The 72089-nt window shown below is 37.7% G+C and overlaps 3 protein-coding genes and 2 long non-coding RNA genes across 5 annotated transcripts in view; all 5 read left to right on the forward strand.

The window, feature by feature from the left end:
• Positions 1-15435: 15435 nt before the first annotated feature.
• Positions 15436-26470, forward strand: LOC140169521 (transient receptor potential cation channel subfamily M member 2-like). Its single transcript, XM_072192781.1, has 7 exons — positions 15436-15573; positions 17194-17430; positions 17962-18112; positions 21038-21182; positions 23109-23200; positions 25509-25655; positions 26259-26470. Exons 1-7 carry the CDS (start codon positions 15436-15438, stop codon positions 26468-26470), a joined length of 1122 nt encoding a protein of 373 aa, XP_072048882.1.
• Positions 26471-32853: 6383 nt separating this feature from the next.
• LOC140169522 (transient receptor potential cation channel trpm-like) lies at positions 32854-45550 on the forward strand. The gene is made up of 5 exons (XM_072192783.1): positions 32854-32994; positions 35244-35441; positions 38470-38644; positions 38817-38885; positions 45366-45550. Exons 1-5 carry the CDS (start codon positions 32941-32943, stop codon positions 45548-45550), a joined length of 681 nt encoding a protein of 226 aa, XP_072048884.1. The 5' UTR covers positions 32854-32940.
• Positions 45551-46976: 1426 nt separating this feature from the next.
• On the forward strand, positions 46977-48990 carry LOC140169090 (uncharacterized). Its single transcript, XR_011861350.1, has 3 exons — positions 46977-47091; positions 48542-48614; positions 48882-48990. It is a non-coding gene; the product is annotated as an uncharacterized lncRNA (long non-coding RNA).
• Positions 48991-49101: 111 nt separating this feature from the next.
• On the forward strand, positions 49102-52607 carry LOC140169091 (uncharacterized). The gene is made up of 3 exons (XR_011861351.1): positions 49102-49266; positions 51877-51924; positions 52526-52607. It is a non-coding gene; the product is annotated as an uncharacterized lncRNA (long non-coding RNA).
• Positions 52608-53528: 921 nt separating this feature from the next.
• The window catches only part of LOC140169093 (transient receptor potential cation channel subfamily M member 1-like), a 21117-nt gene continuing 2556 nt past the window's right edge, over positions 53529-72089 (forward strand). Inside the window, exons 1-9 of the mRNA XM_072192364.1 lie at positions 53529-53624; positions 59200-59337; positions 59984-60125; positions 62561-62806; positions 63993-64118; positions 67193-67468; positions 69542-69719; positions 70450-70573; positions 71814-71998. Of these exons, the coding sequence (XP_072048465.1) occupies positions 60102-60125; positions 62561-62806; positions 63993-64118; positions 67193-67468; positions 69542-69719; positions 70450-70573; positions 71814-71998 (1159 nt within the window). The 5' untranslated portion in view covers positions 53529-53624; positions 59200-59337; positions 59984-60101. The remainder of the gene's footprint in view (positions 53625-59199; positions 59338-59983; positions 60126-62560; positions 62807-63992; positions 64119-67192; positions 67469-69541; positions 69720-70449; positions 70574-71813; positions 71999-72089) is intronic.

Genomic DNA, 72089 nt, shown 5'->3' on the forward strand with positions numbered 1-72089 from the left:
GAACATTGGGATCCACGACCCAATGCAACAAAACAAGTGGGAGCCCTACCCAATGACGCTAAACAAGAGATTCAACAATGTCATGAGACTGAACATGGGGATCAACTACCACCCAGTGACACAGAACATCGGGAGCATCGACCTGGTTTAGTAATTTCTGTAATAGGAGGTGGTCAAGATTTCAAGATGACCAGTAACCAGAAAACCTACTTTCGAAGAGCAATCAAGGAGGTAAGTACTCCAACATTCTCTCAGCTATCATTTTAAAGGCCCATTCAGTGATTTGATTTGCTCATTCGGACGATCGTATCGAAAATCAACAAAATTCAGATTTTGGTACCTTTGTCAACATAGCCTGTTAGTGGTTCAGCGGAAAGCCGTGTATTTAAGACAAGTAAGGCACTTTACACGAATATGTAATTTATATACTGACAGTATATACATTAGCTACATGTATTTGAATGGGGCTTCAACTTTGTCAATACTGCTGTTTTCTTTGTTTTTTGCCAAAATTTTCATTTAAAAAATACCAAAGGACATTTTGAATGACGTATCCTTTACTGTTAAGCAATTTATAAACAATTTTAATTTTTTTACACTTTCGCTGGTATCACTGAATGGGTCTTTAACGGGCATATATATTGCTCGGACAACATCATATCATTGGCAAGCTAATATTATGAGGACAATGAAAATGACTCCTTTCTTGAGAAAAATAAGTCGTTTAAAATTGATATTCCGCAAAACCCAACTGTAAGCGGTGAGTTCCTTCGAACGACACAGATTTGACCTAGCAAAAACGGTGATGTCATGAAATGAAATGTGCCAGCTTTGAGAGAATGGACTGTCAATATACTCTCAATGCACAGAACGTATACAGTTTTTGTTATCAGTAAAAAAACTCTGAATCAAGTATTACAAATTTAATGGTTTTTACACATATGGATAAAATCAGGCCGCTTCTTTATTATATATTAGTAAATTGTTAAGAAATATTTGGACTAAAAAAATATTTTAGATCAATATGTTACCGTAAGAGCTTAAAATTTGAGCGTGATCAATATAATTGTATTTATTATGCAAATAAACAATTTCAATGGGCCGGGACCTAATTCCCAATTAATCGTAATGAAGGTCGCGCATTTATACATGAACGAACATGAAAAGAGCTCTAGGGCTCATGTGTTATGTACTACTCGTGCACATAGGGGAACGCCGGGTAGTCCCGAACGCGGGGTAATCCCGAACGGTACTGTTGTAGCTAACCTGAGAAAGGTGACGCTATCACACTACTCTGCAGCAAAAGCTACTTCAACGATACATTCACAGAATGCACATTTGGGTCAAGAGGTTGGGGTTCTTCTCACAAAATATTAAAAACGAAATTAGACACTTTTACTTTTGATCATCGATTATCGGATGCGTAGGAAATATTGTAGTAATTAAGAGGGATGGATTGTACAATTAATAAGACATCAGGACGATTGCTTAAAGATATGACGTGACCATATCGTGTTGATATAAATAGCTTATAAGTACAAGTAAGAAAAAGTAATACATGAGTGGTGGGGTAATCCCGAACGGCTATAGAAAACAGTAATGATACCGGGTAATCACGAACGGCCGTCATGAGTGTGATGTGTTTTATCTGCATTGATCTACAGAGCTATATGTATCATGAGCTGGATATGAACAATTCTTTCACCGAGGTTCTAGAAATAAATTAAAAGTTGTAATCAAAAATTCAATTCTTTTTAACACTCCAAATTGATTCTTCAATGAGCTTTCCAGTACCAAGATCGCGGGGTAATCCCGAACGACGCCATTTTCTTTGTTTCATCATAATCTTCTAACTAATTAAAGTTTAGTTAATGAGAACGTGCTTATAATTAAAGTATTACCCACTCTTGATATTAGTATGGTTTATTCTATCTTACGTTGTTTTAATGTGTAAGAAAAAGGCTTAAATGAAAAGATGTTCGGGATTACCCCACTCTTCATTTACTTACGTCATCAGCCCGCTGCCTTGAAAATTAATTTCGCCTTGAACGCGGGGAGGACCCCGCACGAGCCCGCATTTTACCAACACAATTTCTCTTTTTTCAGGAGAAATACGAATAAAAAAATTGCAACGAGTGTTAACTTGTAATGTAATAATTATTCTCTTCGAATGGAGTTAAACTTGTTTTGCAAGAAGTTAAATCATCAGGGACACCAAAAGCAGGGTACTAAAGCGCAGGGATAGATCACGTATATAGGGTCCACAACTTATAAGTTCCCCCTAAATACATTATAAAATAAATCGAAAAGTATTTGACGAAATGCAAACGTGTAAAAAGGTGTGGATAGCCTTATTTAGTTTACACACATGGACCAACTTATAGCGTCACACATGATTGCGTTCAGTCACAATGGGTTATTATGTAAAAAAAGATACCGTTTTTAACAGTGTTAAAAGTTGCATCTGAGTCCATACAGTCTCTACGCAGGACAACCAATTCTTTTGGTATGCAAGGCTCACTCAGTCATTTAATGAGGCAATACAAACGATCGAATTTGGTGTTGAAATGAGCAAAATTTTGAGTTACACCTTTTCAATGTAAAATTAATTTTCTCGGCCAAATGAAAAGCAATAATTTTCATTTTTTCAGTAAATGTCAGGAAACACTGTCATGCTTGATACTGTATTTTTTTTTCAAATCCTAGTGTTAAACTTAGGCGTGAAATGCAGTCATTTAGTGTAAGATTTTCGATTTTGATAGGCTTCAACTCTGCCCGCGAGCCTTTTTTTGGATCAACCTTTTAGCTTTTCAAAGTAATATAGTTCGCTAAAGAAGGATTTTTCCCAACTTTCTAACGCACATCACCGTGAGCGATATATCATAGTTTTGTCAGAATTTCCGTTTGATTCCACCATCTTTTACTGTCGGCTGAAAATTTTTCAAAATCCACGCGTGAAATCTTAGGCTAATACTAGCATTGTGGATCGATATCTCTGGGTGCCCGGCCTGGCTACAGTGTTGCCAGAACTTCAATATAGCAAAGCATATTGCCAAGCGCTCCTATGAAACTGATCATGTTATAAGCACGATGATGAGCTTTCATCACGTGAGTGATTAATTATTTGATTTCATCATCACCGTGATCATCGGACCAATGTGTTGAAATTTGCTTCTCCTCAAAACAACTTTGCCCAACATTTGTTAAAAAAAATCAACAATCTTACATGCAATTGGGCAATATTTTAAACAAAACTTTCATTTACAAAACATAAATATTCCGCTGTATGTTTTATCAAGCAAACTGTTTCGAACACACTTCCAAATAACCTTCGTAACATCTCCAGACTTTCGTTATTTAAACGCCAGCTTAAAACCAATCTTTGTAAATTGATTGTTTTTATGTTTGTTTGTCAATTTCGTGCTTTACGCGCTTTGAGTTCCTCATCGGAAGAGATTGTGCCTTATATAAATAAAGAATCATTCATTATTATTGTTAATTTAAACAGGTTTTTGTTTTTAAACAAAAACCTGTTCAAGCAATTAATTAAAAATTGCTTGCCTAAAAACAGAATAACTTGGATGTTAATACTTGACCTAGTGTTTCAATTGTCATGAAGGTGACTGGGTATAGTGCCTTTTATTTGTGTTTGTTTGAAATTGCTTTTGGAAACCCACCGAAAGTCATAATGAAGCAGCCAAAACAATACAAGGTTAAACATGGAAGTTTATAACAACCTATTAAGGGGGTACTGCACCCCTGGCCAATTTTGTGCCCTATTTTAGCATTTTTCTCAATAATTATAGCACATTGGTGACAAGTAAGCTGTGCATATTATAGGGGCAAGGACTACAAATACTGTACTAAAAATTAAAAACAAACCCGAACACAAGTCTGAAGGGTGTAATGAAAATGCCAACCCGCGATGGGGGGGGGGGGTCATTCAAAATTCACCTGGAGATAGGAGGGACAGGAAATTAAAATCCCCTATAATAACACGCAAATTTTTCTAGGTTTGGACAGTGGATTTTCCCATGGACTCATCCTAGGTAAATAAACAAACAAACAAACAAACAAACAAACAAACAAACAGACAAAATGGTTTTCATAATCATGGAATCCATAGCCCCTATAAATTGAAATTGCAGGCTATCACGGGAGCAAATTTCCAAAATTCACCTCATTTACCAGAAAACCAAATTGGGGATTTGGGCTACCAAATCGCTGGTCAGGCAATCCTTGCTTTCAATGGAAAAAGGGACCTGGTTGACAACAATAGAAATATCGATTATTTCTGCTGGTTGCGCTGGAGATAAAGTACTGAGTTTGACATTTTCGGAGCATGAAGGGAAAAAGGGTAAAATAAAAACGGAAATTCTGACAAAACTATAATATATAGACCCAGACGATGTGCCTTACAGAGGTGGGAAATATCTTTCTTCAGCAAACTATATTAGTTTGAGACGCTAAAAAATGCCGTAAAAAGCTCGCGGGCGAACTAAAGGCATATAAAAATCAAAAATATCACACTAAAAGACAAAATTTGATGCTTAATTTTAACACCAGGATTTTAAAAAAAATGTATATCCAAGCAGTATGTTTTTAACTGACATTACTGAAGAAAAAAAAAAGATATTGCTTTATATTTGACCGAGAAAATAAATTTCATAGCAAAAAGGTGTATCTCTGAATTGTGCTGATTTTAACATGTATCGATCGACTTTTAGCGCGACTATGCATTTCTAAAGAATCGGTTGTCCAGAGTTCTAACTGCATAGGAGTCAAATCTCAAACAATACAGTAGGTCAGGAATATTCATGTGTTTGTTAAATTAAACTTAATCTTTGGTATTCTTCATTTTCAAAATCAAAGCAGGTGTTTTTAATCTTTTCTTTTTTTTTAATGATAATTGGCTGAATTGGGCGGGATATGTACTGCAGTGAGAATAGACCATACATCTTCAGTAGTTCATCACATGTGAAAAGTCACATTTTAATAATGCCGCGTTTGCTTCGCGGTCGAGCAATAGGTTTGCTGGATAAAAATGTACCAGTGAAAGAAATTGCTTGTCGTATGGGAGTTGCGCCTAATGCGATTCGAAAATTCAAAACAAAATTTCAGGTGACAGGAGAAATGAAAAATCAGGCGAGAGCACCTCGTCGACGTGTCACGTCTGTTTGTCAGCAGATGTCAATAATAAATCTGGCTGAAACCAGCAACGGATCCGGACTTTCATAAACATCAAGCGCCGACTTTGTAATGCACTTGTTAACACTGTAGGAGGACACATTCACAACTGAACATCTTAGACGTTAAGTTTTATTTCCATTACAAACACATAAACAGGCCTGACATACTGTATTGTTTGAAATTTGACTCCTACGGGCTCAGGTGCAACTTTTAAAACTGCCTGTTTTTTTACATAATGAACCATTGTGACCTAACGCAATAATGTGTGACACTACAAATTGGTCCAGATTTGTAAAACAAATAAAGTTACTCATAGCATTTTACAATTTTACATTTTACTTTTCAATTTCTTTCAAAAAGCATAAGAAGGAACTTATAAGTTGTGTACCCTATATTATAAGTTAATTCATGTTATTATTTGTATTGTAGCGGAACCGGCCTTCGGTATATATGGTAGCGAAGTAAGGCCTATGATGTAGTAGGTGTACGAAACATATCGTACCTGACACTGGCAAAGGAAACACTCTCACACTCACAGATATGAGATCAATTGGCTCAACACCTTTATTGGGCTTCGGGCTGATCCAAGATCGGAGTGGATTCAGGAGCGAGAGCGGCGACTTGGATGCTTAGAAGAGAGGGAGAGCTAATTGACCAGTCACCGACCAACCACACTCACGGCTACAGACAGACTGGCCCAGAGTGCTATTGCACCCCGCTTATATAGCCAATGAAACCACGTGACTGAAGGAGGCCCTCTCTCGGCGACATCCATTTCCGCCACACACTCCCCTCCCCAAACCGATACGTCCCGGATCGTACATAGTCGGGCCAGGGCGGAAAATGGGCGGTGATTGTATTTCAGAGCTGATCAACTGAATCATTCCGACTCAGGAAGGATCGATCACTTACGCCTACTCGGAGCGGGGATCACCAAAAGAGCCAGACAACGACATGCAAGAGCATGCGGGAGGATACGAACATGGAACGAGTTCAGCCATGATCATGCATTACCCTCACCGGTGCTCATACACACTGCTCTCAGATTCAATCGGTGCTCCGCCGGGTCCAAATCCGGAGTAAATGATGTTTCCTTAAAACTATCATCTCTATATTAAAATATACTCTTCAATACTTTATAACATATAAAAAATGTGGGAGATTTAACTGAATTTCCCAAAATATATCCAGCAAGTAATTTGGCATATCCAAAACATATTATCATCAACTTTAAAATTACTCGTTGTCATGCTTTGTGATATTGAATTGTTAAACAAAGCAGTTCTACATAACTTCACAGCATGTATTATTATATGCTGGTAACCTTTATGACATTACAGTTACAAATCCGGAGTCGCCTTAAAAGAACTGTATCATTGCTCCGGTACAAAGCATTATCACTGGTTATTAATACCAATGATCATAAAACTTGTTTTACTGCCACGATTACCTGTGTATTTAGTTTACAGCAAATAACAGGAGCAACCATTTACTCTTTCACGGAGCCATCACATCAGAGAAAGAGCCGGCCAGTGATGAGCAAGAACACAGGAGGAGCCATCATAGATCGAACATCTATGACAGGCTAACGATCCTCGCTAGTGCACATACCACTCACCGACGGACTCCCTCTCCGATCCGACGAATCCCCATCCGGAGCAAACAATATATCCTATTACCATTTAAAACAATCATATCATACAAAATCAACCTGATTAAAATGCATGGCCATGCTCTTGTAAGTACCTTCCAAAATAGTACAACAACATGAAACACTGTACATCTGTACATTGTAACTTCTATACAATCATGATAAGTCATGCAGTAATATGTTATCATAACATATGCTATATACATTGTACATCTTTGCCCTGTTTTAAACATGCTAAAAAATATTTTTGGTACGCATATAGGCTACACATTATCATCGCGCTATGTAACTGACTCCGAAATTCCGGAATTGTTTTTGTACCAATTATTTCAATGATCAAGTGTTATTAGAACATTGTAAAATTACACAATGTTATGGATTAGAAAGGTGTAGATGGGGATGAAAAATGTATGTAGTGATATGTGGACGGATGATAAATGAGAGATGATGGAATGGACAAAATGGAAATGAACAATTTAAATATATCAGCGGTACTCAATTATGACATGAATTACTGTAATACATAATTTTTGGAGCTCTATATGCATGGTTTCAGTTCACAGTTTCACTCAAAAGTATACTCTTTGGTGGTGGTCTCCGTGATTCGCACCAGTTTTCCACTGCGTCCTCCAATATCTGCAAGATGACTCATTGGGAGTAGTCCTGAGGCTCCGGGGGCTCCCGGTACCTCCCTTGGCTGCTCGCAATATTTTTTTCCGTAGTTAACATTTGAATAGGAGAAACTTATAATGCATAATGTATAGTGTTACATGTATTATAGGCTTGGCTCCACCACACTCTGCCATTAATTTCTTCTTACTTAACAAAAAGAAATTAAATACATTAGATTTAAAATTCTACCAAAGGATTCACCGGGGTTCGAACCAACAACCTATGTATCCATAGTCAGACGCTTTACCACTGTGCTACAAGTCGCTCTGCAAGAAATGCGTCTGTTTAACATACTTATTGATTACGGAATAAAGCGCAAACACACGATATACTATTACTAGTGAATACGGTATAATCTCCGATCAATAATGAACCCTAACCCTAACCCTAACCCTAACCCTAACCCTAAACCTAACCCTAACCCTAAACCTAAACCTAACCCTGACCCTAACACTAACGTATATAATTGCCTAAACAGGCTCCCTATTCAAATGTGAACTACGGTAAAATAATCCGCTGGCTGCTCCGTAGTAGTAGTAGCTGTAGTACTAGTAGTAGTACAGGATGCCGGAGTCTTGGACTTACGCGCTCTCTTCTTTGGTGACATCTCCAGCATATCTCGGAGCCACTGAGTTATGCGCCGGATTTCCGGAGCATAAAATAATTTGAGCGCCGGAGCATATGAGTCATTAATATCTTGGAGTAACTGTGCGCTGGATTTCCGGAGCTGAATATAGCTGAGCGCCGGAGCCTGAAATTCACATTTTGGTTTAATTTTTCAACCAGTTTCTTAATTGTTCACCTTCGTATGGCTTGAGTCTGTCAAAGTGAACAACTTTGGGCTTCGACTGTGGCGATTTCTGTATTCTGTATACAACATCAGACAACTTAGTTGTAACTAAGTAGGGTCCATCCCACTTGAATTGTAGCTTTGGACATCGTCCTTTCTTTCTGACTTCCTGATGTAGCCATACAAAAGACTCTACTTGAATAGGTTGTGTTATGATACCTTTGTCATAGTTCCGTTTCTGTCTCTTTGCTGCTTGTTTTAGGTTTTCTCTAGCTCTGTCGTGTACAGCTCTTAAATTGTTTCGCATTTCTTGAGCATAGTCCGTTTTCAACACTCTATCTGTTTCTGCCTCGACCGGAGTTGATGATAAATCAATCGGGAGTTCCATCTCCATTCCATACAACATAGCATGTGGTGTTTCAGAGGTTGATTCATGTACGGAGCTTCTGTATGCCATGAGAGCGAAAGGTAAAACTTCTTCCCAATCCTGTTGGTGCTTCTGTGGATCCAACAGGACTGCAATCGTATTCAGCATAGTTCTGTTGAATCGTTCTATGAAGCCATCTGACTTGGGGTTCAGTGGAGTGGTCCGTGTTTTGTCTATTCCAAGCAATGAACATACCTCTGCCATGACTTTGCTTTCAAAGTTTCTCCCTTGGTCACTGTGTAGAATTCTGGGACATCCGTGCCGACATATCCACTCATGTGTTAACTTATTAGCACAGGTGACTGCTTCCTGATCCGGTATAGGATATGCGTCCACCCACTTGGAAAAGTAGTCTCCGACAACAAGAATGTAACGATTACCTGTCGGAGTTATGGGGAGTGGACCAAGGATATCCATGGCTATTCTCTGTCCTGGATGTCCTGCTATGTCTTGTTGTAGCTTGGCTTTTCTTCTTGTAGAAGGTGATTTCCGTTTGGCACAAATATCACATTTTCGGAGCCAAGAACGAATGTCACTGCTAACTCCAAACCAGTAGAATCTTTCGTTCAGCTTGTTCCTGGTTTTATTTACTCCCAAATGCGCTGCTGTTTTGGAGTTGTGCAATTCTTCAAGCACAGTCTCTTTGTACTTCTCTGGCATAATTAACTGCCACTTTATGACTTTACCATCATTTGACTCCCATCGTCGATACAATTGACCTTCTTTCAGCTCTATTCGGTCCCATTCTAGATAATAGACCTTAGCAGCTTTTGACAATGGTGATACTGCTGCATACTCCGGTTTCTTGTTTAATTCCTTGGCCGTCCAAAGCCATGACAAATCGGAATCATTGATCTGCGCATTTTTCATTTCTTCATTCGTCCATTTTGGTGCAGGACATATGGCTCTTACTTTTCTTGTCTGGTTTACTTGGCTCTCTGTTAATTCCACTGTTCCGGAGCTGTTTTTACTAACGGATGCTGTTCCATGCTTCTGCGTATTTGGAACTGCTGAGCTTTCTACTTGATCTGAGTCATTACAGCTGGCTGAAACAGATCGCTCGGTAGCACTTACTTGATCCGTGTGTTCACTTATATTCCTCGGAGCAGCTTTACTGGATGTCTGTTTCTTTGGTACTATCCTCGGACTTGCTCCGGAATGGCTCCCATTGCTTGTCTTAGTCGAGTCATGATCACCGTATTGCTGCGGGTGATGGTTGTCCTCTTGTCGTGCTTCTCCGGAGTTCGGAGCGTTATTTTGCTCCGGGGGAAATTGGCAAGATTTATCCGACATTATAATGTCTCTCTTTGGCTCCGGCTCCGGCTCCTTCTCTATTGGAGTAGTGGTTTCGCTCTCGGAGTCGCTCCTATTACATTGAGAGCAAGGTTTTCTGGATAGAGAATCAGCGTTTTGGTGGTTCTTCCCGGCGCGATGTATGATTTCATAGTCGTATTCTCCAAGTATCTGTAGCCACCTAGGCACTTGACCCTCCGGATTTCGAAAGTTGATAAGCCAACGGAGTGATCCGTGGTCAGTGCGGATCGTAAAGTGTCTGCCATATAAGTACGGTCTGAAGTACCGAACAAAGAAGACTACTGCCAGTAGCTCTCTTCGTGTGACGCAGTAATTCCTTTGAGCTCTCGTGAGCGTTCTGCTGGCATAAGCAATAACTTTTTCCTGACCGTTCTGTTCTTGGGAGAGCACAGCTCCTATCCCGTATGCACTAGCGTCCGTGTCAAGAGTGAATTGGTCGGAGTATGTAGGATATGCTAAAACAGGGCTTGTTGTTAAACACTGCTTCAATGCAAGGAAAGCCTCTTCGCAACTATTTGTCCAATTGAATGCGATGTTCTTCTGTGTCAAGCGGTTTAGTGGTCTGGCAATATCACAGAAGCTCTTCACATACCTTCTGTAATAAGATGCTAAGCCGAGGAAGGCACGCACATCTTTGAGGCATTTCGGAGTTTCCCATTCCTGGATAACTCGGATCTTCTCCGGATCTGTAGCAATACCATCGCTTGACACGACGTGTCCAAGGTACAGCACACTCTTCTGGAATAACACACATTTCTTAGGCTTTAGTTTCAGATTGGCTTGTCTGAGTTTTTGGAACACGCTCGTCAATCTGTTTAACTCTTCTTCTATTGTCTTGCCGAACACTATCACATCGTCTAAGTAGATCAGAAGACTTTCCCATTGAAGTCCTGCCATTATGTTTCCATGAGCCTTTCAAAAGTCGATGGAGCATTACACAACCCGAAGGGCATAACTGTCCATTGGTATAGTCCTCCCCGCACTACAAAGGCTGATTTTTCCTTAGCTTCTTGATCTAACTCCACTTGCCAATATCCGGAGGCGAGGTCTAGTGTTGAAAACCACTGTGCTCCGGATAATGATTCCAATGTTTCTTCAATCCGGGAATCGGATAAGAGTCTTTAACAGTTACCTCGTTCAGCAATCTATAATCGGAGCAGAATCTCCGGGAGCCATCTTTCTTCGTGACTAAGACAATCGGAGAGGCCCAAGGGCTCTCGGATGGCTCAATTATCCCTCTCTTCAACATGTCTTTAACTTGCTTGTCAGCTTCTGCTTGCATAGCGGGTGCGAGTCGTCTCGGTTTTTGTCGGATTGGTGGAGCATTACCAGTGTTTATCCGATGTTTCACAATGCCGGTTCTCCCAAGATCACCATCTCCGGTTGAAAATACATCTTGATATTCCGACAGCAAATCCGCAACTCCTGCGTGGTACTCTTTTGGTAACTCCTGTACGCTCGCTTCATACAGCGTCTGCAGGTGCTCTGGGACACTCTTCTCCGACTTTTGTTTATTTATTCCTCGGTCTATCTTGTTCACCGTCTCCCAACCTACTACAGGGCTTACTGTTCCAATTGCTGTATTCTTCTTCACTGTTAGGTTTGACAGGGTTGGATTGAATACTCTGACGGGTATGTAATCAGGTTTTGTTGTATCCAGGTCTACAACCACTCTTGCTACCACAGCTCCGGCTTCTTTAAGTTTACTGCTCCCCGGTTCTAGGATTCCGAGTCCTTCAATTCCCGGAGTCTTATTGCTTTTTCCAGGTATGAGCATCTCATGCCCCGGAGGAATTGTTATGTTCTGACGGAGGGTGACTTTGGCACAAAATGTGCGTGTACTCGATGTCTTAACGTTGCATTGCACAACCTTGTCTCCGAATCTCAACTGCTCCTTATATGGATCAATGGTGCATTTTGACATATACATGAAATCCATACCCAACATAGCGTCGTTTGTTATTTCGGCCACTACTACTGGCGTGAACATAGAAGCGGGTCCAATGTGGACGTTCATTGATGCCCATCCTATTGACTTTAGAGGACTTCCATCTGCTTGTTCTGCTGCATCTTTCATGGGAAAAAGAGCTGGCCTTGAGTCAACTGGAATACTGTTATACATCTGGACGGAAATAATAGTGTCTGTAGTCCCCGTGTCCACTAAGTATTCTACTGAGCAGTTGGCTATGTGTCCTTCGACAACTAGAGAGCGACCACGTTCTACATTTTCAGTGGTTGGGTTTATTGACGGTTTTTGCTGATTTGTAGCCGCATTTCTGTTTACTGTTGGTTTTCCGGAGCCCACGCTACCGATCTCGACCCTTCCGGGGCTCCTACGTTGGGCCGAAAATCGTTTCCCGGATGATTCCATCCTCCTCTCGAGCTGCGAAACGTTTGAGGACAGCTTGCTTTGTAATGATCCAATGCTCCACACCTGTAGCAACCTCTTCCTCTGCCTGGGTCTTGTCTACCACTTCCTCGTCGCCTTCCGCTCACTCTGCCGTAGTTAGGAGCTTGTGGGGCTTCTGCCGCTTGTCCTTTCTCAGTAAACTCCGACTGTTTGCTCGACTCCGATTTTGACGCCTTCTCTGCTACGGTCTTCAACAACCCAATGACTTCCCTCAACTGATCCTCTAATACTCTATCACTCTGCTCTACACTTTTCACAAACTTCGTAGGTTGTTTTTGCTTTTCGGTTGTCAAAAACGCTTCTGTCTCTAATGCAGTCTGTAATGCTGCTTCCATAGAAGTAGGACGGGAGAGGTGCACCGCTGATCGTATCTCCGTATCTCGCATGTTACCCATGAAGTGGTCTCGTGCTGTCCGGTTCCTGGTTTCTTCTGCCATGCCGACGTAAGCATTATCTGTTAGTTTTCTAACAGCTTGTGCAAAATCTTGCAGACTTTCTTGTTGCTGTTGTTGGCGACCACGAAGCTGTGCCAAGTATAGTTCTGCTTGGCCGGAGAACGTGGTTTCTAAGCGCTTATATAACTCCTGATAAGTAATTGTTCTCCACTCATCCTGCTGTCGAATCACACCTCTGGCTCGACCACGAAGGCTCATAAATAATTGCTGTGCCTTTTGGCTGTCAGTCCATCCGTTCCAAGTGGCGACAGACTCAAATTGGCTAAGGTATTCCTGTAGAGGCACATCTCCTTTGAATGCTTCAGGCGTAATTTGTTTCTGCTTAGGCCGCTCCATTCGGAATTGATCCATTCCTTTTATGCAATCTTCACGCCTTAACCTCCATGGTCCGCTGCTGTGGTGTGGCTCCTCTTCTTCGGAGTCGACAGATTCTTTATGTCGTTGTATGCTGACGTTACCCGGGGTCATATCACCTCCATCCTTCCTTCGGACCTCTGCGCTGACTACTTGATGTGATGTCGGAGCCCGTTTCTTATATTTCCTATGACTGTCGGATGGCACCTGATCCGTTAGCATTTGACGGAGCTCCCTACTTTCTTGTTTCAAATTCTCCAACTCCAACTTCATTTGTTCTACCTCAGCGTCCTGGTGGTCTCTTTGTCCATAATTAACACTTGCTGATGCATATGGAACCGCTGGAGTTTCATAGCTTTGCGTTAGCTGCTCCTCTTTTATAGATTTGTTGATCTGCCTCGGCTCCCGGATAAACACATCTTGGTCGGATGCCGTTGCTCTTCCGTACCCCGGTGGCGTTTCAAATTCATGAACAAATCTTGATCCCATCATAACGCTCACATCTTCCATCGGGCTACACGACGCATCTTTTTGTGTCCTTTCATGCCTTTTGTGACTCGATTTGTCCAACTGTCCTTGGTTGCGTTTGTCTGGCATATTGTTCAGTAGAATCGTTTGCATCTCCTGAAATTGGCGTTGCTCCTGCTCTTCTCCCGGAGTTAATGCTCTTGCATACTCCACGTGGTCAGCCTCATCTGAGCCACGAGTTGCAACATGTCTCTCCCCTCCGGAGACATTGACCGTCTCCCCGTACTGCTGCTGGGGATTCCTTTCAGCAGAAGACACTGTTTCTGAGCAGAACTCTGGCGGTGGCTCAATCATTGGTTGGCTTAAATCACTAGCTTTTTGTTTTTCTAGTTTTGTCCGTAAGCGTTTAATTTCCTCAATGAATATCTGCCTCTCGTCCTCACCATTCACTCTCAGTAAGTTGATCTCCTCTTGTAAATCCAAACTCCTTTTCGCTGCTTCCTTTGCTTGTAACTCCAACTGCTTATCACGCTCCCGGAGTCGTTCGATTTCCTCCTCTTGCACCTGGCTGTGGAAATCCTCCATCCAATCTTGATCATCGTCGAAGTTGGACGCCATTCTCTATGCTTGTCCTACAATCCCTGAGATGTTGATACTAGTCCAGTGTCACAGAAATCCCACCGCTGCCACCAAATGTAGCGGAACCGGCCTTCGGTATATATGGTAGCGAAGTAAGGCCTATGATGTAGTAGGTGTACGAAACATATCGTACCTGACACTGGCAAAGGAAACACTCTCACACTCACAGATATGAGATCAATTGGCTCAACACCTTTATTGGGCTTCGGGCTGATCCAAGATCGGAGTGGATTCAGGAGCGGAGAGCGGCGACTTGGATGCTTAGAAGAGAGGGAGAGCTAATTGACCAGTCACCGACCAACCACACTCACGGCTACAGACAGACTGGCCCAGAGTGCTATTGCACCCCGCTTATATAGCCAATGAAACCACGTGACTGAAGGAGGCCCTCTCTCGGCGACATCCATTTCCGCCACAGTATTATTTGACTACAGATGGCGACGTTGCCGATTTATTTACGGTGCAAAGCCCGTTTTGATATGGTCGCTTGTCGAATCGCGTAATAATAAGGCATTAGTGAATTTGCGAAATGTGAAATGCGAAATGCAGTTCAAAAACTTCAACGTCTAGAGGATTATAGAGGATTATCTATTCAAAACCAGTATACCATGAAAGCTTCTAGAAGTCGAAGTGAACGCGAAAATCTATATAAATGAACAGTCAATTATGCACGAATATACGTTAATTTAAGAACAATAAAAAATAGTAATAATAAAAAACAATAGTTTTAATATTTCCGCATGCTGTATTACAAGTTATGCTTTATCAAGTTGAAAGACCAATTATTAGACATATCTTTTGGTTTGGCTCAAAAACACGCCATATATTGTTGAAAATTAGTGATTGAATTAGGTTAAATTATTTTCTGTTCCAAACGTCAAGCTTTGTATATACTTTTGTGCGTGATCATGACGTAAAAAAATCAGTTTGCGAAATAAAGTTTTATGAAAACTTCAACGGCAAGGGGATTAAGTTGACGTAAAATTGGCTTGTTTTTACTGGAGCTAGCAGTGTAGGATACTTCTGGGAAGAGTATAGCAGGTGCATTATATCTTTAAATAGAACATGTCATATGATGCATCTCGACAGGAGGTAGAGAGGAGGGAAGGCATTGGATATAGACAGGGAGATTCAGTGGCGGTAGCCAAGTGGGAGGGACATCACCCCATGGGACATCTTGTCCACCTGCTTGACCCTACCCCTGTGGGATGTTGGCCGTAGTGATATTTTACGTTTTTAGGCATTTCTTGCTCATTTTTGTCAATAATGTTTTCCATTTATTATTTAATAAAGGCTCAATCAGTGGCGTAGATTTCTTTTTGACATTGGGGTGGGGGGATGGGGTTGGAAAAAATTTCTAGAAGTATATTGAATCCAGCACCTTTTGGCAACATAATAAGTATTTGATACAAATGCCCGCGAAGCCATTTTGAAGCTAAAATGTTGAAATATGGTGCAAAAGTGGAATAAATTCGCGCGAAGCCCGAAAAAAATTGCACTTGGGGGCTAAAATGGCCAAATATGAGGTTAATTTGGTCAGAAACCCACATAAAGGTGTCAACATTGAGGGGGGATGATTGTATGGACCATCCCCCTTGGCAAAATATGGGGGGGGGGGCTATACCCCATCCCCCCGGGATCTACGCCTATGGGCTCAATTATTAAAGTTAACGTTAGCTTTGTCAATTTCACATTTCCATTTTACAACACAAAGCGTAATGAACACCAATTCTTTTCTTCTTTCCCCTCCTTCTCTAGCTCTTAATTTAATTTAGACAAGTATCATACGTTATTCGTTACTTTTCATGGTAAAAAGCTTTTTGCAAGTTTTCTTGCTATTTGTTACTCTTTTACTGCTGTCTTAATGCCATTATAGCAGTGATTTAAAATAAGCGCCATCAATGTTCACCTTTTCTTACATATTACGTACTTTCACATGTCATCAACCGTGGTATCCCTCCTACAAGATTAGCTCGATATGCAAATGTTATGATTTACCAGATTATAACTGAAAAAACATCAAATGTGTGACCAAGCAGGAAGATGACCAGTAATAAAAATGCATTTAAACTGTAACAAATGATATCAGCATCCAACTTTTACAGTCATGTTTGAGGATCTTTCAGAGCATGATAGTCTGCTTCGGGACAATCTATATGAAATGACTTTTAAGTTCTCTCCATGGTGTTCAATTACGAAGTGAGATGTCCACAGCTGGTTTAAATGCTTATCTAATACAGACAATTTCTGCATAAATGTCTTTTAAATAAATTTGATTACAGTTCTTATCTATCCTAATCTTTTCTTTAATAAAATGCAACGGCGTTGTTGGAGTGAAGCAGCTTCAATATTTTTCTTTATATCAGCTTTAATTTAAGCCATCTGCAATGTCCAAGTGGAATTTTATTGTCACTTCAATTTAATCAGCTTATGCCTTCTGTTTAGATAATATGTACAGATTTTCTTACAAGCTAGATAAAACCCTAAGTTATAATTATGGAATATATAAAAGGGCTACTATTATCAGAAGCTGAGATATAAGGGTGGAGCCGAACCTATTTGAATGACCCTCGTACATGTCGTATAAATGAAATAATATTCATAAAATTAAGGTATTTAGAGGAAAAATGTTCTAATTTAGTGGCACAACTGGCAGTTTGGTGCAAAAAAATATGTAACAATAATAATATAAGTGTCAAAAGGTTTGCTAAACACTGCCTGTGTTATGATTATTTCATATATTTGTAGCATTTTCAGTACTCTCTCTTAAAAGTGACTTATCGACTTTTAATGTATTCAAGATTATCTGTCTGATTTTTACAGGCAACCTACAACCAAGAAAACAAGAAGACATGGATTCTGACAAATGGAATTAATTGTGGAGTAGCTCAATGTGTAGATAAGGCTCTTCAACAGCAAGCACACGAACAGGCATACGAACGTTTAGGATATTTTGTTCGCGGAAACCCATCTACAGAAAATAAACCTCTCTGCATCGGCATTGCATCTTGGGGCAATATTGTCAATGCTGAGAAACTTGTCCAAGAGGACAATGCAAAGGTAAGAAATTACTTTTAAAAAGCTCCTTGCGTATTAAGATTAATATTATATTGATCATTGTTCGTCAATGATCTCATCTTTTGCGTGTTGCTCAAACCATTACTATATGACACGGGCTTAAAACAATGGAAAGAAAATGTTGATGTCTTGATGAAATCCAAGCATACTACTTCCTTTTGCTATTTTCTGGGTCGTCATGGTCGTATGGAGAACGTATTTGGTAGGCCTACAGCACAACTGTTCGAACACCCTGTGTTTTTGTTTTGTTTTGTTTAAAAAAATTTCAGTTGAGTCGTTTTTATAAAACATCCGAGAAAATGCTCCTGTTAATAAATTTAGTTCGAATATGCATTTTTTGTGTGTAAATTTCGGACCAAAACTAGATAAAAGAAAACAATAATAATCTCCCCAAGGGCTTATCAAAATTTGTCCTCTCTTTTCGATTTCTGATCGAAAACCTCATCCCTTAAAAACTAACCAAGCGCTTCCTCCAAAAGAATCACATTCTATTTTCAAAATATAAATTATTAGGTTCAATATGATAGTACTCAAGCCGCAGAAGAGGGGGAATCAGTACCTCTGAGTCCAAATCATACTCATTTCCTGCTGGTTGACGATGGACAACAAGGTGATGGAGGAGATTTGAAGCTCCGACCACGTATGGAAAAGGCATTGGTTGAAGGTAAATAATGTTCCTTGCAGGAATTGCCCCAACCAAATTAAAAACGGCCAAAAGTCGGGAGTCATATGTTATTTGGTAAGACGTGGATGTCTGTTTTTCAGTTTCTTATTATATGCAGGATGTGGTCGTTGTGATGTAATTGAACGACATGCTGCCATTTTTATGTGGTTAAGGGTGTCAAATCCACGATGGTGCCCATCTTAAACATGATCGTCTTCATCATGACATCGGTGTAACAGGGACTGCACTGGAATGGTAAAAATCTTATCTGTCAGTGAGAACATCATGTGTTTGTATTGATGGGGTGTTCTCCAACTCTCATGTTTTGAAGTATGGCCTACCTCAGGGGTCGATCGTGGGCCCACAGTCATTCACCATACTCTGTTCCCATTGGTCGCATAGTACGGCAGCACAGACTGCAATTCCATATGTATGCTGATGACATACAACTGTATTTGCCATTCAATCCATGTGACCCACAATCCATCACAACTTCGCTCTCGCAGCTCTCTTCGTGCATTTTTGACATTAAGTCATGGATGACGAAGAACATGCTCAAGCTCAATGAAGAGAAGACAGAGTTTTTTGTTGCTGTTCCTGAACATCTCAAGTGCAAGATGCCACCTGTATCCTTGCAAGTTTGTGGTAAGACAATAACACCTTCTGAGAATGTCCGTAATCTGGGAGTTGTCTTTGACACTTCAATGACAATGTCTTCTCATATCACAAGTCTCTGCACCAGTCTCAACTATCAACTCAGAAATATATCGCGCATTCGCAAATATCTTGACTTTGATTCTTGTCACTCTGTCATCCGGGCTCTAGTTCTATCAAGACTCGATTATGGTAATGCTTTATTGCTGGGCTCCAACAAAACGGACATCAAACGGCTCCAACGCATACAAAACTGGTCCGCGAAGTTAATTTGACCATGCCACGCCGTGCTTACAACAACTGCACTGGCTACCTGTCAAAGACCGTATAACATTTAAGATCATTGTACTCGTCTATAAGTGCCTCCATGGAGCTGCGCCCGACTATTTAGCATCTTGCCTGACTCTGTACCAGCCGCTACGAGCTAGTCTTCGTTCAGCTTCTGACATCACCCGGCTATCCGAACGCAATCCTACTAAAACACTCATATCTGCTCATAACCGGACTTTCACATATATCGCTCCGCACATCTGGAACAACTTACTAGCTGAAATCAGAAACTGTGACACACTTGCCAAGTTCAAAAATGTCTGAAAACACACTTGTATCCAAATGATGAATAATGTTTTTGCTTGTATTGTATAATATATATTTGCCATTTTCTCTTATTGCCGTTTTTCACTGGTTCATACTGCGCTTTGATCTTGATGTTACAGCGCTATATTAAATGTACTTTTGTATGTATATATGTATGTATGTATGTACAAATTCAAAGTATAGACCTCTGGCAAGGCAACCGTTACTTAAAGTTTCACGGAATACCCTCACTTACGATCATTAGGTATACCGATCATCAGACGGATAATTTGTCATGATTTCAAGTTAACAGAAATGTTTATACGTGTATATACATTCTGTGGTGTCGAAAAAATGACAAACCGAGCCAACCAGAACAGTCTCTACTCCAAAAGTAGTCGAGAGTGCTCAACCACTAAAAATAGTGGGGGCGTAATATATATAACAAGTTTACTTTACAAGTGACTAACTTTGGAATTTTAGAGTGCTCAAACCCATTACAGGTGAGCTATAGAAACAAATTCAAAGTATAGACCTCTGGCAAGGCAACCGTTACTTAAAGTTTCACGGAATACCCTCACTTACGATCATTGGGTATACCGATCATCAGACGGATAATTTGTCATGATTTCAAGTTAACAAAAATGTTTATACGTGTATATACATTCTGTGGTGTCGAAAAAATGACAAACCGAGCCAACCAGAACAGTCTCTACTCCAAAAGTAGTCGAGAGTGCTCAACCACTAAAAATAGTGGGGGCGTAATATATATAACAAGTTTACTTTACAAGTGACTAACTTTGGAATTTTAGAGTGCTCAAACCCATTACAGGTGAGCTATAGAAACAAATTCAAAGTATAGACCTCTGGCAAGGCAACCGTTACTTAAAGTTACTTAAAGGTTTATACTTTGAATTTGTTTCTATAGCTCACCTGTAATGGGTTTGAGCACTCTCGGAAGTGTTCACAACAAAGTCACCTCCGGACTAAAAATCCTTGGCTTTTCAAATAGGCGGTGTAAGGCGATCGCTAGATACCTCAGCATTAGCGCAGCCATTGGCTCAAATATTATCTGGAAGCAGCGCGCTCGCACTATTTTGCAGCGATAATGGCTTGCCGATTTGCTGAGGTATCTGGCAATTGTCCCAACCATAATAATATTGGTTTCTCATCATTTTATTCGTCTTCTTCATTGTTGCGTAATTATTGCATTACTATGCTCCGCTTGTATTATATATATTGTATTGTACTGTGGTTTTATATGCAATAAAAGATATGAATATGTATGTATGTATGTAAACATTAAATATAAAACATAATCCGATCAAGTTGTACAATACCTCGAATACTTCCTCTGATCATAAGTAACAAGAAAGTTAATGGTATAGCATATATACGGGTGACTGGAGAGTTAAAGAGTAAAATGGATGAAATGTACATGGGTCAAAATGTAAACATTCTCTGATTGAAGCGAAATGTTCAATCTTAATTTTAATTCGTTAATAAATGGTTAGACTGACTCCAAATCCTCTTACATCAAGTCAAAACAGGCATCCTCAAAAGTCAGAAAATGACAACAAAATAAGTCGAATTCTTGAATACTGATTTTACTGAAAGCCGAATCGTACGTCCCACGGAACCACCACTCATGCAGTTAAAATTAATAAATAAACATTATTATATGTTTGCTTACAGCAAAGATTCCCCTTGTAATGCTGATGCTAGGAGGTGATGAAGTGGATGTCAACTATGTATGCAACTCTGCAAAAGAAGATATACCCATAGTACTGTGTACTAATACTGGCGGTGGTGCCAAAGTCTTGTCGCGTATTATCAGTGGGTAAGTGCAAAAGTGACCCGATTCCACAAAGTAAAATAACATAATTATGGGGCTTCTTAGTCAGTGGCTGTGGTTTAACTTGTAAGCGCTGCATTTCATTGGTGTCTGCATGCCGTCTATCACACGGTAGACGTCAGCAGTCGCGTCGTCGAGGAAAACGCTTGTCGAGGCGCGAGTATGTAGCGCATTCTAGAGCGTGATACGCAAAAGAGATCGCAGTACGCGCAACTAAAACGGTAACAAGTTTTTATCACTTCAGAAAAAGTAAAGTTTTTATGACGGTAACTTTTATCGTAGTTTAAAAGTTTAAAAACGATGATGTACCCCTCAGCAATAAAGCGTATAACTAAACAATACATCAGTATCATCACCGTACAATTGAATACTGAATTAGACTGGTGCTAACCTGTATATTAAATATTTTTTCCTTGAAATGAATCACGTCTTAATACTGCGTTGGTGAGCGACGGGCGATTGGTATTTCACCGAACGCAAGAAAAGGAGTCCTATCTGATTGGCTAGAAACCGATCGCTAGATCGCTCAGTGATGAAGTACAAACTCATGTATTCAATTCCATTTAAATCAATATTCTATTATTGACGCATATAAAGAAAGTTGCATAGTGTCTCAATATGGTGCATTATATTATAGACTTGTGATTTAATATTCTATAGCCAGTGCTTGCGCACGTGGATCTGAGCTGAATGGGCTATGCCTGTTCTTTCATATGATTATAATTCTCAAACAGTTGAATATATCATATTATTATCGTACGATTTAAAAACATTTCGGTGAAAATGCAGTAAAATATATGTCTTTAAAGAAAATAGCAATCGAAGCTGAGTGTATTGAATTTCCAGTTAGTGTATTGAAAACAAAACCTGGGTTTTACCTGAAACAAATCGAATTTTCTTGTAATGGCAACATCGTATGGGGCACTGAGCATGCCCAGATCGTATACCGTGTATGAATGGAAACGCTGCGGTATCTCATTATCATGTAAGTGATATGCTTAGCCTGAGTCGCTCGGCCTATCTCGAACAAGATCGCCATTCGTAGCTGCTGAAGAACGAGTGGATTCGCCGTACTATCACGGTAATTTTTGACACGAAGATATAGGGATGATGACGCTGTGTGCTAGCACCACCCCTTTGCATACACACATAACTAAACCAAACAAACTTTTTAAGTTCCTAAGATGATCCTGAAATAAATGCAAGTTGTTTCCTAAATAAAAAGGTAATTCTGAAGCGTAAGGGTCAATCAAAGTTAAACACAAATTAAAAACTAAAAACTTGCTCAATTATAGCTCTCATTTCTAGGATTTAAAAAAAAAAGTATAATTTGACTTATCTGCGACAAACTGTTAAATATTTGGCAAAAAGTTTATATCCACATAAGTCAAAACTGAAAAGTGACCCTATTTCAACGAAACTAGTCTCAAATTGTAAAACCAGGTCAAACAAGGAATAGTTCTAACCCTACTAGGATGTTTCGTTATTTAGAAAAGATCAAAAATATAGGTCATAGTCAATAGGATGCAATAGGTTTGTATGGAGTTTCACCTTGATTACCGCCGAATTTGCTCAGTAACAAAGTATTCTAGACAGTGCAAATTATTCTTCATATGACTTGTTTCTACGTGAAGAAAAAATTAAAAACCAGTTTTGTTGAATTGGAGCACTTTTCATTTCTGACACCTGTGGGCAAAACAACAACAACAACAAAACAAGAAGTAAAAACCCAATATCCCAAAACAAAAGAAAACAAAACAAATCCCACTGTAGTGGCCTTTTAGTACGGAAGATGCAATAAGGAGAGTGATAGTTTCCAGTCTAAATGGTAAAGTTATGTTATTATTATAACTTCCAAAGCTTCATGCATTAAGTGTTTGTGACATAATGAACTTTTTATTACATGGACAGAAAAGCTGAACAAGTTAAACATGATGTAAAAACTGACCAACATTTGAACGAATTAGTCCAAAAATTGGCCTTGGACAACTTGGAGGACATGTGTAAGACATATAATCACATGGTAAGAAAACCGATATAGTCTGGTGCCTAAACCAAAAACCTAAAAGTAGCGTCCGCACAATATTTTATTGTATATATCTCTGAGACCTACCAATTCAGAATCTGGCGGATGCCACCATTGCACTCTTGGGCATTTTGAAATAAATGACCCCATAGGGTTATACATGGGTCAACAATTGAAAGTGTTCAAATATCACTTCAAATTATATCAAATTATTTGTCTAGGCCCAAGGATCACAAATATGTTTTTTTTTTCTCAATACAACCTTTGGTTCAGAGGTTATATGCCGCAACAGGCCAAGGGTCAATTTCCAGCTTGCATAGGGGCAAAAATTAAAGTTGCTCCGATTTTCATGAAAGTTGTCGCAAATTGTTTGACCCCTGTATAACTCTATAGGGTTATTTTGGGATCATTTATTTCAAAAATGCCCAAGGGTGCCAGGGTGGCATCCGCCAGATTCTGAACCAGTAGGTCTCAGAGATAATATACCAAAAAAAACACTGTGCGGACGCTACCTTTGAATCAAGCCAAATATTCCAATTTCAGCACCAGACTAATAACTGTTATTGCAAACAAATAGTGCAACCAAAAAGCGGCCAAGTTTCGCTTTTATGTTAGTTTTACCATGATACAGCTATTCAGTAATCAGTAGGACCTATTCGCTGTGTTGTATCAAATTAGGTTTCATCGTTGGTGTGGTACTCGAAGATATTACATTATGAAATCCCACTTTATACCAACTATCTCAGAAGACGATTTTAGAGACGTACCTTTTGCGCAAATGTTAAGCATCATTTCTTGCAATTGAAATTTTATTGAACAATATGTATATTTGTCACGAAGGTACGATTTGAAATTACTTGGTATTCTAGGTCGGTAAACATGAGTAAGATTTAATCTTTCCCTAGAGAAGTCCTTTTCAGAAGGCTGAGCTTTCGGAACTCTAGCGAGTGCCATCTTCAGAGCAACTAAATAAACATGATGATGCGGCTTGTATACACTAGGGGAACTGTCAAAGTGATTGACATAAAGTGTCAAGAGGGGGATGTCAAAGTGAATGACAGGAAGTGTCAAAGAGTCAAAAAAGCAGAACTTCCTGTGTGGGGAAAAAACAGGTTGATTAACTTAGTCAGAGGTCCTTTTTGAATAATCTATTCCATTCTGGAGGAATGTCCACTCCTTTGTCCCTATTGAAATTGTCTGGAGTGGAATGGATATGCCAAGCTTCCATGAACTTCCTTTTATACCACTTGGTGTTCATGTCCAAAATCTTGGTGTTGTCCTAGTCAATGTCGTGTTGGTTTTGCCACACATGCTCAGCGACAGCTAATTTTTGTGTGTTGCCAGAGTCGGTGTCTCTTTGGTGTTCACTAGTTCTCTTCTTCAAAGTTCTGCCAGTTTCACCAATGTTAACTTGGTTACAAGATCCACAAGGTATAGAATAGATAGCTCCTGGTTGGAGATCCTTGGGAATAGGGTCCTTGGGGGTGTACAAGTTTTAGAGTATTGGTCGTTTTGAAGTATACACGAAGGTGTTTCTTCCGAAGAACTTTTCGTATAGCTTCAGAGGTCCCAGCTACGTACGGCAAGATGACAGTAGCATTAGGCCTAGGTTCGTCGGTCATGTCAGTCCTGGCAGGTCGGATGTAAAGTCGTGAACAAACTTAGAAGGGTACTTGTTGAGCTTTAAAGCTTGTCGGATGTGAGTTTTCTCGTGGCGTTTATCCTTAACGTTTGACGAAACTTTGTCAGCTCTTTGGAACAGTGACCTTTTGATTTCATTCCAAACTTCTACCAGGGGACTTACGACTTAAGTCTCCAGTTCAGACATATTCGGCTAGAGATTTGACCCGACGGTATTGTTTCAGACTATCATGATGCAGTCATGTCTACAGTAGAATTCATCTCGACCTTTGCAGGACTTAAACCCCATTAAAAGCTATTAAACCAAGATAACACTCATTGAAACAGCTCAACTGATTAAATCGGATCTTCTCTGGTTGTGCACATGTGTCTGTTTTCAATGTGCGATATCGCAATAAAGCTGGTATTATACCTTCAGTTGGGTAACCGATTATAAAGGAAACGGAAGAAACAATGGTATGTGCACCTTTGTTCACGAAATGAGACAATGCCCTGCTTTTTGTTAACCAGCATTCTTGAAAATGAGCAACATAATGATTGTTGACTTAACACGGTTTGGAAATAATTTCTTTATATTTTTGGTGTTATCTGTCGTTTACATTGATTGATTGATTAATTGACTAAACTTCGTAATACCTTAACAGCTGTTCTCACAACTGACGACTACACTAAAATTGATGGAAATACTAGTGGTGTGTACACCCGCGAATTCACCAAAGTCAAAGCTCGGCATATTACAAAGTTTGAAAAACTTGTTGAGAAGAAGGAATCGATCCTTCAACGCAATTCTAGTAATGACCAATTAACTAATTACAGGTGGATACTTAATTTATCTGATCGTGGATTCGTGACCTGTCCAATGCAGAAACTCGACTTCTGCAACGTGGCTTGAACTTTGCTATTCCCCTTTACCACAACTTCAGATCGTCGCTGCTGTTGAATCGAAATTACAGTATTTAGGTAAAGATGACCGCGAATAAGCTCGTAATGCTGTCACTTCTATCTTGAAGAATGCTAAGCCCCCTCAATCTAACATTACCTTTGACGAACAACGCGCTCTGCAAGACTTTAAGAAAGATGAATCTATTCAGATTCTCCCTGCGGACAAGGGACGCGCTACCGTGATTATGACTAAAGGTCATTTTTCGGATAAAGCCAAGCAACTCCTCAGCTTGAAAAGTTAGACGCCTCTCAAGCGCGATCCCACAGCTAAACTAGAACGCGAGATCGGACAGTTTCTTAGAAGACTTCGCGATTATGACAAGACTATCGATAGTCAAGACTACTGGAGGTTGTTACCCTCCTCTAGTCAAGCTCCTAGGTTTTATGGTTTACCCAAAATTCACCTTTACGACCCATTGTTTCGGCCATTGGCTCTCCCACTTACAACATAGCCAAGTACTTGACCCGCATACTTCAACCGCTGACTGGCAAGACTAGACATCATGTTAAAGACTCGCGAGATTTTGCTAGTTTTGTTTCGACTGTGACTCTCAAAGACACAGAGATGCTAGTATCTTTTGATGTAGAATCCTTATTCACATCCATTCCTGTGAATGAAGCTATTGGTATCACCATGGACCGACTAAAAGACGACCCCACTTGACGCATGTTGGAGTTTTCTTTGAACAATGCTTACTTCATGTTTGAAGAGGACCTATACCTTCAAACTGATGGCCTGACGATAGGATCCCCCATCTCCCCACCGGTGGCTGACCTGTTTATGGAGTCTTTTGAACGTGAAGCTCTTCTAACCGCTCCTAATCCACCTCGGATTTGGAAACGCTATGTTAATGACACATTCTGCGTTATCGAACGCGAACATTTAGCGTCTTTTCTGACCCACCTCAACAATCTTCGTAAGGATGTTATCAAATTCACTTATGAGGAGGAGACCAATCATGACCAGCTTGCTTTCCTTGACATCCTCGTAAGAGAAAGCCTGACCTTTCACTTGATACTACAGTCTATACAGGAAGAAAACTCACACTGACCTGTATCTTAACTTTGACTGGCACCATCCAGAATCAGCCAAACGTTCAGTGCTGCGATCACTGTTCCAAAGAGCTGACAACGTTTCGTCAAACGTTGAGGAGAAACGCGACGAGAAAACTCACATCCGACAAGCTTTGAAGCTCAACAAGTACCCTTCTAAGTTTGTTCACGATTAAGTTTGTTCACGACGGCTAGAAGTTCTTCGGAAGAAAAACCTTCGTGCATACAGGGTGTATCAAAATGATTGGTACCGAAGACTTCTCATTTTTTGACGAATTGTTTTACTATTTTTTGTGCCAGTTTGGGGTTAATTGTTTAAATATTTGTAATTATAAAAGTTTTATCTTCTTTAAGAATTTTAGATCATAAAGATAGCACATTCTATTCAGAAGTTAAATGATTCTAAAGGAAAGTAGGTGTTTTTTACACTTTTCATCATAACGCTGGATCAGTAGCGCACCATTTTCAAAGTAAATACCTTGTGAGGATGATATGTTGAAAATCATGGAAATGTTTAATATTTTCCTTGCCTATTTCTTCATTCATAATATATATAAATGTTATAATCAATATTTATTACTTGAGAGTAATATTATTGACTTGAATAATTCAGGTGAGGTGAAAGAAGATTGTGTATCAACACCATCCAGGGCGGTAATTTAAATTGTATTATTGAGATTACTAAGTAGATGGTGTGTCAGAATGGCTATAGAGTGTAGACAGTGTAAGTTAGTTTAGACCTGGTAAAAGTTATTGGATTGGCTCCACAGTATTCCATACTTCAGTGTGCATTCATAGTTAAGAATCGCTGGTCGACACGAATCTACGGAGAAGTACAGAGAAGATTTAGGAGACAGTTTCTAAGAGCAAGGCGCATATCCCATGCAAACATGCTATAACTTGCAATGTTTCAAAATTTGATATGGGCAGTTACAGAATGGACCCATCCCAGGTGTTAAGTTCTTTCAAGATAGGGCTTCACCTCGTAAGAGTTGTAAGGCAGGGACTTCGGGAACTATCTTTCTAAAAGCATGTGTAAAGCAATTGTATGTTATGTATACTGAGGAGTATGTATGCAATAAATGGTTCAAGCAGTGAACCTATTCATCTTGTGTTGTGTAAGTCAAACCATGATTACGTCGATCTTCGTTTAAATGACAATAGCTCCCAGATGCATCAACCTATCAACTTCAGATTAATAGATCAATAAGTTAACATATGCCCCTTTCTATTTATAGTACAAAAACTATATTAATTAGCAATTTTATATTTTTGATATATTTTTGAAAATGTCACGTAGCCCGGTACCAATCATTTTGATACACCCTGTACTTCAAAACGACCAATACTCTAAAACAGCAACTTGTACTCCCCAAGGACCCTATTCCCAAGGATCTCCAACCAGGAGCTATCTATCCTGTGGATCTTGTGACCAAGTTTACATTGGTGAAACTGGCAGAACTTTGAAGAAGAGAACTAGTGAACACCAAAGAGACACCGACTCTGGCAACACACAAAAATCAGCTGTCGTTGAGCATGTGTGGCAAAACCTACACGACATTGACTGGGACAACCAAGATTTTAGACATGAACACCAAGTGGTCTGAAAGGAAGTTCATGGAAGCTTGGCATATCCATTTCACTCCAGACAATGTCAATAGGGACAAAGGAGTGGACATTCCTCCTGAATGGAATAGATTATTCAAAAAGCACCTCTGACCAAGTTAATTAACCTGTTTGTTCCCCACACATGAAGTTCTGCCTTTTTAACTCATTGACACTTCCTGTCAATCATGTTGACATCCCCCTCTTTGACATGTCCTACTGACACTGTCCTAGTGTATATAAGGCGCATCATCATGTTCATTTAGTTGCTCTGAAGATGGCACTCGCTAGAGTTCCGAAAGCTCAGCCTTCTGAAAAGGACTTCTCTAGGGAAAGATTAAATCTTACTCATAATATGTATATTTGAAAGTTATTGTCAGCAAAAGAAAAAACAAAAAATGAAATAATTCCACAGTGACTCCTTTCTTTCGTAAATTAACCTCAACTTGATTTGAATACATTCGGAGTCGATAAAGTGATTTGGGGGTATTGTTAAGGTAACAATAACATATCAAACCAACGACTATAACAAACCTTATGTAAAAAAAGATATCGGAAACTGAATATAGGCTGTTTCAAATCATATATTACATTTTCTACTATATTGTACGAATATGCTTCCTTTTCAAATAAATAAACTAAACTAACACGGACGCAAAATGCAAAGCTTGATCAAATGATGCTAGTTTTGTTTTGTTGAAGAAATCTGTGGTTATAATTCATTTGAAAGTAGTTTATTTCTTTTAAACAGTTCACCAGTTGCGAAACGATGTCAAATATGAACATTGCAATCAGTACTGCCTTTCTGGACGGTAAGAAATTATTTGTTCCATATGTGTTAAAGTTTGTTTATATTTGGCTGTCAAGACAGGTTATCATGCAAATTCTAAATATTGTAATATTGGCAACGAATAAATATAGGAGACATTCTTCAGATCATTCAATGTCGATGATTATTTGCATTTAATTGAAATTATATTAGAAAAGTAAACATAAAATTTGACAATTTCAAGTATATTTTGCACACGATTTTAATGAACGTGTGGTCTTGCAAAAATCATGCAAGTAAAAAAATGTCTGTGTATGGATACAGTCTATTGCCATTTGGTTTAATACTATTTAGTCTAATACCCATTTAGTCTACATACATTACGTCTATTACCAGAAAGGCTAATTACCGATTGGTCTAATAATTATATAGTCTAATGTCCATTTCGGCTAATTTTGTTTGGTCCAATAACCAGTCAGTCTAAGTACCATATAGTCTATTGACCATTTCGTCTAATATTTTTTGATAGCAATTTGATCTAATAACCATTTGGTCTAATATCAATTGGTCTTATATCCATTTGGTCTAATAACAATTTGGTCTAATACCATTTCGTCCATTTGCCGATTCGTCTAAAATAATTGCCATTTCGTCTACTGCTGACATTGATTCCCGCGTGTCATTGATACGTGTAATGAGGTGAGCACGTGTATACACACACAGACTGCACAGTACTAATTTCAACATACATTTAGTAGTGATATAGCATTCAAGTTATTTCTTATTTCAAAACATCAATTGGATCTCAAATTTGATCCAAAATGTGTAGACTTAAATTAATTGTCAATTTTCTAAATAAGTGGAGCCTCTCATGTGCAGCCTCACATTCCTGACACACATCCACCACGTAAGTTTGAAAAACAAATATACAATATCTTTCAGAGGAAAATTTCTCCGATAAACAGGATCATCATCAAAGATGGATCAAACGAAAGTTCAAGAAGAAGAAGTGTTGCACATTTGTTGAATCAAAGAAGAAGGGCGCAAATCTGTAAGATTTTTAGTTTATTTAAAAACTTTAAAAAAAATTATGAGCTTAAGTACGTGTCTTCCAAATAGCAATGAACAAATAAATTCAAACACAAAATAAATAAGTTTTAATTAAATCTTTTACTGAAACTTACTTTTTACAACTTGTTACGTTGCGTCTGATACCATTAGAATTTATCAGGCAACTTACCCGCTCCGCTGGGTTGTGCATGTGATACTTGAAAACGACTAGGGATTTTCATGTCACTGTCAAATGCGTGAGATAAAGTGTGTCTCAGTCCCTCTTTCATGTTTAGTAACGGCTGCTCCACTCTCTCCCAGATGGCTTCTTTGATGCATCTCCTGTGCCACTTCTCCTCCTCCTTAATATCAAGAATCACTGCGTCCACGGTGTCAATGTTATGAAATATGTCTTTAAGGTGGAGCTAAACAGCCGAGTTTGAACTAGGCCTCCTGTGTGTCCTTTTAAGGTGGATGTACACGGCAGAGTTCTGAGCGTCGTTTGAACTGAGCCTCGTATGTTCATTGATTCTGGATTTCAAGGCTTGTTTTGTTTCGCTAATATAGACAGCTGAGCAATCAGCGTCACCACACACTAATCCGTAAACGAAGGAGAGCATTTTCTTTAGACTTGCACGAGCTTACGAAGGGTATTGTTTCGTTATCCCAAAAGCTTTGAGGCAATTCTTAACATGTTCTGACAGTCCAATTATATATGGAATTTTGACGCGAGCTTTATTGGGTTGACCACTCCCGTCGCTCTGTTTTTTAATCTTTTCAATTCTTGTTGGCTTTCAAAAACGCACAATTCGTGTAACAGCAGTTTTGCAGCGATTTTTTGATGTTGTCTTTTTCGTATGGGATTAGTTCGTTCCCGCTTATGATGGCATCTGCTCTGTACTGTAGAGTTTTTATCACTCCCAACCTGTGTATCAATAGGGGATGTGATCAAAATTGTTTAAAATGAGCAGGGTGCTAAAGGTATACGTTCGATGTTAGCTAACCATCGTTCCTCACACTAATTAGACAGTCTATGAATTTTCAAATTACTCAATAATCCCGAAGATGTCGTCAACAAACGCAGCCAGAGTTTAGGCTTAACGTCAGGGTATGATTGCAAGGCTTTCTGCTCGAAACTTTCCATACATACAAAATAAATAAACCTGCGTAAGGAATATTTGATTAATATGTTTCACAAAAACTTACATTAAAGTTGCGTTTGTGCTCGTACAAAGGAAGAGCACACACCATCATCTGAAACAGATACGACAACGGAGGAAGGCGGGGCAGCATCGAACACACATCATTACTCCAGTCTACCTACCGACGCTTTTGGTGATATATTATTCGTTCCTACAGTTAACAACAATGGGAAGACATCCAAGGTAAGAATGCATTCCAGAGAAAATCTTCCAGCAGACTTTGAAGTCAAATAATCAGACTTACCCTAAATTCTTAAACTATTAAGAGTAGTCTAACTTGAAAGAAAGCTCATATTTGTTGGTACATTATACCAATGTACTCAACACAAAATTAAGACGTGCCTACAATTTTCGGTCACAATTGTGAAATGTATCTGGAGACTAGCAACAGGTTAGGAATCAGTAAAGAAATATATTACCGGACAAGTATATTACATACTATGTCAGGGTGAAAACCATAAGAAGTCCGTTTTCCGAATCATAGTATGTTGCAGGTGGTCTTCATTGCTTATATTGACGAGATCAAATGATCTTTAAAACACAGATCCCTAGATTATCATGAGTAGCCTGTCTCCTGATGAAGTTAAAAACTGTGTCAAAACATTAACGTCTTAATGTTGTATTGATATAATAGTTAAAATAATAAATTATTATGATTAAGTACGATAGGCTGTCGATAGGTTCGTAGAGCCGGATGTGCTACTTTGTCTCATGGTAATGAATTTGGTCTCATATTAAAGCTCATTCCTTCACAATATATTCACATCACTGTAAGAACCAAACTAGCAAGATGAGCTGGTCACAAAATATGACAACTTTGATTAAAGTGTTTTCAACATAAATCCATTTACATTTGGGTATTCCAGGGTGTCCTCTAGAAGAAAGTCCCAGAATCGCATTTGGAATGAAAACCGAGAAAAGTTTTATCTATGTTTGGCTAAAGCTGATAAAACATATTAATCACGGGAATTATAGGTAAAAACAAAATCAATGCTGGTGATCCTTCACACTGAAAAGTGCCTCGTGGAGCAATCGGAATACTTCCAATTTGTTGACATAGAAGGTTTCAGGGCAAATTGAGACGTGTGCATTAAAGTATGCAGTGACCATGTTCAAGAGTGAGATAGAAATAATTTGGCCTGTACTCTTTCAAGTATCTTGTTCTACGAACTTATTGACCGCCCCTCGTAAATACAATTTAATACTTTTTATTACCGTTATTCCGTCATCAAATTGCAATTGGTCAAGTACAAAATCATAACTAAGTATAAATTGTCGATACAATTTTGCATCGAGCAATGATATGTATTATTCTATAATGTCTTGAACAATTAGTTCATCAGGTTATCAGACGAGACTGACCCTGACGTGATCATTGAGCTTCTACAAAACGAATGGAATTTGCCAGTTCCAAAATTGGTAATTTCGGTAATTGGTGGCAGCAAAAACTTACAGATGACAAAAGACAATGAAACACAGTTCAAGGAGTTTAACGAAGCACTCAAAAAGGTAATACTTCAAACAAATATAGTCTCCTTGTTTATGATGCTTATTGTTTGATCTTGATATAATCAACATATTCAAAGAATTATATTATTAGGCGTAGACGCAATCATCAACGCGGGAAGTATAAAACAACGTAATCGCCACTCGAGCACTTTTTTGAGACTACGGTTTTTCCGAAAGCAGCCTTGAACCCTGAATTCAGAGCTAAATTTTGGGTTTTAAATGGAATTTAAAGTAATTATATCATAAAAAGACCCAACGAGAGGACTACGATACTTATTCAGAGCCAATCTACATTCTGCTATTTCCAAAAGCCGACGATCAAACACAAATTATAAAAGGAGCAGGACCAGGTATCAACGTTAATTGCACGGTAAGCTTAAAACGCATTCAAAGTGCCAAAATGCCGTCACAAAATTTATAATATTAATAAATCACCAAAACGAATTGTAACGTAGGTATGCGTAAAAGAGTTGTATTAGCAATAACAAAGTATGTGTCGCTTTCTTGAAATATCACCAAGATATCAAATTTCGGAAAAAACGCCCCAAAATTTAAAACAAATATGAACCTTCCAAAATAAATGCACATTTGTACTCGGTGGCCCGGACATTACCTGGCGCTGTGATTTGGGATTCCTCGTCGCTTTCTCTCTCCAGTTACCAGTACTTTAAGCCAAATACTTCAATGTTTGTTTAATCATCAAAGGACACACAATAATATTATACTTATCCCTTTCCAATTTCGTAAATTATAATGTAGGTAAGAAACTACTGCACTCGAATCATAAAGACATACATGGTGTCCCAGAATGATTTATACCGTGTTTGAACAAAATATCAAAAATATATAGTCAACAGTGTATCTAATCTTAATAAGTGCAATACATTGCCACACCTAGATATTAGAAGGTTTCTTTGTACAAATCCAAAAATTTGGGTTGATGTTACGTACCTCAATGACAGTTTCGTGCTAAGACTTAGCACTTTCTCAAATTGACTGACCAATTCCTGCACATCGTCGGCTGCTACCGGATGGAGCTGGCGTAGATGGCGCTGTTAGGACTTGGTCGTAAATATGCGGAAGAAAGTAGTTCCCCTCGTCTCTGTTGAGTGTCTTGCCCCCCCTCTTCTTGAAAGCTTATACCAGAGCGCAAAGACAGGCCTCCGTTACGGGGAGGAGAATAAATCTGCTATCACAGATCACGTGGCCGAGCATAACCATGTAATCGGTTGGGAGGAGTCACAAATCAAAGACAGAGAACAGAACAGGAAGAGGAGACACATAAAAGAAGCCATCTGGATCAGTGCTAAGTCTTAGCACGAAACTGTCATTGAGGTACGTAACATCAACCCAAATTTTTGGATTTGTACAAAGAAACCTTCTAATATCTATTTTACCGACAATCCTGATGAACTTATTTGCGGATTGCCACACCTGTCTCCTACTTATTTTGTGACTTTCATGGAAATAGCTTGATTTGTTTTTGCGTGACATTGCTATTACTGAAAATGGACGAAAACTGCATGTGTGTAATTTACAGTGCAAATGCATCATAACACATGGATCCTTTATCACCATCGTCCAGCCGCACTGTGCAATATATTGGAGAAATCCTACATTCTTTTATAGGAAATACACCAAATTTGGCACAGATGTAGAGCTTACAATGCTAAATAATTCTTGATATGGGATTAAGTGAAACATCAGATATTTAGGTTGAAAAACATACTTTTTATTTGATGTTTACCCCAATTTTTACCCAAAAATGTCATTATTACAGAGGATATAACTTCCTCAAGGAACCTCCGCACAAAATAATGCGTTTGTGCTGATGTCGATGCGTCTAATGCACTCCCCCTTCGGGGCTCGTGCATTAGACGCATCAACATCAGCGCGTGTGCATTATTTTGTCTAATTTCTCTCCCAGCCAGTAATACGCGTTCATTAACCTAAAAAATATAAGCATGCTGGCCTGTATGAAGAGAAAAGAAAGAAACAGGACTGTGGAAAAAGAACTAAGAAAAGACACGCCAATCCCAGCAAATCAATTGTACAATTTTGTGCTCTTAGCCCTTGGGTCGAGAAATAAGGAATTGGGAATTCTTATTCCATGCCTCGATACAAAGGAAATCGTTACTCTTTCATGGTGCGGTTTAAAACAAAATCATCAGAAATAAATACTATTATAGTACGGAAATATTAATCTAGATGTTTCGTCCATTAATGTTTTGTCCATTAATGTCCCGAAGGCTTTCAAGGCCACAAGTACCTGGATACTTTCAAATGGTTCAAACTGTGGTGCTACCAAGTGCGTCGGTGATATTGTCAGAGAAGGACAAGTTTTGAGGTGGGATGGTGTTAAACCAGTAGATACTGTCAAGTGCATTGGCATAGCACCATGGGGTTACGTGGAACAATCTGACAATTTGATCGTCAAAGACAACAAGGTAAGCTCAAAGATAATAATAAACAATTTGCGAAATGAAGTTTGAAACCATAAACTTTAACGTCTAGAGGTTTATACAGGATTATGTATTCAGAACCATTCTGCCATTAAAGCCGCTGGAAGTGGAAGTTAACGCGAGAATCTATAGTCTGCCGTAAATTATGATGAAAATAGGTCATATTTAAGAAAAATAGTTTGCATATTTCCTCATAGACTACATAATTTCCTCTTATGTATTATCTAGTTAATAGACCAATTATTGGAAATCTAATTTAGTTTTGGTAAAAAACATGACATGCCACATGCTCCTGAAAATTACTGATTGAATTCTCGCGTTTCACAATACGATGCGCCGCCAGCGGTTGCTCGTTGCAGTCAAATTTTTGACTCCAGAGTCGACATCGCTGTTCTAGCTGCTATTGAATTTTCACGCGAGTGTGATAATAAATAATGTTGGAAACAGCTCCACGAAGGATTCCTTGTAATCAATAGATAGAAAATGGATCTACTGTTGTTTTAGTGTGCGTGTGCATTCGCATGTAATATCATTATAATGACATTTAAACCCACAATGATGTATGTTCTCGTATTGTGTTCGTATTACGCGGGCTATGGATGTCGACCTTTTCCCATGATGCACTGCGTATTTTGGCCTCGACCCAGCGACCGCTGGAGGCGCACTGTATTGTGAAACGTGAGAATTAAATTAAAATACATTTTTGTTCCAAACGTCACACTTGATATATACTTTTGTGTGTGCTCATGACGTACACCAAATCAGTTTGCGAAACCAAGTTTTGTTATTACTCCAACGCCGAGGAGTTCCCGTATAAATGGCCTGATTTTACTTCACCCAGCAGTCTGCCAAACGTCTGCGAAGTGCAGCAACTGTGAACATTATTTTACTCTCTTATTAACCTATATATAACCAAAGATGTTTGTGAAGTTCATTTTATTTTATTATTTATTTTATTCATTTAGGCCTACCTTGTGTACCCCGATTCAGCAGAATGCTGGTCTAACAAATACCACTGTTATACGTTTACAATCTTACATCATTACAATCAAACATAAGTTATACATTGTGGCATTATATGGATATTGTATGTGAACCAAATTATTCATTATATAAAAGAGTAGGCCCATTGTTATAAAAACATTTAAGCCTTCTAACTTTGTGGTCTTGGTCGACTTTAGACGTGGCTATCCGGCTCTCTTGCTCATAAACGTTTGAATTATTTGGATTTATATTACTTTTTAAAATCAGCCTTTTAATATTGGAGCTTATATAGTTTGGGTGAGGGGTGTCCATAATTTTCGCACAAACCAGGTGTAGGCTAACCTTTTTTAGGCATAGATGGGAATCGAATTAAATTTGCTGACGATACTGCTATGATTGCTTTAATTACAAATGATGATGATTCTGTCTACCATCAACAGCTTGATGAGTTCGTAAAATATTGTGATGCCAATTACCTGGAATTAAACGTTTCTAAAACTAAGGAAATGATTATTGATTTTAGGACGTCAAGTACAACTCCAAACCCTATAGTGGTGAAGGATAGTAATGTGGAGCGTGTGTCCTCATATAAATATCTTGGCAATATGATTGATGACAAACTGTAGATTACTTGATCAAAAGACTGAACTCCAGAATGTATTGTCTCAGAAAACTAAACTACTTTAATGTTGATGTAAAAATAATTGCTTTGTTTTATGATTCCGTTATTGAAAGCGTCTGGAGATATTGTTTATTATGTTGGGAAGTGAATGTTGCAAAAGGGGGTATGGACAAAATTGATAGAATTGTGAATGAAGCTGGACGGATTATAGGTGTGTCACGGCGGGACATCGAAGCTGTTTATGCTGATCTGTTGAGTAAGAAGCTGACTGATGTGATGGATGACTCTGGTCATCCACTCCACGATCGTTTCTCATGTCAGCTGATTCCCAGATCTGGTCGGATGTGCTTGTTATTTGCCTTGACAAACCGGAATCTTTCCTCCTTCGTTGCACAAGCTATTAGACTTCATATATCTAACTACACACGGGGCGCCGTTCTTAGTAACATGTAATTGACAGAGCTTCATCTTTTACACTGTGTTTTTGATATTGTGTAGTAATTATGTGTTTTGTATGCATGAGCCAAATAATTAAGGTACCAGTTAGTTCACCCACTGTATTATATCCTAAACAAAGGCAGGTATGTCATAATTGGAATCAACAGGCAATAGCTGCATCTTTTAGCTCGAATTTAAGACCTAATTCGTTGAAATTGTTCAAGAAATAAAGATACGACTATCAAAAAACCAAGGAAGATTCGAATTTAAAAGTTGCAGTTTGCCACATACCATGCCCTATTGATTTGTACACAAAGCGTTCGCGAACAAGAGAACTAGCGCTGTGCTTTCATTGATTAGCACATTTCATATATATTATGATATTTCATATCTTCATTAGGTTTTGGATCACCATTTCTTTAATTCTCAACCAATTTCAACAAACAAGGTCTTAAATTAGAGCTAAAGAGGACTGGCTTCGGCTGTTTGTTTTAATTTTGACACATTTTTCTTTATTTAGGATACACTGGGATGAACACATCTGCTACCTTAATTCTTTTGCTTACTGGATATAATTTCCATGTTTATTCAAATGAAGCGCCTTTTGTATTACCAACAAACCTCTTGAGCAAACAAAAGGGAGGATTTCTGTTGCAGTCGCTTTTACATGCCTTTAATATGATCGGCCATTGATACGCAGGTCCCTAGTTTAAAGGACAAGACGCTCTTGTAACAGAAACCATCACGTTCCCGTTAAAGTAACTTTGGGTAAGAAATACAATGGATGAAGTTGCGGTTCCAGTTTCAGTCAAGTTTCAAAAGTCATTTCACAAACTCTCTAATAACTGCCTTCACCGCTTTCTACTCGACACTCCATTCTTCTTCTCTTTCATATTTTTCCTTTTTCATCTGTTCCTGCCGATAGAATTGTGTTTTAGTTATAGGTAACGGTATTATATTTATTTAAAGATCCACCATGAAGTGGTTTATTTTCATGGCAGACCTGTTGAAAGGAAAAAACCTGTTCCGCTAAATCCGAATCACACGCATTTCATTCTTGTTGATGATGGACGAAAAACTTACGGAGCGGATCTAAAGCTACGACCGAAGTTAGAAAGAGCTATTGTCGACATCATGAAGAAAGGTATATGTTATCAATTATTTGATCAGCTAGTCTCTAAATCAAAGGGAACGGGAGGAACGTGCTCCCAATCGTTTTCGAAATTTTTTTTTGAATGTTATTAAAATGTTTTATACCCTTTATGACTCGTCATTTGACTCAAAATAATCGTCAAAATGCCATCTTAAATCTGTAGAGCGCAAGAAGAAACCATTGGCTAGAATATGGAGCCTCCGTTCAAATGCAAATGACAGCTGTTACAAAAGTAAGTATTTTATTTTGATAGATCGTTATGTCTAGAATAATGTAGTAAGAATGAATTAAAGAGGATTAATTTACTCTACCATGAGAATCAAGGCCATTGTAAAGTAGCCCTATCTTTTCCCGTATAATACATGATGCTGTGTGTTTGGGGTGTTCTTTTCTTGCATTAGTGGATCCAATGGTTTTTGGCATCCTTACACCTAAAACAATAAGACTAGAATTGGTTTCATTTTTCTATATACCCTATGCTTCCCACGAGGGATCACAGTTCGTAATGGGGCTAAAACTCAAAAATGGTAAGTCATGTTATAATGTAACTCAAATTGTTGTTTAGATTTTAGTGTGCCAAATCCAATAAATGTATACTAACTGACTTGAGCTTTCGCCATCCAGGCTGATGGCTTGATCACAAGTGATCTGGTCCACTGCATTTCCCGCGGTGTTTGGATGCACTCTCACTCCTCGGGATCAAAGTTTGTTTTAGCAGTGGATCATATACTTGACTCAGAGAGAAAGAGCCGTCATCGCGGTTGATGGCATTAGCCCCCTTCTTGCGGATCTGATTGTCTGATTCTTCTTGATACAGTATTTGAGTCTTTGTCTAGTATGCTAGTATGCTAGATATCTCAAATTGTTTCTCTCAACGCTAGGAATAAAAAACGGGTTATAACGTCGAATAGGTCATATATGTTAAAAAATAGCCCGATTTCATCATAACTGCTTCTCAAATTACACTCCTAAACATACGAAATCTCATCGCACTTCAGGTTACTAACTTTGTTTGCCTATAGTATAGAGGGCTGAAGGATTCTTTTTACCATAATAATGACTAATTTAAAGAAATCCGTGACTGATGTAACTTTAACAATGAACAAAATGTTTCTGTCATCCATCAAAATACAAGCCTTTTTATATAAATTTTGAATTTAGCCTAAATACATAACAAAACGGTTCAAAAAGTCTACCATGCTCTGGTTTAGTCAAAACTGTTTTGACTTTAAACCAGCTAACCATTGTTAACGCTAATTCATATACATGTTCCAAATATTCCAAGGAAAGAGTGCATTTTGGAAACGGGAGCATCTGTGGAGAAGTCCAACAATCACTGTTGCAACAAAGGTCAAGTTTGTTAACACTACTTGTGTTACAGTATATTGCTCTGTGGGTGTGAGGCCTGGGTGATATCTACTGTCATGGAAAATAAGATCAACGCTTTAGGTACATCATGTTATAGGATAATGCTGAACATCAAGCGCACTGACCATGTTAGTAATGAAAGGATCTATACCATCACCAACACTGTGCGTCTTATCAAATCTTATCACGACTATAACGATTTTTGGGACATATCCTGAGGATGCCTGAAGATGGAACTTTTACATGTACAGCCTCTCTAAAAACAACCTTCTTGGGATCTTGGGAGTCACAGTCGACAGCAAGCTGACCTGGACCAAAGCACATTTCTAACGTCTCATCTAGAGCAGGGCAGAAAGCTGGGCACTATGAGGAGAGTTGCAAATAACCTTGAGCACCCGTATACAAGGCCCAAGCTCGCAGTGTGATAGGCCTCAGTGTCCTGGATGAGTACCAGCGCCACCACTCTAGGATTGCTATACTCTATCCAGAAGAAGGCCCTTCGAATCATATGTATGAGCGAAGAGAGCTGAACATCACATTTCTCCATCAAAGACATCAAGCGGCTGCAGCAACAGTTCCCTACAAAATACACACCAGCTTGTGCCCACCATATCTAAAGACACTGCTACCGAAGCCATTTGTAGTCAGAAGAGCTACTCGCTACAGCTTGTCCATGCCTTGCCATGCTCTCACAGTACCAGTTTCTAGAACCATATCTACTGGCAAGACCTTCATCTACACTGTAGTTTACGTTTGGAATAGCCTACCAGATGGAGTAGTCAGAGACATGTCTGACAACTGAGCACCATCCTTCAAAAGCAGAGTGCATTTCACTTGTCTGATGCTTTACTGTACCCCTTGCACTCTTGTAGTTCATAAAGCTGCTGTGAAACACTGATTAGCCCATATGCTTGTCTTTTATAGTGTGCCTAGGTGCCTTGACCTAGTTCTTGACCTGTGTCACACCTCACGGGCTATTGTTCACTCAGAATTTTATTTTTAAAAAATGTGCATGTGTAACCCATGATCTCATCCGATTCTAAGGTTATACATTTCTCAAACAAATTATTTTACCATTCAGTCGCCGAGAGGAATAATCTGAGACAAGTTACAATCGAATTGGTGCATTTTAGAAAATTTGACCTCTGTGCATTTGCCATTTTGACATACTCAGTTATATAACTCCTGACCTACCCAGCAAACACAAAGACGTTTTTAAAACTTTTAAATAAGTTATATTTTGGGTTTTGGTTTAGGTAAAAACGTTTTAATAACATTAAAATGTCGGGTTATATAAAGGTCATGAAATCGTTTTAACGTTTTGTATGAAAACACACTACAACAATATTTTTAAAATGTTTTCGAAATGTCATTGTAAACTATTTTTGCAAACATTTGTGGCCAAATATTTTGTCAACACTTAAATAACATTATGTTAAAATGTTTGCACTCAGCAAACACAGAAATGTTCTTAAAATGTTTTTTACAAAACGTTTTAATAACATTTAAATGTCGGGTTAAACACTGATTAGGCCATATCAGTGAAGGTCGTGAAAACATTTTAAAAACGTTATTGATAATATTTTGGGCAAACATTTTTGCAAAATATTTTTTCAACCCCAAAATAACATTCTGTTTAGAATGATTTGTACCAAGTTTTCAAAAATGTTTTTGGCATGTTATTAAAACGTTTTAATAACCTTTGTATAACTCGACATTTAAATTGTTTCTGTAAAACATTTGTGTTTGCTGTGCAGTAAATTACCAACAAATGTTATTTAATGCTATGAAAACGTTTTATACCATTAATGTACCCTTTATATAACCCGACATTTAAGCGTTTTCTGACAACCTTTTATAACCTTTTGCAAATGATGTCGAAAACGTTTTGTGTTTGCTGGATAAGCACTCTAGTGACAATATGACAATTGGTCTTTTTTTATTCAATAAGAGAAACAATTTGAGATAAATTACAACATGATAGAACAAGATAAAATGCTAATTCAAATATCACTACACGGAGCACAAAAAGTATCCGTACACTTAAAACAAAAGCCATTTGTGAAAGACACTAAAACTAAATTGCAACATAAAGTAGTTCTGCGTACTTTGATACCTAATTCGGCACGATGCTACTTTGCTCCACAAGCTATACGCATTTCAATGATAAAAAATTAAGGTTCAGCAGCCTTGTTGCTTAAAACGGGGAATGGTTCCAAATCTGTGGTCTATTGTGTCTGCACATGGATTGGATTAATGGTCGCTTAATAGGTCATTTCCTATGTGACTTAAGGGGTGTGGTATGAACGTTTGGACAGTATTTATTGTGGGACATTAGAGCACATCAGACATATCGAATTGCATTCTGAATACGAAGAATGTCCTTCTGATATCAAATAATTTTGATTTTTTGAAATTCGCAATGTAATACACATTTTATGGCAAATGATTAAAAATTGATATTTTTGATATTTAACAGTACTCGAAGTAAACTTTATAAATCTGATGATTTATACTTAAAGTGTATGTAAGTGGGATGAAAAGCCGACGATCAATTAAAAATTTTGACCTTTTGTATTGAAGATATGGATTTTTTTCCCAAAACACAAAAAAAAATAGGTCTTTTTTGGGAAAAAATCCATATCTTTAATATGAAAGGTAAACATTTTCAATTGATCGTCGGCTTTTCCTCCCAGCTACATACACTTTAAGAATATGTCATTAGATTTATAAAATTTACTTCGTGGACTGTTATATAGCAAAAATGTGCAAAATATCAAATTTTAATAATTTGTCATAAAATTTGTATTATATCGTGAATTTCAAAAATTAAAATTATTTGATATCAGAAAGACATTCTTCGTATTCAGAATGCAATTCGATATGTCTGATGTGCTCTCATGTCCCACAAAAAATACTGTCGAAACGCTCAAAACGCTCATTCCAGATCCCTTAAAACATTCAAAATACTACTCTTAAAAATGACGTAACTCAGTGTCGTCACTTGCAATAGTACATTAGCCAGCGTGTGTGGGAACTGTATATGATTAGGGTCAAAAGTTCAGTAACGCACAGTGTCAACACCCTATATTATAAATATTTTTTCCATACAGCTCCATACTCCGTTGGTGAGCGACGGGCGATTGGTATTTCACCGAACGCAAGAAAAGGGATCCTATCTGATTGGCTAGAAATTGATAGCTAGATCGCTCATTTGTAAAGTACAAACTCAAAATGTATTCAATTCTATTCAAATCAATACTCTATTATTGACACAGATAAAGAAAGTTTACATATTTTTTTTTATATTTCACATAGCCAAAACGGCTTTTATTTCCCTGTGCTCAATGGGAGAAAGACATGTATACAGAAAATGAAAAACTACACAGAATTACATAATGCAGGAGAACATTGAAAATAAAACATTACATGATGTTTGAAAAGAGCGCAATCCATTACAGCTTTTAAAAAGAATGGTGAAAGTTAACAACACATCTGTTCTAAAACATGCCATTTATCAATAAATTTGTGCATTGTATTATTACTAATAGCAATTCGTTTCTCAAGCTTGTAATGAAATTTAATCAATTGCAGAAAAGACACAAAATATGGCTTTTGGTTTTTAAATCTACAGAAAGTTTACATATGCATTGTGTTATAGACACGTTGATTGAATATTCTCTACAAGCACCTGGATCTTAGGTGAATGGGCTAAATGTGTTCCTTTATATAATTGTAAATTCTCAAAATTTAATATATCACAATTTTTATTTACGATTTAAAAATCGTTACTTATAAAATGCAGTAAAATATATCCACATCAAACAGCAATGGTCGCTAATTAGTGTATTATTAAAAACAAAATCTGGGTTTTACCTGAAAACATATCGAATTTTCTTGTAATAGCAACATCATATAAAATAAATAATATATGGGGTACTAGAGCATACACAAATCGTAATGTGTAGAATAGAAACTTGGTGGTATCTCATATGATAGTCGTATGGTATAAATAGTATGCTTAGCCTGAGTCACTCGGCCTATCTCGAAGAAAATCGCCATGCGTAGCTATTGAAAAACGAGAGGATTCGCCGTACTATCACGGCCATTTTTGACACGAAGATATAGGGATGATGATGCTGTGTAACGTATGATTTTGGGTATGTTGCTAAACTTTCAAAATGATACAAAAGCAGGAAAAAAGCACATTTTTGCCACTATTAGCCAGTATCTTAACCGATCATTCTTGTTTTTGGTTTCAGAGCCCAACTGGCTAATGAGTGCTCAAGTCGCTAACATTTCCAAAGCTGCCAATTACCAACTCATTAATATTGGTCGAGCCCGCAAAATGCTCACCACCGAGGCCACTAAACTCGCTGTCCATACCCTTGTTACATCTCCGTTGGATTATTGTAACAGCTTACTAATTGGCATAACTGGCTCTCTGTTAACACGTCTTCAGAACATTCAACGCACCTCGGCTCGCCTTATTACCAGGAAGCGAAAATATGATCCCATCACCTCCGACCTCATCGACTTGCATTGGCTTCCCATCAAACAACGTATTGCCTTTAAAGTCCTTGTTCTGGTTTTCAAGTCCACGCCAGCAAACCCCTGAATACATGTCTGCCATGCTGCAAGTTCACACTGGTTCCAGACGGCTCCGTTCTACATCTTCATCTGCACCTCAATTTGTTCAACTTCGCACTCAACACCGCAACTTTTGCCGACCGGTCATTTTCATGCCACGCTCCTCGCATTTGGAACCAACTGCCAGATCGCATCAAACTTGCTGGATCTTTGGACATATTCAAAAAACTCTTGAAACATCATCTTTTCACTATTGCTTACAACCAATGACATTTTGCTTTTAATAATTATATTGTTGTTGTAGTAGTATATTTTTGCTTGTATCACAGGGTATCATTGTATAATCATTGTTTATTCCTTGCTTTTTGTGCCTAGATTATAGCGCCTTAGTGCAATTTCTTTTTGGTTTTTGGCGCTCTATAAATATCAGTTATTGATTGATTGATTGATCATCAATGGTCATGTTTAGTATATGACTATCATCTTTTTCAACGATGACACTGTCTTTGTCACTTTTGTCCATCGTGAAGTCTCGAGGTGTCACCGTAGCTGGAACGTATAATAACGACCTTCAACATACTTCATTTCCTTCGAATAATAAAGCACAGTGACGCAAATTATATAGACATGATAAATCAATGTTTACAGGATGTACATAATTCAGGTTAAAGGTCAAAGTTCACAAAGTAAACCGTATGATAATGGTTCTGTGCTCAGTGAATTAAATGTCTATTAATTTTTGATATATTCACAGACATGACACCAACTGACAAAAGTAGCGACGTTCCCTTCGTTTTGATTGTACTTGAAGGAGGAGACGATGCCATAAACCATGTTCTCGAATCACTCAACAACAACATAGCCATAGTTGTATGCGATAAGACTGGTCGTGCAGCTAACATATTGGCGCACATCCACAGAGAGGTAGCAGATGAGTAAGTATATTAAAAACTGAGCCATATAAAGATAAGAATTATAACATCTGCCGAAGGGAGATTAGAAAAACAATTCCACGTTTTCAAGTCTTGAGCAAACATAAAGCATAACAAGAATTGTTTTAAAAACACATCGCGATAGGATAAAAACAAAAGAAGCTCTACAGGGTTCAAATAGTGTACCCCCTAAGTAAAAGCACACAAATCGAGCGACCTGTGGCGTATTGTGACACATCTTGATTATTTTCTCCTGCAACTCGATTTCTGCTGCCTTTGTTACGGCATCATTAGCCTGACAAATGAAGGCGAATATGTTGTAAAATAATCTTCAAAATTAAAAGGTCCAGCAACCTTGCTGCTTAAAACGGAAAATGGTTCTAAATCTGTGGTCTATCGTGTCTGCAACTTTTGCTGAGAGCATCATTTTTGGAAAATGTGATTATTTTTGACCAAAATCAAGAATACAGTTGAGATAACGTTGAGAGGGTTTCAAAAAGATTCCTCTACTCAAAGATTTTTCAATGTTTAAATCAACGAAATGTATGTCAAGCTATGTAAAGAAATGTTTTGTAATTTTAGGAATACTTATTGAAACCTTTATTATGTGACGTAAAAGAATAATAATAAAAAAAGACCGGAAGTGTAAACTATAAATTGAGTGAACTCATAGCTATATAGACCTGTAGCAAAACAAAGAATTAAACTGAGTTCTAAACATTGTGGTTATAATATACGAACTGAGGTCTTCAAAAAATTCAAGGGTGCAGAATTTGAGCCATTGAAATTCTTGGAAAATTCTCAATGAAAACCTCTTTTGCTAAGAGTATACATGCATAGTAATATTTTGTCTATCTCGTTTGTAGTTTCATTTACACAATTCATGGCCGCTTAAAGGTCGCATATGACCGATCCTAAATCTATACGTATATTGGCGGGAAATTTAAAATTTTCAAAAAATTCGTGCTAAAAATATGGGCATTTTGAGCCCAAGTCTTGAATATATTGGCCTCTTTAACTCTATACAAGGTATAGGAAGCAAGATTCTGAAAACATAATAATGATGAAAACTGATCATGGTTTTCTACAAGGGTTACCATGTTTGATAATATGCAATAATATGCAAATGGGCTACTTAATATGCGCATTTGATGAGGATACATAATATGTGAGTGCAATAATCGCCCCAAACAATTCATATCAAATTTCATGACATCAGTCGGTCATTGATTTTATAGTATAGGAAGACATTTGTTCAAATTTGTACTTAACTTGACTTTTCTTACGAACGTACTGACGAATGACCTAATAATAATTGTGACGCCACTACAGTGAAAGTATTGTTTTTGTTGTATGTTGTGAAATATGGTGGCCTGTTTACTACATTAATACTTTTTTATTACTTAAGTTCTTTTGTTTTGTCTTAGGAACAATTGTTCAAAGGCAATCAAAGAAAGTTACGACAGTGACGATGAAGAGACGAAAACCCTCATCAACAAAATAAAGTGGGAGAACCTTTGCGAGAAAATCAGAGAAAAGAAGAAGATGGTAGGTTTTGTTACGCAACTTTAAAATTATTAATATCATGTTGTATTACCTTGTCTTTTTGGTTGCTCATGTTGACGTAGTTGACCTTAGTTGTGATCAGCAGGTTTACAAAATAAACGACTGATAAAGAAGACTAAGAAGATGTCCGCGTGCGAAACTATACTTGCACACAACATTAATTAAAGTACTTGAGTTCTATTTTCCATGATATTTATAGCTGGGTACAGATATAAATATATCTAAAACTATGCTAAAAGTGATACCAATGCTACAGTCTATCATTCTTTGGCAATAAACAAACATTCCGTTTAATGTCACCCGGTATTTCATAGCCAAAAGTAGCAAAAAATAATCACTATATCCAAAATATTACGAATTTCTTTTGTACTATTTTTTCATTTTTTTTCCCATTTCCCTAAAAATCAGCTTGAATGTATTAAACACTTACTATCGTCTGCTGCTGGTTGCCAAACGTATTTATCACCGTAAACAGATCAGTGGACGTAACCAACAGCAGCTTTTTAAAGTCGTTGACACCATCACTAATGGCAAATCAGAGCCAACTCTTCCTGAACATGATAATGGCAAAGATCTCGCTGACAAATTCGCTGACTTTTTCACGTCGAAAGTCACAAACATCCATAAACAGCTTTAGCCAATCGCCAAACAACCCTGTCTGTGTTCAAGTGTCTGAGTTATGTCATACACAGTACGAGACATTCCAGCCTGTCACAGAGGAAGAGGTTTGTAAAGTGTTATCCGAATCTCCGACTAAGTCTTGCTCGTTGGATCCCATCCCCATATGGCTTTTAAAGCAAGAATTACTCGGGGTGTTGCTTCCCGTTATTACAAGACTCGTGAACGCTTTGTTATCCCAGGGTCAGTTACCTGCTTCATTTAGGAAAGCACGTGTGATTACACTTATCAAGAAACCCAATGCAGACCGTTATGATCTCAGAAAACTATCGACCTATATCGAACTTGAGCTTTATCTCGAAGGTCATGGAGAGGATCTGTCGGGGTGCGTGCATATTATGAGTGTGTGGGTGGGATGTGCGAGGGGGTGGGTCTGTATGCATGTATGGGGTCTATGTATTGGTCATATTTGATATTGTTTGTAATTTTCTTGTATCGTTTATATGATTATTATTATGTTGTTAATTTTTGTGTAAAATTGTTGCAATTCGGTGTTTATACTGTGATGACATTGTTTGAATAAACCTTTAATGAAATGAAATGAAATGAAATATTATGGACATTCAGGGCCCCCAAATATTAAAGCAAGTGGCCGGTCATTTCTCAGCACATAAAGCAGCTTCATGTAGGAGTCTGAGTCGGTACACTAATATTTCTCAGCACACGAAACTTAAATCAAGACTATTTTTAAACGCAGTCGTTTCATTGATTAGTTTGCGGTATTTTATTTTTCTTGCTGTGTTTATTTCAACAGATAACAATTTGTGATATGGGTAAAGGAGGCACCAAGGATATGAATGCCGCTATTCTGAAAGCCCTGTTGTGTGGTATGAGACTCGATAAATCAGATAAAATTGAGCCTGGCGAAAATACTTTAATATATATGTTGTAGAGAAATGAGCAATAACACACAACATTAATGTTGTTGATGTTAAACAAGCATACCTAAATCATCATTTTGAAATAGTGTAGCAGCATTTCTTCATTCAGCTGCTTCTTCAACGCTATTCCTTTACTCTAAACATTTTTTTGTTCTTATTTTTATTATGCATTAATACGATTTATGCATATAATTATTTCACTCGATTTGAAAGGTGGAGACAATGAGGAATCAACGATGGCCAGAAAGTTGGATTTAGCAATCTCATGGAATAGATATGACCTTGCTGAAGAAATACTCAAGAAAACAGATGGCACAAATAAGTTGGTAAGTATTGTGAATTGAAACAAGATCTGGAACTCAAATATGCTCAGACAAAATATTATATTTTATTAAATTGTCATCTTATTAAATTAATTGCATTTTAGACGGTGAAAAAAGATCATTGGAATAGAGTGATGCTGGGTGACAAAGTGGAGTTTCTGAAGCTCTTTATTGATCACATGGCTTTTGACCAGACCAGAAATCAAGTAAACAGCAAAGATCAAGGCGAATTCTTTACAGCGACGCAACTGGTGAAACTCTACGAAGAAGGGGAGGTATAGAAAGTAGCAATATATTTTACATGTTTCATACACTCTTAGAACCACACCGCCAGTCAGAAAAACCATAACAGAATTCGCGGAGTTCATAATATTGTATAATTGCACTCGCGCGCAGTATCACCATGATCTTGCAGGATTGATTAATTTTGCTTGAAGGTGGGTGGATTAATATTGGTCAAAATTTTGGACATTTTGTTGTATTTTGTTTGGTACAAAAAACAGCAGGAATTGGAGTAATTCTTTGTTGTGCATTGGACGCATCAACATTTCAGCGTCCAAGCATTAATTCTCTCTCAACAAGTGATACGCATTTATTGAAACTTAATTACCTAAATACCTAATTATTATCATCACAGAAAACACAAAATTTTCAAAATTTTCTGGTTGAATAAACGGCAGAAAATTAAACAGTTGATTTTGACCTTGAAAAGGGGTATACGATTTAGTTTTTTTTAAATTGCATACCTTTGTGTAATTTCTCGACAACCATACTTAAGTACTTCTGACTTATTTGACTCATTATTTTTACAATCCTAATTTTTTGGCAATTATTCGGTCGGTCATTTCAAATATTGATTTTAGCTTTGGTTTTGGTTTTGGTCACGTGGTTTCCTATTATCCTGCCTAAGCGCTTGAATGATGTCATTATCGATATCTTTGTCTGTACCCTTTATTGGAAACTTTAAATTTCGCAGTGCAATATTCACGAGCAGATAAGTCGAACAAGTCAATCTACATTTGACAGCGTGATTTAGTATTGGAAATAGTCTAGGCTTAATTTCACTGTGAAAAAAATATGTGCTTTCCGGGGACAATAAACTAATTCATAATCAAATCATCTCCATCATCATGCATCGTTTATGTTTCATACATACAAACAAACAAACAAACAAACAAACAAACAGAAGTTTTTATGACGCTTATACTTCCAGCTCCCATGCCACACCAGTCTCCTGTTACCGTCTAGGTGTGATTGATATCTGATCCATATGTAATTGTCTACATTCAATATAAACACAGCTGGATATGTATTCGATATTTGCTTAGCAATGCACAATCATGACAATAATCAATTATATATACTTATAGTCCTAAACACTAAAGTTGAATTTATTACTCTACCACTGAGTTGGTATTTGACCAATGAGATAGTGGCGCTTTTCCCCACGCAACAAAAAGTGCCCTACCTCATTGGGTGGGCAAATGAAAAATTGTCAAGTGAAATGAAAGATTTAGTAAGTCAAGTTCACAATTAACAACAGGGAAAATATGACAAGATCGATTTCCAATAGGAATAACACAAAACGTATAAACAAAGTTAAAAGAGTTTTTAACTTTATACGTTTATACGTTTGTTATTCCCCATTGGAGGTTGTGTCATATTTTCCTGATTTTAATCTGATCTATTGCTTATCCTTTGTTCTCTGCTGGTCAGTTGGAACAGATTTTCCCTGTTTTTATATTAACCCTTCACATCATAACACAAGACGTTTTATGTTAACATTTTATATAAAACATGGTTATAAAACTTTTGTAGATAATAGTTATTTAAAACATTTTCGTAATCATACCTAGAGTTTTTTTATCATCAGATAGAAAGACTTCTGCTCATCTTCTCTGGTGAGACAACAGGGCTGGGGTATCTTTCCATATCAAAGTTTAAAAATCTGTCATATCAATTTCCTCAATATGTTGTATTGCAACTTATGAGGGGAAATGTTTGATTTTACAATATTTCGATATTATTTTTTAACGTTGTAACTTTATTATGATTAACATAACTGTATTTCAAAGCGTCAAACTATATCATTATTTTGTCCCAACAAAAATAATGCAGGGAATAAAATATTCATTCATATGTTTATTTATTTTATTCAACCTGTGCCATTTCTACTGGTGCACATGCATTCTAATAATTTGTCTATAATACTTTATACAAGCATCAACAAGCACTATTTGTCACAAGATTTGAAAAGTAAATAGCCTATGTACACACTGAACACAATGCACATACAAGCTGTATTTAAATACATGCCAAAGCTGTCAGTATAAATTGATATATATGACCTTCACGATGCTATTAATTTAGCCCAAAGATTAGGAAAACTAGCAAAACTGGTGAACTGGTACTGTTCAAATAAAAACATCTGCAAATCTTGCTGCAATTTCCAAATAGTATTTCTATTACTTAAATAATTATTTTTGTTATTTCTTTTAATACAAACACATTACTGCCTATGACGACTTTATCGTATTACTTACATATCAAAATCAAGTAATAATTACAAAACTCCCCGTAAACTATCACCTCTGTGGGTGTTTGGGATATAACCGGCACGAATATTTTCTCAACACTGCGGCATGTGAAAAAGTAGGTCAATAGTCAGAGCATACAGGGTGGGTGCGGCACGCCGCACCCACCCAAAAACCAATCGCTGTTACTCAGCTACGTAGTATAAATTTAGCTTTAGATGTTATGATTGCAGACGAGTTATGTCCCTCTTTTTAATCCGCTGATATTTAGTTTCTGAACAAAAGAGAAACTAAAATTTGAAACGAGTGATTGATACATTTCTTCATGTTACCATTTCCATTCATGCCTAGATGATGGAAGATTTGAAGCGATGGGCAATGAAGATTCGGGGAAGAAAGGTAAGACCAAACTATTCGTAGTTAATGAAAGTTAAATAAGCGATCTGTTGGAAACTGCTGATCCTCAAAAATGTCAAAACTTTTTAGGAACCTGAGCTTTATATAAACATCTACCAATAAGTAATTACACCCCACCCCTTAATGAATGACCTTTATTCAAAAACGGTTAATCGTATGCCAAATTTGGAATATGCATTCGAAGCAGAATGTATTTCTGTGCATTATGACATCTCATTGCAAAAACAATGGTCCCAGAGCATGGTCCTAATATTTTAAACTGTTGCGATTTGGTAGTTCATAGCATCTTGCGAATGGTAGTGAGCTTTGGCAAAATTTACTTTGATCATTTCATAGCGAGTGTGTAGAAGAATTCAAATATCACATAATTATATACTTTTGTAGGCCCTGTGGTTCTTGAGTAATGTTGTAAAGAGGGCTGAAACAACAACACTTTTGTAAAACGTACATAACTCATTAACAAAATTTGATCAAGCAAGTTGTCAAAATATATGATTTGTAGAATGAAGTTGAGTATGTTGAGACTTAATTGAGCCGAAGTAACAAGAGAATGATACGGGGATAATTTATCGATCATTTGCAGTCAGAAATGAAAAAGGCTAGAAAGGATCAAAAGGGGGAAGGACTGCTTAAAGACATAAGAAAGATAGCTCGCCTCCAACTAGGTAAGTTTTCAGTCTTCAATTTCTTTTGATAAAGATAAGGGGTTATTGAAAGACCTATAATTATGTTTATACTCTGTGCGGCTAAAAGACTTTTTGTTTGGATTTTACACGAGCTAAAATATTTCTAAAGTCAGCTAAACAAATTTTATTCACATAGTCATTGGGCCTTTAATACACTAAGCCAAATAAAGAAACTTATAATTTTTCACAGGGTCATGTTTTAAAATCCTGTCCATCAAAATGAACCAAAATTACACGCAGGATTACTTCAATACTCTACTCTAACCACATGTCAGTAACCAAGCAGTTGTCACATTCATAGTCCAATAATTGGCACCCAGCTTAGTGTACTATATGAATGCATCACACTTCTGATCTGACTCTCGTATTAAAAGGTGTTGAAATATCCACTGCACGAATTACTTCAATAGAAACAACCAATAAAAATTGTATCATTTTTTCATGTGAAGTATGTGATATCTTTATGTTGTTGCTATTTTGGCACACCACTAAAAAGTGAAATCACCAGCAGAATCACCAGAAACTTGGCACGAGGTAGATTTAGAGGCTTTCAATACAATTATGAAAGAAAAAAGAAATTAAACTCTATGCCATCTTAATCTTGATCGTCTCGTTGCATAAAACATTGGGTTGCAGGGCAATCTCTCATCATCATATTATTCAGGATCTTTATATAAATTGCCTTCCGGTGGTTTTGGCATTGGATACATAGCACTTGATGTATACTATACTTTGTTCTATTTGCTCCACTTTTAGCTATATAAGCTAAGTGGAACAAATAGAACAAAGATAAAATCTGATTTATGTTTCATATTTGTTTGTCTGCGAAATCGACTCACTAATTATTATAAACCTATTCTTTACGAATTTAGATTTTTCTTGTGAGACAGAGAATGCTGGATGTACGGGAAATGATAAAGCCAAGCGAATTACAGAGCATGAAAAACGTTCACTACAGTTCCTGGAAGTGTTCCTGTGGGCAGTTATCAACGACAAGTAAGATGCATTCAGTAGTGCACTGCTATTTGTGCTTAGATCGTTTTTATCATCTTAAAAAGTAGCGAGATGTCTCGGTACCAGTGGCGGCTCCACAGGGGGGCATGGGGGTAAATGCCCCTAGTCAGAATTGCCTCCCCCTGTTTCCTCCAGTAAAAACCCAAAATTACGAAATTGTTTACTTTTTGCGGATATTTTGTGCAAAATGTGTTGATTTTGCCCCCCTGAAATTCACTTTGCCCCCTTAATGCCCCGAAAAACATATACTGGTGCCGTCACTGCTCGGTACCAGGGAGCATGTGTCCTAGGTTATTGCAAAGTTTGAATTATAGGCCAATTTTAAACTTGACAAACAAGTTCATGTAATATAATAATAATAATTATTTATTTCTTATATAGCGCAGTACAATATAATATCTCAAAGCGCTTTACAATGAACATGATAATAACACATGATACAAATTTATACATGGAAAGCAAATATATAAAATACACTGGTTAAAAACTATGCACATATAAAACCAATTAAGAACAAGATTAAAACCTATACCAAAACACTGCATAAAGATAAGCTAACATTGCACATTTAAACGAGCGCAAGTACAGTCAAACAAACCAAAAAAATAATTATGTGCAAGGTAAAGCTTAAGTAATCATTTAAAAATACAACATAATTACACAGGAAATACAGTATCAAAACGCAGGGAACCAAACTGCTGGAGCAAAGACAATTAAAAGTCGAAACGCAACGCAGGATCATAAATAAAGACCAAAAAAGGCTCCTATGAATTATTAAAAGCAATTTTGAACAATGTGTTTTGAGCTGACTTTTGAAGTGTGCAAGAGATGAAGATGATTTAATGTGAACCGGCAGTTTGTTCCACAGAAGGGGCGCAGCATTACAGAAAGCCCGCTCGCCAAAAAATTGACTTTTACCCCTTACTGGTAGACGGAGAAGGTTTTGTGATGCAGAGCGCAGAGATCGGCCAGGATTATATGTGATTAAAAGATCGGCAATATAAGATGGAGCAAGACCATTTAAAGCTTTAAAGGTGATAAGCAATATCTTGAACTCAATACGGTACACAACAGGGAGCCAGTGGAGATCAAAAAGCACTGGCGTAATGTGATCACGATATTTGGCCCTTGACACCAATCTACTATTCGCTGCAGCTTGGCAAAGTCACACTGAGGAAAACCATATAGAAGACTATTACAGCAATCCAATCGCGAATACACGAAAGCATGATCTAACCGTTCTGTTGCGTTTTGGTCAAGATATTTGCGAATCTTACCTATCCTATAAATGGCGAAGGAGGCAGCCTTAGACACATTTTAAAGGTGATCTTTCATGTCAAGGCTCCCATCAATGACCACACCAAGACCACGCGCTGCTTTTGATGCACTAATGACCGAGTCTCCAATGGCAAGAGGTGGCAAAGAAGGTGTATTTATAAAACGAGAACAAAGATGGATAACTACCGTTTTAGAGTCATTTAGCATTAACTTATTGCACACAGCCCATGTTTTGATATCAGACACACATTTCTCAAGCTTATTTATATATACCATCGAGACGCTTTGATGGATCTAAAACCAGATACAGTTGAATAAATACCATTGATATCAATGTACTGAGTACATATAAAGAAAACCACTTCAGGGCAGTATCTGTGATGCCGTAGCGTTGACACAAGCGCCGAATAAGAATCTTATGATCGATTGAGTCAAACGCAGCTGAGTAATCGAGTAATATCAATACAGCTTCTTGATGTTTGTCTACTGCCCGAAGTAAGTCATTCTGCACACGTAACAAGGCCGTCTGAGTGCTATGAAATTTGCGATAGGCTGACTGCATCGGTGAATGCAGGTTGTTCTTATCTAGGTAAGCATGAAGTTGAGAAGAGGCTATCCTCTCAATGGTTTTGAACAAAAACTTCATGATCAAGGCTGGATTTCTTAAGCAGTGGGATGACTTGCGTAACTTTAAGCCCCGATGGCATTTCCCCTGTCAACAAAGAAGTGTTTACCAAACACGTAACAAGGCCGTCTGAGTGCTATGAAATTTGCGATAGGCTGACTGCATCGGTGAATGCAGGTTGTTCTTATCTAGGTAAGCATGAAGTTGAGGAGAGGCTATCCTCTCAATGGTTTTGAACAAAAACTTCATGATCAAGGCTGGATTTCTTAAGCAGTGGGATGACTTGCGCAACTTTAAGCCCCGATGGCATTTCCCCTGTCAACAAAGAAGTGTTTACCAAACACGTAACAAGGCCGTCTGAGTGCTATGAAATTTGCGATAGGCTGACTGCATCGGTGAATGCAGGTTGTTCTTTTCTAGGTAAGCATGAAGTTGAGAAGAGGCTATCCTCTCAATGGTTTTGAACAAAAACTTCATGATCAAGGCTGGATTTCTTATTAGCAGTGGGATGACTTGCGTAACTTTAAGCCCCGATGGCATTTCCCCTGTCAACAAAGAAGTGTTTACCAAACGTGTTATAGTAGGAAGAACAGCTTCCAAACTTTGTTTGAGAAGAACAGCAGGTATTTGGTCCAAACGGAACGATTTTGCAGCCGACCCAGTGATGGTCCTAGCGACTGTGTCCTCCGTAACAGCACTAACAGATTTAAATCTACTGCAGCAAGAGTCGTGTATGTCAACCGATGGAGAGTTGTGAACCGAGCTATCAATTTCCTTACGCAGATTTTTGATCTTTGCATGAAAGAAATCGGTGAAGTTATTTGCTAAGGACTTCGCGTTATCGTGAGATGGAAGAACACGCAATGAAGCCGTTTCTGGACTGCACATTTTATCCACCAACCTGAATAGCTGCCGATCATCGCATTCAGCAATCTTATTGCGGTGATAATCACACTTAGCTTTTTCAAGCATGCGAGTATAGATTTGACACTGATCAACAAAGATTTGGCGGTCTATCTCTAGTTTGGACTTACACCATTTGTGCTCATGGCACCGTTTTAAGCGTCTGCATGCAGATCTTCCGTGTACCACGGCGCATTTGGCCGCAATGACATAGTTCTCGTCTTAAGAGGAGCATGGCGATCGAGAAGCTCACTGAGAACTTGCTCATATTGAGATACAATACAAGAAGGATCTTCCGATGGCGTTGTGAATAGCACCGAGGTCTTGATGTCGTCGTAGAACTTAGCAGCATCGATCTTGCGAAGCTCGCGGTAACAAACTGTTTCTTTACAGGTCTAGGACACGAGAAATCAACGCTGCATTTTACTGCATAATGATCTGACGGTAGGCCTCGGACAACCTCTACCTCGGAAACCAAATCTTCAACATTTCTGGTGATTAACAGGTCGAGGGTATGACCATGACGTTGCTTCCATAACATTTTGCTGGAGACCAGCAGAGTCCATAAGATCTTTCATGGCACTGGCGTTTCTATCATCACATACATCAACGTGGAAGTTGTAATCTCCAACCAATATGGTTCTGGTAGGGTCGACTGACACCATCTCGAGCAGCGTAGGAAAGTCTCTGAAAAACGCATCCACTGTCAGTTGGTTTTCTTTAGATGGCGGAGGCCTATATATGATGATATGCCTGAGGAACGATGAGTCACTAGCGACAACTGGGAAATCCATATGCTCGAAGGAGGGGAATGTCATATTTTGGTTTTCATTAACATTAAATCCTTTGTGCGACAAAAGACAAATTCCACCCCATCTTCTACCAGTGCGAGGTTGATGGTGCACACAAAAATGAGGCAGTGTGTTATTCAGATCAGCCAGGGGGGAGGGGGTGGATGTCACGATCGCTACCAGTCAACCAAGATTCTGTGACAGCAAGTAGGTCTACATTATGGTCTATGATAAAATCTGAAAGAAGAGAATGAAGAAAATCATAAGAAAATGAATACATAGTGATAATACGAAGAATGGGTGATTGACCCGGGTGATTGACTTGCACAAAAAGATGATGATCACATCAGTCACAGATGAGTAACAGTTACATCGATCACAAACCACGGCAATACAGTAACGTATATTGGCTATATCAAAACAACAGTCACAAAATGGTTCGAAATGTTCCAAAAACTGCCTTCAATAGATCCGTTAAACAAAGATATTCAGCTCAAAAGTTTCTAGAGTACTTACAAAAGTTCCGACTGGTAAAAGAATCAAACAATTATTGCTCAAAAATGAGTTTAAGTAGATTTTGTTGGAGAGGCATATCCTCTCACCGGCTGCCGTACTGAAGCGCAATCAATTTTTTTGTAGAAAAATGCATCCCTTTTAGGCATAAAAAATACCCGGAGGCACTTGTATTCAAGTTGTTATTCACGTCGCGACTTAGAACTTAAAAAAATCCAAGCAAATAATTTTCATTCGTGTAAAATGGACCCAAAATGTTGTTTTCCTACCCTATTTTACTGAGTCGCAATCAACACATCTTCTAAATCTGAGTAGGGTTTAATCATTCCCTAGAGAAGTCCTTTTGAGAGGATTGAGCTTTCGGATCTCTATCGAGCGTCACCTTCAGAGCAACTAAAAAAGGAGATGACGCACCATATATACACTGGGGGTACTGTTGACTTGATTAACAGGAAGTGTTAAGAGGGGGATGTCATTATGATTGACAAGAAGTGTCAATGAGACAATACGGTCAATAAGGAAACTTCCTGTCTGGAGAAACAAACAGAGGTTAATTAATTAGGTCGGGGTCCTTTTGAATAATCTTTTCCATTCGGGAGGAATTTCCACTCCTTTGTCTCCATTGAAATTTTCTGGAGTAGAGTGGATATAGTAAGATTTTATGAACATCCTTTCAGACCGAAATCTTGGTCCTGGCCCAGAATGATGTTCATTATTTCTCTTCTTCAAAGATCTGCCAAATTAGCCAATGTACACTTGGTATATCCACACGGCGTAGAATAAATAGCTCCTGGCTGGAGATCCTTGAGAGTATTGGTCGTCTTGAAGTATACACAAAGGTTTTCTTCTGAATAAATTTACGTATAGCTTCATAGGTCCCAGATACGTATGGCAAAATGTCATGTAGCATTAGGCCTCGCTTTGTCAGAATTGGCAGAACTTTGAAGAAGAGAGCTAGTAAACACCAAAGATACACTAATTTTGGCAACACACAAAAATCAAAACCAACATGACACTTGAAACATGACATCTGAAAGGAAGTTTGTGAAAGCTTGGCATATCCACTCTAATCCAGACAATTTCAATAGGGACAAAGAAACGGAAATCCATCTTTAATGGAATAGCTTATTCAAAAGGACCTGTTTGTTAATTGTTTCTCCACACAGGAAGTTCCATTATTGACTCACAGACACTTCATGTCAATCATATTGACATCCCCTCTTGACACTTCCTGTCAATGACTTTGGCAGTTCCCCTAAGTGTATATAAAGCGCATCATCTCTTTTCTTTAGTTGCTCTGAAGATGGCACTCGATAGAGCTCTGAAAACAAAGCCCTCTCAAAAGAACTTCTCTAGCAAAGATTAAACCCTACTTATGTTTACCGACCTAGAGTACGAAGTATTTTCAAATCGTGTTTCTAAATCTGTTTTTACTAAAACCTTTAAGGCCGCGGATTGCAGAATTTTGCTGGGAGCAAATACAAAATCCTGTAAGTGCAGCTATCGCTGCAAGCAAGTTTCTGAAGAGGGTGATCACACACACCAGAGGCTTGGATAAACAAGAAACATTGTCAACACAGGCGGAGTAAGTTATTTGTCAGTATTTTTATCTTCCCCTAAAAATTCTTAAATATGCCAGTTTTTCTGCAGGTGAGAATAATTTTCTGTTGAATGAATGGGTAGAATGGTTCAGATTGGCTTGAAATGCAATTACATTTTAAACGCGTTAAAGTTTTGTAGCAATGTGGTAACGTGGTGTAGAGGCAAGTCTTGCTTGTATATAAAAAAAAGAAGAAAATTATATCATGAAGAGGAAACCTCCTATTATCAGTATGACATTAGATATAGAATGCAATTTGAAATACATATAGTGACTAAAATAATTTTAGTGCTCTTTAAAGCAGTGTTTCGTGATCCTAGCATCCTCTTTTTATGACATTTTTCAGTAGATATCCACGAAAAAAGCTTATTCCCAAAATGTCAGGTGATTCCGATTTTGCGTTGCGAGTTATGCATGTTTATGTGTATTACACTGCTCCATAGACAATGTGTTTTCCACAGAACGAAATTCAAATTTCACGATATCTTTGCTAAACGAATTAATCTGCAAGAATTTTTTTTTACATAAACATTATGTAGCCAGAGGTTTCCAGTGATAAAAAAATCTCAACTTTTTTTGAGAAAAGTGGGGATGATGCTGTGGATCACGAAATGCCCTTTTAACATTACAGCAATTACCAGGGTTTTGCGACAAAGGTTTTGGACAAATGCTACCATACCAACAAGCAATTAGCACGAGGAGTCGTAGAACGTCGTCATCCTGTTTGGAAAAACAAAACGACGATTGAAATGGCTGAAGAGGCTGAAAACAAGGTACTGTCTCGGCACTTTATCATATTACATGTTATTATATATAAATTCTACTAGCAAAGAAAATAGTCTTATAGGTTCTGGTGGAATAAAATCGTTTTGTCCCAGCATGATGTTTTTAAAATTTTCACGGTATTCGCAGAAAGGAACTCACGGTACACCTCTGAACTTTCTGTCTCTCCTTTCTACAATGCTGGCCATAAGTGTTGGGACGGTTTGATAGGGTAATGTAAATAAGCCCCCACTCCCCGATCAATGTTGAATTCGACTTTTTGGTCACACGAGCCTTGTGGCACCCAACATTGATTGGTGGGGAAGGGGAGGGTTGGGGTGTTAGGAAAGTGTTTAGGCTTGACACCAAAGAAACCTCCACTTTATCACGTTAATAATAACGGAAATAAGGTCATACTATAGTGTACGTTTTCCATAAGTGTCCCAACACATTTTGGCCATGGTTGTATTTGAAAAGTTGAAAAAAATCATCTAATTTCAGTTTTTTGCTTATAACTCAAAAAAGTAAATATGATATTGACACCAAATTTGGAGCAGTTAGAGATCTTATCATGTGGCTTTACCAAAAAATTTTGGATGGCTACATTTGAAATTTAGGGACTGGTCACTAAAATGTCTTAAAACGATATTTTGGCCCTGTCTAAGTTCACTATTCATCATATTTATCATATAGCAGGTGTTGGCTGACATTTGTGCTCCACATATATTTCAGTTTTGGGCCGGGGTAAAATGATTTTGGGACAAAAACGAACGATATACACGTTTGTAAAAAGAAAAAGAAAGTAATATTATATTAAAATTCTTTACTCTTTAAAGACGTGTATACCGTCCGATTTTGTCCCGTAGTCATTTATCCCGGACAAAAACTGAACTAAATGTGGAGCACAATGTCAGCCAACACCTGCTATATGATAAATATTCAGTTAATGAAACAAATGCCGTAAAAATGTATTTTTTGGACTGTATATCGTGTGTAGAGCGTATATTTATATACATGCATGTTGAATAGCATTATATTATAGTTTAAGCCTGTTGAAGTTACACAGCTCTGTGGCGCAATGGATACGGCATCTGCCACAGGCGCAGTGGACACGGGTTCGAGCCCTGAATTTATTTAGATTTCTTTTTCTTTTCTTTTTTGTTATTATTTTACAATATCCTTCATCATATTATATTCGTCGTTCTATTAATTTTGCCAATGTCCGTCCTTCTTTTTTTCTGTATGTCTACCTATATTTTACTTTCTATACTTACTATAAGTTTCTTTGAAAGCGCTTTAATAAATTTCAGTCATAAAATGTAATTTAAGCCTACTCCTGCCGACTATGATTATATTTACACGATATACTCGTTGCAAATACCACATACGTTTTTGATGCAAACGATGAAAATGATTAAAGTTTTGTTTTTTTTCTTCTAAAAATTAGCTTTTTTTTAATTTTAAGTATTTTTTCCCAAAATCACTCTTTTAAAAGACTTCAATCAATTCCTGTCAACAAATATCATGTATTTCTGGTGATTAAATCACTACTCTTTCAAAATAAAACGTCATTTTACGCAAAATACGTAGTTGACATAGGCTAATAATGTTCAGAACGCACTGTAAAATACATGATATTGCGTATAAAACGTGACCGTATCCCTAAATCACATGAGGAAAATGCAATAATTTTTATATAAGTGAAAAGATAAATAGTTTCTCCGTTTTCATGTAAAATTTGATGAAAATCCAAGCTATGGTTGAGGAGATATGGGCCAAAACACACATTTTAAAATTAGATTTTTTGTACCTTAGAGACAATGCTGGCCATAAGTGTTGGGACGGTTTGATAGGGTAATGTAAATAAGCCCCCACTCCCCCGATCAATGTTGAATTCGACTTTTTGGTCACACGAGCCTTGTGGCACCCAACATTGATTGGTGGGGAAGGGGGGGTTGAGTGTTAGGAAAGTGTTTAGGCTTGACACCAAAGAAACCTCCACTTTATCACGTTAATAATAACGGAAATAAGGTCATACTATAGTGTACGTTTTCCATAAGTGTCCCAACACATTTTGGCCATGGTTGTAGTTCTATTGCTTGTGTAAAATAGCAATAATATGACGCAACTTTGAACTAAATGAATAAATAATTAAATAGAATAAACGATATTTTGTTTTAACTATCCTCTATCGTGTGGTAGCCTGGTCCAATATATGAAAATAAAGATTTTGATGGAAATTTGAGCGTACACAATATTTTTAGTACCGCCATTTGAAACTAACCCACCCATCAAAACAATCGTCCATAATGACTTAAGGTCAACTACTGATAGAATACACCCGATAAAGATTGTCATGATCAGAATTTGTTTTCATTCTAGATCACGCCCACTGAATAAGAATAAATTATAAATAACAACTGGTCCTGTTTGTAACTGTCTGCAGAAATTCTTAGCTCATCCTTGCTGCACAAGCAAACTCGATGATGATTGGTTCGGAGAAATGGACCCATCGCTGAATTCCTGGTGGTTCATCCCGATGGCATTGACGGTGATGCTCATTCCACTATACATGGTTTTCAAGTTAGATTTCTTCAAAATCCACTTCAAAGAAAATGGGAAGAAATTATCTTGGCGTCGGAAATTAGCAGCTTTCCGTAAAGCACCAGTGACAAAATTCTGGATATATGCGGTAAAGTGGGTCATTGTTTGTTGGTGAATGGCATGGTGGGTGTAGGGGTGTGTGTGGAGTGGGGTAGCGGTGGAGGGGGGTGCGTGCGTATGGGGTGATGTTAGTGAGTGTGTATATTGCACTGGCGCCCTTTTCGTCATTGATCAAACCGTCCCACTAGTGATAAGTGGTGTTAGTAATTGGGGAGGAGGTCTTATCGTATACAGCTCCTTTTCCTCTAGGAGCCGTTTTTTCATTTTTTTTAAATTTCCGTCAAAAAACAAAAATATACACCAGTATTGCCTAAATTAGGCTGAAACTGTCAAATTTCAACCATTTTATCGAATATTTCTAAAAGATGTTCAAAATTCAAAAAAATAAAAAAGCGGATTTTACATTTTCATACCTAGTTTATGAAAATCAATAAGAAAAACTTTTTTACTGAAAAAATAATTAGTTGCGGTTTAAGTAATTTTTGGGGTCAAAATCACGGTTTTTGATGATTTACTCCGAAATTGAGCATTTTTAATTTAATCTGACGTCACCACTGGATTCGTTAAGGTAATTTCCATTCGAAATATGTGTACTTTTGTACACTTTAGATCAACAATTTAGAAGTTAAAAGGCTAAAATGTTTTCCATAATTCCATGGTTCAGACCAACCTTAATTAAGTTCGTTATTGTCCATAATGGCTGTACATTGTCGTCGCATGCTCCCGATCAGGCGCGTATAGGACAGTTTGTCACTTCTAAAACGGGACCTTCGTCTAATCAAATGCTTGTAACTTTACTTCTGGAGATCGCATTGGATTCAATAGTGCGTTTATTAAAAAAATACTCAAATATGGTTTAGTTTTAAAATTAGGATTTTTTTTCCAAGTGTAAGGATACTTTCTAGGCGCAGTATACTACTACTACTACTACTACTACTACTACTAGCAAAAGAAACGAGCACACTCACAGTTACTTCCACACCCACACCGAAACTGTCAGCAGCAGAAGCAGCAGCAGTATTATTATTATTATTATTATTATTATTATTATTATTATTATTATTATTATTATTATTATTATTATTATTATTATTATTATTATTATTATTATATTATTATTATTATTATTATTATTATTATTATTATTATTATTATTATTATTATTATTATTATTGTTGTTCTTGTTGTTGTTCTTGTTGTTACTTAAATGTTAGATATCATACGTGATCTTTCTTCTTCTCTACACCTACGTGTTGCTGTTTGAATTTGATCAACATCTTCAAGCCCTGGACATTATTCTCTTTGTATGGATTCTGACAATGGTATTTGAGGAAATAAGGGTGAGGATATACGAGTGCATGTTAATTTGATAATTTCTTTGTAAAATTCTCTGATATCCACAGCTATCGCACAAGAAACAGGAATAAAACTGTGGACCGAAAGTACTTGTTATAAAACTCCCTAAAATCCGGTGTGCACGCTGATCTTAAGAGGGCACGCAGGATCACAATTTTAGTCATTGTTTTGTATTGTATCTTTCAAAGTATTGATGAAAAGTATATAAAAGTATACATTTTCAGGAAGGAAAAAAATGAGCCTAAATAATATCACGCCATATCACAAGTACATGAGATCATTACTGATGTTTCGTTTCGTAGGCAATGGGGCTACGTATTCATTTGCAACCACCGTTTATCAGTGGGAGCGTAAATGGTGAGGGCAACCGTATAGCGATCGGAAGGTCTTGTGTTCGAATCCCGCGTAGGCACATCCCCTTGCTTTTTCAAGTTGGGTTGTGTGTCGTTCGGAATCATATGCATATATAAGCGCTCTTTATAAAGTAAAATCATTGTTCATTGAATTTACAACCGTATGACAAAACAGGCGAAACTAGTAAGTTTTCGCACACGATTTGCAATTTAAAGAGAATTGGTCATTGCTCATTGAAATGAAGCTAGTATATGGACAATATAAGTGTGCTCTTTCACTTAATGACATAACATCTGAAAAATATTGTAAGGATCACTTGTGGTTTTGACTTTTGAAACCTACATTTTGGTCAAAAATTGTGCTTGAATAGGTCGTTTTCAACAGATTTACCACATTCGCCTTGCTATAAACATTGAATTGAGTTATCTGTTGACGTAATGAAAAACAGTGTTTTTAGGGGGAAGTGTTAGCTTTCGTTTGATATTTTAAAAAATCTGATTGGATGAAGGGAACACTTGAGGTTTTGACAAAACCAATCACAGATGCCTATTTTCCACTATTTACCAGCTAGAAGCTCACACAGCTCTTTTGATGCTATGCACCCAACCGTGTACATACATACATACATACAGAATGCTTATATAGCGCTGCTACATAAAGAACGCAGCGCTGAACAAGAAGAACCATAATAAAACTACAAATATGAGAACCTACAGGCATGTATATAAGACAAACAAAGTCAGTTAAGCAGGAAACAAATGTGTTTTCAATGATTTCTTAAAAGCAGGTAATGTGGTAGACTCTCTGATGATGACAGGTAGACTGTTCCAGATGCGAGGAGCTGTGTAAGAGAATGTCCGTTTTTCAAAAGATATTAGTGTCTTAGTTGAGTTATGTTCAGAGAGGCGAGTTGTGTCTGCTGCTGAACGGAGACCTTGACGGGTTGGAATGTGAAGAGAAAGACATTGCGATAAGTAGTCCGGTGCCGTCCCATTGAGGCATTTGAACACTAGCACCAAGATCTTGAAGGTAACTCTATCCTCAACGGGCAGCCAATGTAGTTGGTGTAAATAAGGCGTGGCATGATCTCGTTTCAAAGCTTGGCAAATAACTTTCGCGGCCCAGTTCTGGATCCTCTGTAACTTCTGGATGTCAGTTTTGGCTGATCCAAGAAGGAGTCCATTGCAATAATCCAGTCTGGAGAGAATAATGGCACGCGTGACGAGATGGCAGGTGTCATAGTCCAGGAACCTACGTATGCGCGAAATATTGCGGAGTTGGAAGTTTAGGTTTGTGCAGAGAGATTTTACATGTGAAGACATGGACATTTGTGAGTCAAAGATGACACCAAGATTGCGAACACTGTCACTAGGAGATATTGTAACGTCCTCAACTAGCAAAGAAATAGGATACATGTGGTGTTTGAGATGTGGTGATGTTATAACCATAAACTCTGTCTTGTCATCGTTTAGCTTGAGCATGTTGTTATTCATCCAGTTCTTTATGGACTTGATGCATTCAGAGAGCCGGTGAAGCGAAGAAGCTGTGGAAACATGATCTTTTGGGTTAAAGCCAACATAAAGTTGTATGTCATCGGCATACATATGATACAATACATCAAACTGTCTTACAATACTGCCTATAGGAAGAGTATAAATTGTGAACATTGAAGGTCCTACAATGGACCCCTGAGGTAAACCAAACTCAATGTCATGAGGGTCAGATAGCACACCATTTATGCACACCCTAGTTGTTCTACGGGACAGATATGACTGGACCCATCTTAATACTCTACCACGAACCCCAATTTCGTCAGCCAGTCTCTTAAGCAACACTTTATGGTTAACCGTATCAAAGGCACTGCTGAGATCCAGCAGAACCAGAAAGACGCCCTGATGTTGACACATACATTTCATGATGTCATCTTTCACTTTGTACAAAGCTGTCTCCGTACTGTGAATTGGTTTATAGGCTGACTGTAAAACCTCACCAAGACCATTATTGTCAATGTGCCTGTTAATGTTATTAATGGCACACTTTTCAACAACCTTTGTGTAGTGTAAACAAAGACTGTGTAGAGACAAATCACTGCTTGCTTGGAAGCTCTTGGACGAAATTGTGTGCTCATGTGTGTATATAGGTGGAAACTGTGCATAGATGCGTTTATAAGAGAATCGTTTTGTAGCCAAACCTTTCCATATGTTATGTTTATTTGCTGTCTTGTTTAAATGTAACACTTTGGGTTGGTTAGCTGTTCTTTTTTTCTTAGGCAATAGAAACAAATAAGTTCGATCTTTGTCGATCCTTATAATTTATGAAATCAATTAATTGACCATTATTAATTGTGATAACATACAAATATTTGCCTGTGTTGATATTGAAAAGTATAAATTTAGCATTACTTCTGATTAATTAGTTGTTATTTCATTAATAACAAGCATCGAAGCAGCATCGGCGGTCGATCCAAAGATCGAACAAATTTGTTTCTGGTGCCTTATTAATTATGTTCAAATTCCTCTTGTAGCGAGCAATCGTAACCCCAATGCCTACTTAACTTGTAGAAATGCTATCATGTATGCATGTATGTTCTTGGGCTAATGGTGAGGACATGGGTCGTGGTTAAAGTCCCGCACCGGCACAATAATATATACATCACAATAAAGAGAACAAAAAATAAACACAATTGATTCTATTCAATTAATAGGTCATCGTACCTGAAAAGAACAACGGCAAATGGAAGAAAAACTTAGTCACATGGAAGAAAAACTTCTGCAAATGGTTCAAAGACAAGTGGAACAAAATGGACATTGTAATGCTTACCATAGCAGTCTTGGGCTTCAGCCTTCAATGGAATGACACAACCCATGAGTGGGCGAGAACACTCTATGCAGCAAACTCATTCATCTTCTTCACCAGATTGCTTCGTTCCTTTGCTGTGAATGAACGACTTGGGCCTAAAATGGTGATGATCCAAAGAATGGTAATTTATAATTCTATTTTATTTTTGACACATATAGCTTTCCGTATTTGAGGCATGATTTGATGTTTCGGGTATTGTTATAGCGGAAATTCCAACGACTCCACCGGGTCAAATATCATGATGGAAAAGCTCAATACATGTTTTATTACTTCGTGTATTTTGTTCTCTTATGAGATATTAAAAAACCCACATGGTTGCAAAGTTCAGTCTGTAAAGCCTTGTTTTGAATAATCGACTTTTATTGACTCCATGACCTTGTAACATTTAAATAGAACATTATAAAATTATTGCCCTTGTAGTTATACTTATTTTGAAGGGAGGAATCGTGTTATTAACAATGCAAGGCCATGTTAATCTTCATTGGACTCCATTGTAGTATTTGACCCATAGGTCAAAGAGTAGGTTACCCTGTTTAAATATGGTTAATAGATAAGTAAATAAAATAGGAGAAAAATTAATGTGGACCTATATAATTAAAATAATTTCTAGATGAAATGCTTTGGAAGGACTACCATCTCTTGGGAATGTGATTAAATATACATTCCGCGGTGTCAACATCACGGAATTGACGATTGCCTTTTGGCATGAAACTCAGAGTAACGACTACCTATTCTGGAAGGTCTGTTCTTTGAATTTTTATATACGCTCTCCCTTTTGAGGTTGAGCACTTTATTCAAAAGATAGTCTAAACTCTAACTATTAGTAAAATGTTGTTATTACGCTTCTATTTTGCAGTTGAGCACTTTCTGACTATTGTTACGAGTCGTACTTGACTCAAGGCCAAAATCACCTTTTACTCACACGATTGCACAACACAAATACACTGTTTGATTAAGCTAACAAAATCTGAGTCTTTAATTGAAAGCACGTTATTATTGGTACAATATATGACAACAAATGCTCATACACAATAATCAAATATAAACACTCTTTATCTATTTAGTACTTAGCCAGCATTCTTCTTCTTGGTGATCATAAAGTTCTTGCAATGTTCTGGACGACTGATGTAATATATCCTTATTCACTTGTCCTGCGAAAATCAGCGAAGTCCAGTGAACACTTGCGTTTATAGAATATCCTTGCGTATGAAATCCGCACACAAAAATTGTCGTTGCTTTCTCCAAACCTCCTTGCGTTGCTTTCTCCAAATCGTTATCTCCTTGCGCTGCTTTCTCCAAACTCAACTCCTTGCGCTGCTTTCTCCAACAATCGTGCCATTTCCAACTTTCACACAATATCTTCAGGAAGCAGGACTGCGATGCAGTTGTCCCCACTTATATTGACAGTTGCGTTGAATCAAAACCCAGACTTCAGCAAGTCGACAGAAGAATATATATTCCTTTCTTGGAAGAAGTACGTTCTTTGACGTATTCTAGATCTTCTCCGACAACACTGGCAAATAGTAGTACTTTGACTACATGAAATATTTCTGGTTTGCAATTTCCTTTCTTTGAAGGAATTGGACTGTAAGCATATTAGCTAGCTAGCCCAGATCAACACTATAAACTGTGAATAATAATGTGTTTACATTTTCTTATATATCAAGCCCTGGGAAATCCCAAATATTAATAGCCAAATGTGATCTTGGAAATTCCCAAGCCTTAATTATAACATTAACCTTTCTCATTACATCACTTCCTGAGGGGAATCCCGTGACATCACCACTTCCTGAGGGGAATCCCATACGATGTCATCTTCACTTTATAATCTCCTGGGAATTCCCATATTCCAAATTAGATATGATTCAACTTGTTTTGCTCAATTTGAGAGGGAGGGGAATTCCCCCGAAATGTCATCACTCATGTAACTTTGTAAACAAAGATAAATCATCAAATTAAATTACTCAGGGCACATCACACTATCTCTGATAGACAGACTGACTCTGGGATAGACATTGGCTGTGTTGACACCACATAATGTATATTTAATCACATTCCCAAGAGATGGTAGTCCCTCCGAAGCAATTCATCGTGTCGTCTAACGATTGACTTTTGGCATAGTTAATTGTGAACATTTAGTATATCCTTTTGCTTAAATGTTATTTTTAATTAATTTCTTTTTATTCTGTATTAGATAGTAGAAATGCTTCTATTTCTCAGTATCCTTGTCGTGTTCCTTGTGAGTTATGGTGTTGCAAGTCAAGCTTTGCTTTATCCAAATCAAAAACCTTCGGCTAAGGCAATTGAAAGAGTATTTTTCATGCCGTATTTCCAAATATACGGAGAACTTTTCCTAGAAGAGTTGGTAGATGGTAAGAATTGTTCTTTTCTTAAGTATATCATTAAAACGTGTATGTTGTCCAAAAAAGAGATTAAAGGGGCATTTCGTGATCCACAGCCTCATCCCCCACCCCACTTTTCTCAAAAAAAGTTGAGATTTTTATACCACTGGAAACCTCTGGCTACATAATGTTTATTCACAAAATATTTCTTGCAGATTAATTCGTTTAGCAAAGATATCGTGAAATTTGAATTTCGTTCTGGTGCACCAGAACGAAATTACAACGCATTGTCTATGGAGCAGTGTAATACACATAATCATGCATAACTCGGAAACGCAATATCGGAATCAACTGAAATTTTGGAAATAAGCTTTTTCGTGGATATGTACTGGAAAATGTCATAAAAAGAGGATGCTAGGATCACGAAATACTCCTTTAATATTGTACCAAATAAACTTTAGAATTTTAATTCAAATAGACTAACCTTTTCCTCAATGCTTATAGGTATAACAATATGGATCTTGATTTCAAAATGATAGTTCTAAAATGTGCCGATCAGCTGACATGAAGAATTTGTAATACTGAATGTTGCAAGTCAGAGGCAATCTCTGTATCGCAAACATTATGACGTGATGCTCGAAGTTCCCTGCTAAGGCCTGCTTCTCGGGCCTGCTTCATACCTTTCCCAGTTATTTTATCATCATTATGTGCCCCTGCACTCTATACCACTCTGACTGAGAATATTTGAATTGTATCGCAGGTGAATGTGAGCCAGAAGGTACCGAAATGTGCCCAAATCAACATTGGTTGATTCCTGTTATGCTGGGTGTGTATCTCCTCCTGGGAAACGTTCTGTTGCTGAATTTGCTCATCGCAATTTTCAGGTAAAAACAATAACATGTTTTCACTAGCGTCTATATTATGCATTATTCATCTTAGGAAAACTTTTATCATAAATTCCATTCCATCATGACACTACAGCCTGTCTCAAAAAAAATTGTGCAAGTGAAAAGCGCCCTCTCTGGCAATTAGAAAAAAACATTGTGAAATAATGTTTACATCAACGTCACGGGCGTGGTCTTAGCTCGCCAATGTCGTTTGTCCTGTTCAATTTGCTTGTTTTAATCTCGAGATATGTTTAGTTAAAGACGAAAGGGTAAAATCACAATTGTGCCACTTTTACTAGGGAAGAGGGCTATGCATGTAACAGTGATAGCATCAAGTTTATCAAGAGTTCCTTCGTTAAATCAAAAGAATGCATCAATTACAGAATACAAATTTTTTTGACTGTTTTATCATGATGCAGGAATGATGATTCTCTTTTTCCACTTAAAAGAGATTAAAAGATAAATGAATATTTCACATTCTGCTGTAAAACTTAAATACATGTGCATGTCAATGATTTTATCATGGTAAATACTGTTCTCTTAGTCACTTAAGACATGTTAAAAGACAAACAAATATAGCGCACTTATACATGTTATAGGTTAATGAATGCGTATTACTTGTTGGGAGAGATATTAGACAAAATAGTGCACGCGTGCTGATGTTGATGCGTCTAATGCATTCGCCCCGAAAGCTGGAGTGCATTAGACGCATCAACATCAGCTATCATTGATTTACATGTGCATCTCCCTTCCCTAGTAAAAGTGGCACAATTGTGATTTTACCCTTTCGTTGTTAAATAATGATATCTCGAAATTGGAACAAGCAAATTGAACAGAACAAACGGCATTTGAGAGCTGAGACTGCGCCCGTGACGTTGATGTAAGCATTATTTCACAACGGTATTTTCTAATTGCCAATGAGGGCGCTTTTCACTTGCACAATTTTTTTTGAGACAGGCTGTATAGATATCGTGTTTTGATATTATCCTACGATATAATAGCAGATATTTAATAATCCGACGTATAAAAACTGCATACATAATTTTAACACTCGTAGCTTACTTATCACTTGTTCAAACTTGTGAAGCCTGTGAAAAATAGGTAAGATTAAGAGTAACAACTTCTATAATGTTATGTTTTACATAAACGCGAGAAATGATTCAAAACTAAGAGCAGAAAATTGAACTGGAACTCAATATGAACCTGTTATTGCTCTAAATTCCAATGTTCTTTGCAGCTCGGTGTACGAAGATATCAAGTGCAACTCTGTGCAAATTTGGAAGTACGAGTTCTTTTCTCTTGTCAAGGAAATGAAAGACAGGCCCGTGTTGCCCCCACCTCTGATAATAATAGAACACATTTATCGGATGTGCAAATGGCTTCTAAGACGTTTCACTAAAAAAGATTTGTCATCTTCAACAGGTATGTTTTACTTCAATATAATTTGAAATAACCCAAAAGGCCAATCATTGATACATTTCGAAAAATACATTTGGATAGGTTTACCACTCTA

This window comes from Amphiura filiformis, chromosome 14, assembly GCF_039555335.1.
Source record: "Amphiura filiformis chromosome 14, Afil_fr2py, whole genome shotgun sequence".
In the NCBI taxonomy this organism is placed as follows: Eukaryota; Metazoa; Echinodermata; class Ophiuroidea; order Amphilepidida; family Amphiuridae; genus Amphiura; species Amphiura filiformis.

What these genes read in the sequence shown, in the direction of transcription:
- LOC140169521 (XM_072192781.1), top strand. Translation starts at nt 15,436, where the DNA reads ATGTCATATGATGCATCTCGACAGGAGGTAGAGAGGAGGGAAGGCATT. An exon ending in ACCTGCTTGACCCTACCCCT is followed by an intron (nt 15,574 to 17,193) that starts GTGGGATGTTGG and finishes TGATTTTTACAG; the next exon opens with GCAACCTACAACCAAGAAAA. An exon ending in TTGTCGCGTATTATCAGTGG is followed by an intron (nt 21,183 to 23,108) that starts GTAAGTGCAAAA and finishes TTACATGGACAG; the next exon opens with AAAAGCTGAACAAGTTAAAC.
- LOC140169522 (XM_072192783.1), top strand. Translation starts at nt 32,941, where the DNA reads ATGACAAAAGACAATGAAACACAGTTCAAGGAGTTTAACGAAGCACTC. An exon ending in TTAACGAAGCACTCAAAAAG is followed by an intron (nt 32,995 to 35,243) that starts GTAATACTTCAA and finishes AATGTCCCGAAG; the next exon opens with GCTTTCAAGGCCACAAGTAC. An exon ending in TGATCGTCAAAGACAACAAG is followed by an intron (nt 35,442 to 38,469) that starts GTAAGCTCAAAG and finishes ATTTATTTAAAG; the next exon opens with ATCCACCATGAAGTGGTTTA.